At 43.4% G+C, this 72,089-nt stretch overlaps 1 protein-coding gene across 1 annotated transcript; it reads left to right on the plus strand.

Moving 5' to 3' along the window:
- The first annotated feature begins 5,259 nt into the window (after positions 1-5,259).
- On the plus strand, positions 5,260-43,668 carry LOC147905791 (diphosphomevalonate decarboxylase MVD2, peroxisomal-like). The gene is made up of 10 exons (XM_087381788.1): positions 5,260-5,811; positions 6,048-6,246; positions 11,128-11,194; positions 19,795-19,858; positions 19,974-20,054; positions 20,292-20,378; positions 20,510-20,667; positions 42,856-42,904; positions 43,147-43,271; positions 43,363-43,668. The coding sequence occupies exons 1-10, from the start codon at positions 5,575-5,577 to the stop codon at positions 43,568-43,570; spliced, it is 1,275 nt and encodes a 424-aa protein (XP_087237914.1). The 5' UTR covers positions 5,260-5,574; the 3' UTR covers positions 43,571-43,668.
- Positions 43,669-72,089: the final 28,421 nt, after the last annotated feature.

Raw genomic sequence — 72,089 nt, forward strand, 5'->3', positions numbered from 1 at the left:
TTTTTATGGTATCTTTAGGTTGTGCTAATATCTCTTGCATATCCATAAATAAATATTTAGCTATCTGAACCTTCATATTCTAGAGGCCTAGCACAATTGGCAATCTGGGCATGTATCCAGTTTCCATACATACGTGTAAAGAGACTAAAACAGTAGATGAATGCTTAGCACTAAGATAGGCAAATTTCATATTTGGAAGGTACCTCTCTCACGTATGCTCGAAGCATATCCTTGATAACAATTTACCCTATTTATTTGCCCATTATATTGAGGATGATCAACTAAGCTCATGCCTAAAAAATTTTCCACTTTCTCAAAAACTACTAGCTATGTAACCATAAAGTGTAAATAAAGAGTTGTTCTATAAACTATTGTGCTAATTTTGGTGCCTTTACATTTGTCCTAACAGGTATAAATTGCACAAGTTTGGTGAGCTGATTAACTACACTCTCAAATGCATCATGTCTTGTAATTTATCCGAGGTAAACCTATGACAAGATCCATAGATAGATTTTCCCATTTAGTATCAAGAATCTGTAGAGGATGCAACATGCCTCCAGTTAAAAGCGTTATGTCTTATTAATTTGGTATGTATGACATCTAACCACATAGTCCCAGAATACACTTCTCAATTTCATCTTATAAAAAGTTTTGCTAGACCAAGTCATAGGTCCTTTGTATACCTGGATGACTTGTACTAGGGAGGTCATGACATTCATATTAAATATTTTTATTTATGTGATTCCCATCATCTGTGCACAGTTTTCCTTTGTAGAATAGCAATCCATTTTGGATTGTATTTGGTTTCTAATGTCATTATCAAAGGTAACACTCTACTACTCTACAGGCATCCTATGAGATTTGGCAAAGACACTTATTAGTTCTTATTTCAACAAAGCCTAGCACATTCAATTCTTTAGCCTTGCTCAAAGTATCCACTAGTTGATTTCTTTCAAATGTCACATGATCCAGCCTACATCCATGCAATCTTAGTTATACAATGCAATGAAAATTTTTGATGTTCAAATTTGCCCCTAAAAAGGAGAGGCTACCTTTAACTAACAACTACCCCTTTGCTTTATAATGTGTATGCAAGCTTGGATTCAACACACATATGTCACAATTTTAATGTTAAGATTATGACGCACTCAATGGTTGGTGTGTACTCAATGATTATGACGCACTCAATGAATAAATAGCTCAATGATTATGACGTACTCAATGATTATGACGTACTCAATGGTTGGTGTGTACTCAATGATTATGACGTACTCAATGATTATGTCACAATTTTAATGTCAAGATTATGACGCACTCAATGAATAAATAGCTTCCAAACAGTGGAATCCTAGGGGCTATGGATGATGTGTTTCCCCCCACCTTTCTTTTGGAAAATAATAATGGAAGTTTAGCCCTTTTTCATAGGTTTGCACTAGGTGGATTACTTTTTTCTTTTTTTCTTTTTTTTTGTCTTTTCATAAGTTTGCAGTTGGTGGATTACTTTATGGAAAGGCTATGCTTTATCTTGTTTCGTAGCTGATGATCCATGGTGATCCAATTATGTATTATAGGCAAATTTGCTTAAAAGTTATTAAAAATTACAATTATCCCCAAAGCTCACACATCCTATGTGTGTTGATCCAAAAATTGCAAGCTTGTATGCTAACTGCCATAATACCAATATTGTCAATCATCCAAAGTTGTAGTGCTTCTCGTTTACATAACGATAATGATTTATAGTTTTATAGCATTCAACTTCTTACTTTGTACCACTTTTGGATAAACGAGTAGTGAACCTGTGCTTTGTACGGGCAAAGATGCATGACCATCCTCAACCACTCCTCATCTGAAGGTGGATCTTTGATTCTTAAATTTTGGCTAAGTCTTAACCCTGCACGGCTAAAGATGCATGACCATCCTCAACCACTTCCCATTTGAAGGTGAATCTTTGATTCTTTAAATTTGGCCAAGTCTTAACCCGTGGCTCTGAGACCTTCCATCTCCTCCTTTCATTCCATTAACCTTCCATCTCCTTCTTCCTCCCAAAGGTGACCTTCCATCTCCTCCATTCCATTGACCTTCTATCTCCTCCTTGCCCCTAAAGCTGGCTCTTGTCTTTCCACCTCCTCCCCAAAGCCTCCCTCTTGTCTTTCCACCTCCTCCCCCCTCCAAGAGCTCCTTCTATGTGACACGTGGCGGGCTCTTCTCCTCCAAGTTGCCACCTATCCTCTCCTTTTTTTTTTTTGTCTATGGTTAATAGGTTAAAGATTTAATTCCATATACAAGAGATCACTTTGATTACCCCTTAATTATTATCCCTTGATCCTCCAAATCTAGCTATTTTCCCATAAAATATGTATATGTTCAGCCTCAACTTAAATGGTTTCTTGTAAGCTTTATTTTGTTGTCTTTGTTTCCATTATAAATTATTACGCACCCCTTTCTATGAGAAATGATCATCAATGATACCCAAGTTTATTAAAATTGATAACGGAAAGGCCATATACAAGTTTATTAAAAGTGAGAAGGGAAAGGCCAAATACAAGAGTAAACAAGAGATTCTTGGAGAATGGTGGAATGCACATGTAAAATATAAAATATATAATAAAGGTAAGAGCCAAGATGTTCTTAGGTGTGCTCTTGCGTACTTTTAGGTGTGCCTGAGCATTTTTTACATGTATGGTATTCTAGGATAAAACCTTTAAAGTACACTACAAGGCAAGATGAAAAAGGAATTTGTAGGGTGGAAGGCAGGATAGATCTCAAAGTTGGTAAGGGGAGAGGAAAGTAGGCTTCACATTCAAATAAAAATCATGCATAAAATATGTCATAAAGTCTGATTGCCAAGATGTGCTTAGGTTTGCTTATTCAGACTTTTCCATATGCATGGTCATTTTCCTTGAGAACTTTATTATACATAGAAAGTAGTAGAATTTGGTTTAAGAAAGACGAGGGTAGTTGGTTCACATGTTGTATGCCTTTATGCACATGAAAGCATAATTTTGGAAGGATGAGTCATAAAAGTCCTTCAAATAGAAAGGGATCTGAAGGGGGATATGAAGGAAAAGCTATTGTTATCATGGTGGTTGCATAAGTTGTAGAGCTAAGGAAGGTAGGGTTGGGAAATCTCCGAATGGGATTGGAGGCAAACACCTCTTTAGAGAGGTGCAATCAATACCAAATGGCACGATTCTGTGTGGGCTTAAAGGGTAAGCATAATTTTGTCCGTGTGCCTATGTGCAACCTCTCTTGACACGATAACACTTATGAAACCATCCATAGCCTTTCTCATTTGTTAAGAATTCTTGTTCGGCATCAAAGCAATCGGCTTTTTATCTAGATTTGTGGTGTTTGTGGTGGCCCCTTAGCCCAAAGTCTTCATTAGCAGAAGGGATCATTACATGTAGTGGGTGGTTAGGTAGTTGGCATGGGAACATAATGGGTTAGGCCAAGGCAATGTTGAAGCACGTAATCATCGGCTTTTAATGGTGTTTGTGGTGGCCCCTTAGCCCAAAGTCTTCATTAGTAGAAAGGATCATAACATGTAGTGGGTGGTTAGGTAGTTGGCATGGGAACGTAATGGGTTAGGGCAAGGCAATGTTGAAGCACCTAATCATTGATCTCTTTGTTGGAGAAACCATGACGAAGGGGATCATAACATGGAGTGATGGCTAGGGCAAGCTTGTATTAAGTTGTGATGGAGCTCTTGAGGCTTGGACAAATTCCACCTAGTGGCACTATAGCATATGGGCAACTTGTGACATCTTACACAATAGGTGAGCTACGCACCATGGGTTCTCAACCACTTGAGGTTTTTGGGAGCTGACTTCATGTAAGTAGGTTGTCTCATGAACAATGCTAAACTTTTGGAACTTTTTGAAGGCCCATGCTAAAATTCCCTCCACAAAACTACAAACCAATTTGTAGTTGGTTGCTCTCAACCTTACTGGAAGTTATGAGTGCTTAGGTGGGACTTGTGGAGTTGGATGCCCCCTAAGGTGGGTGCTTAGGTGGAAAAACAAGGGGTTCACTTTGGAATGATGGAAGAATCTCCACCTTTAGTTATTTCGATAGGTGTTTCAAGAATGTGGTTATTAGCACTATCGATGAGGTACGGGTAATGGACATGTTTTGCGTTTTCATGAGACCATTCTTAAGGACTGGGGTTCTACTACCATTTTTTGTGTTGTAGCACATGCCTTTACTTTTCTATGAATAGTTTATTCATAGCTTTTGAGTGGAACCTTCATACTTTATTCATGCCTTTTGTATGAATAATTTATTCATAGCTTTTGAGTGTAACCTTCTCTATGAGCAAGGGTAGTGCTCTCACCACCTTATACAAGTTGCACTACAAGACATATGGGGTGACACGGGGTACATGCAACCTCCCTCTCAATTTCAAGATGGCTTTTGCATGGGATGCAAGTTAATTGATTTTGAAATGAGGGAGGAAGCATCATCCCAACTCGGTTCTCAAGTGAGGGTCAACAAAGTGACTTTATGGTTAAGTTAAGGAGTCGAGGTCAAGAAACTTATGATCAAGTCTGTCCAAAGGTTGAGAAGTCAAGGCCAAAGTGACTTATAGTTAAGTGTTTGCAAAAGTACACCTTGTGAATACATGCTCATGTTCTTCCTTCCTTGAGAGGCTCCTCTTGCAAAGCTTCCTCTTCTTCCTTCTCATGTTTCTCTCCACATTAAGTGCTGAGGTCGGCTCATATTAATTTCATAGAAGGAATAGCCTCCCTCTGCTTAACTTGCCCAGCTAACGTAACTCCATTAAAGTCCACTCCCATTGTTCAAAATTTAACCCATGATTAGTCCTTGAACCGTCCCTTTGGTGCTCCACATGAGGGAAAGGACCTCGAGCTACTTGCCATATTCTGAGGAGTTTCCTCTCGGGAATGTTCTCCTCTGGCTGTTTCCCCTATATAACTCAACCTCTGTAGAGACTTACGAGACGTCAAGGTTAGAGTGTTTGCAAATGTCGAGGAGTCAAGGTCAGAGTGTTAAAGAGTGTGCAAAAGTACACTCTTTGCAAAAATTCAAGCTCATCTTTGGCCTCTCTTTGAGAATCTCTCCCCTATTTGCAGAGCTTCATCTTAGTCCTTCTCTCCACAAACTCACCGTTTGCAAAAGACTTATGAGTAAGTCTATGCAAAAGGTGGAGGAGTGAAGATGAAAGCGACTCAAAAGTGAAGTGTGTCAAAAAAAAGTACTCTTTGAATACAAAGCTCATGTGCTCAGTCTATTCAAACGTTGAGCACTCAAGGTCAAAGTGAGAGTACACTCTTTCAAGCACATGTTCTTGCTCTGTGTCTGAGAGTTTACTCTTGTGCAAGCTTCATCTTTTTTCATTCAAAGAGCACACACACTCTTTGAATACAAGCACATGTTCTTCATCCAAAGAGCACACAAACTTTGAATACAAGCACTTCATCTTCTTCTTCCTTCTTATTTTGAGAGTCTCCTCTTTTGCAAGCTTCATCTTCTTCCTTCTCATTTTCCTCTTCACAGAACTCAATCCGCATTTTCATCGATCTCTCTCCCTTCTCTGCCTTCCATTTTTCTGCCATGGAAGACCACCATGGCTTGCCTGATGGCTCTGCTCCCAACTCCATCCTCATGGTCACCGCCAGAGCTCCCACCAACATTGCCGTGATCAAATACTGGGGCAAGCGCGACGAGAAACTCATCCTTCCTATCAATTCCAGCATTAGCATCACTCTCAACCCTGACGATCTCTCCGCCACCACCACTGTCGCTGCCAGCCCTTCTTTCCAATCGGATCGTCTCTGGCTCAACGGCAAGGTCGATCTAACGCTCTTGGCCTTGCTGTTGAAACGTCCATTCTGCGAGTAGTCGTCTTATAATTTGGGCTCCGATGAATTCCTGAGCGGAACTTTGTTATCGCTGCTTAGGTTCATTGCTACGTCGAGAAGCTTGGATTGCATGTTCACAATGCTGCACAGGCTAGCTGCCAATTTCATCGAACCACTACTCTTTTCTCAAATTTTTGACAGTTCCAATGTGGCCCAATGTGGCAGGAAGTCTCGATGTCAGGTGAGAGGTACAGAAATTGTCTTCGGGAGATCAGGTCTAGAGCGGCAGACGTTGTTGATAAAAATACTGGCGCCATTATTAGAAAAGAAGATTGGGCAAATCTGCACGTACATATTGCATCAGAAAATAATTTCCCGACAGCTGCTGGGCTGGCGTCATCAGCTGCAGGATTTGCATGCTTAGGTAATCCTGCTCCTTTCGGCTTCTACAAGACAAAAAGGAAAGTCTTTAAAGTGGTCAACCAAATGAGTGTACGTCGAACGAAATCTTGTCTGAGTGATGCGCAACAAAGGGAGTTTCAAGTGATACGTTTATGGATTTTCGAAGTGTTTTTTGTTTTTGCAAAAATTTCGTTAGCTAAATTTACTCCCTTCAGAATGACTTTTAAAGTAGCTCTCTCTCTCTCTCTCTCTCTCTCTCTCTCTCAACTGTTTTCTCAATCGTTACTCGCTACATTTTTCCTGCGCTCAATAGACCAAAAGGTAAAGCCCATGAGCATGCACTCGCTCTTCTTAATTTTGTTGAGCACGGGAAACATTGTCGCATACTTGAATTGCATTTTGAAATCTCCTTGAGAAAAATGTGGAATTGTGCTCCAAGACCTCTCAGAGTTCAGTTTCATGGTGAGGTTTGTTAGACATGTTTTTTTAAAATGTAATTATTACAAAAGCACAAGGAAAATCATAATTTTCATGTCGCTCGGAGTATTTCCATGAAAAATTTAGGTAGGCCTAATTGTAGCCTTCTCCTTTAGTGCTAGCCTTTGTCATGGCTGAGTCTGCCCTTCACGCTGACACAGACTCAGTACGAAGGCCTTTGTATAAGTGGATGCTCAAGTATATGTGGGTGTGGATTTGTATGTGTGAGAGCATATCTTTATACTATGGTATACACCCACCCTTGGGCGCTGATGATGTCTGTGGGGATGCCATATGAGTGACTATCATGAGATTGAAACTGCACTGTGTGTTGTATTTTTAAAGGATGAGTTTGGGCATGTTCCTGGATTCATCTAGATATAGGCCTAATTGTAGCGAAGGGCTGACCCAAAGAGGTGGTGGGAACATAGGCTACACAGATGGCGACCCAACTATTGGGCCATGCGGCTGACTTGGGCCTTTGTAGGGTAGATTATCTTTGGGTCTCTCTCTATCTCTACACATGGTGTTGCAGTCCTGGGTATCAAGGATCAACAGCCTTGTGCCTCCTTGTCCATGGTTTATACTCTGTTTTGAGGACATCTGTGTAATGAAGTCTGAGAGTGTCTCTCGTGCGACTTACTGACGTTCCAAGCTTCTCATTCATGATTATTCTGCATCATTTGCAGTGTCTACATTATCACCATCTGCAACATTGGTACCTAGGTGATGTCACGGTAAGGGAAGGTGGCTGAATGGTCTCCGGATCCTTTGCTGAACCAACTCACTGATCATGCTTACCTTGCATGGGTGAATTGGGCACTAAAGAGGCCATGGGGTCTGTCTGGCATCTGGATCTGGTCTCAGAATAACATACAACCAACCAAAGTTGCAATCTGTGAATTGGAAAGTACGGGCCTTTTTGGCTGCAATCTCTGCTCATAGAGCCTCCTAGGGTGCCCAAACACTGAACTTACATGCTGTCCTGAAACGTGTTGCAAAAAGGCCCTCAATTTCACCTTCTGACTGTGTGGAATGGGCGGGAGTGTTGTAACTGGAGAAATTGGATCAATGCCCAGCCCCCAAATGAGGAGAGCTCAGGGGGCGACACCTCTGATAGGTAGATAGACCTGTAGGGAGTAGGGGTGAGGCTGCATGCATGGCTGCCACACGGGCAGAACGTAAATCTGCTGACAGGGCTGGTACATCGGGTACAGCAGGTACATAGGAGCTGGAACAGTGCGCAGCAGTAGCCAGTGGAAGACTGACAGCAGCAGGTTGGTTTAGACAGCAGCTGGTCGGAACTACAGCAGGCTGCACAGGAGCAGCAGAGGTCCAGGCCCAGCAAAGAGGCTTGCAAACAGGCCTATTTATAGGCAGGGGCTGTTCTTAGCGGCGACACCATGTCCCACTGAGATAGAGTTTGCAGACCCAGGAGAGGAGCTGTTCTTAGCGGCGACACCATGTCCCACTGAGATAGAGTTTGCAGACCCAGGAGTGAAGTGTGACTTTGTGGTGGAGGATGGAAGGTGCTGCTCAGCTATGCGTTGTGGATCAGTCTAGTACCAATGGCAACGATGAAGTGTCTCACTCAGAGATGGAGATTGAAGTCACCGAGGGGAGCATATGTTGAGTCTTGCACAAAGGCGGGGATTAAGATGGTACTTTTGGGAGATTTTCCTTGAGATTAGCGACAAAGACTTCGACAAGTTCGAGTTGCTGATTGACGGAGGTGATCAGGAGGTCTTTCCAGACAGGCCCAATTGCATGATGCTGGAGGGACCAGATGATGATCTTGTCAAATCCTTAATGCCAAGATCAGTGGGTGATAGACTCACTCCAGCGTTGGCTGGAGGGATTCCAACCAGTGGGGATCTACGTGGACCAACCACTAGGACCTCACTGTTTTCTAGGGGGACACCTGGAGAGTGTTGTCAGTGTGTTGGGTTACTGAAGAGACCGGAGTGCTCTTGACTTGGACTGGAGAATGTATTCGTGTTCCAGACTAGACCTGGTTGTTTGAGAGCGGTGCGGGGAAGGGAAGTTCCTGGGGATACTGGAGGTGCGGGATTCAGGACCAGAGAAACAAGACATCCTTATGTGTTTGAGTGCTTCTGCAAAGGAGCTGATGGAGCAGTACTTTGCAAGAGTTGCTGTTGAGCCACAGTGTGTCATTGAGAGGGGTTTTGGAGAAATTTGGTCAATGCCCCACCTACGAGCTGCCAAAGGAAGAGAGATTAGGGGGTTGACACCTTAGCACATATATGGGTACATAATCCTAGGGTGAGGCTGCCATGTGGGCAGCAACATGGCTGCCACATGGGCAGCACCTAGATGTACTGATAGGTCAAGAGGCTGAAGGTACGTGGGCTGGTACAGTAAGTACAGCTGGTACACAGGAGCTGGAACGGTGCACAGCAGTAGCCAGTGTAAGATTGACAGCAGCAGGTTGGTTCAGAAGCAGACTGACAGCAGCACGTTGGAACTCCAGGAGGCTCCGCAGGAGCAGCAGAGGTCCAATCCAGCAAAGAGGCCTGCAAACAGGCCTATTTATAGGCAGGGACAGTCGGCTATGGAGCAGACCAAGTCTGCAAAGGAAGGCTGACAGACTGGTTGGCCAGTCTGTCAGATCGGGGTTGGCCAGTTGTCCAGACTGGGTCGGCCAGATCAGGGGCTATGTAACAGCCCCTGGTCAGGGCCACCTGTCCAGACTGGGTCGGCCAGATTAGGGGCTATGTAACAGCCCACATTTGGAGTCTTTTGCAGTCCTGAGCATACCTCCTGCACACTCCAGCCTGAAGACCAGTACTCATTGTGGGGCAGAAATGCAGCAGCAAGCCTAAAGGATCTACATCGGCATGGAGTATTTTTGCAAAGCTGAAGTCCAGAACATCTGCAGCATACGTAAGTGCACACCTACACATGTAGGAGAGCTCGAGGGTGCAGCAAAGGGGGCTTTGTCTGCAGTACAACTTCAAAGTAGAACTTTGCAAGAGTGCTCAGCCTTCAAGCAGCTACTGAAGCCTACACAGAAGGGCGTGGCAGAGAGGAAGAGTTTCCAACAGAGGGTGCAGCAAAACATTTTGGTGCCTTATGTCAGATATTACATCTGAATACTCTTTCAGGTCTGGATTGTCCCCTTAGTTTCAAGTAAAGCACACGTGTCGTGTTCCACGCATTAGTATCTTGCGATCTTGGGGTTCATCTTCCGCTGCGGAGCAGTGTTGGCCCGAAGCAAACAACCTGCCTCTACTTTTTCTAACACGGAGGGCACTTAGGACCTTGACAATTTGGTTGAAAATGCGTCCCAAACTTTATGCACAATTCCTTTTGAATGGTGCTGGAATAAGGCCATATTGGATAAATCACAAACTTGTCATGCTGTCTACTGAAAAAAGGCATCAGCGAGTGTGTAGACGTGTGCCTGAGATGACTTCCATGATGCTCCTTTGCTTTTTGAACTCGGGAAAGATGTGGAAACTAGAGAAAGAAGGGGGAAATGAGGGAGAATGACAGGTTGGCTTGTCTTGCTTCCAACTGTTTGGAACCTCCTGTGTTAGCTGCCCAAAATCACAAAGTAAGATTTGGGCCTACTCTATCTCAGAAGATGAGACTACTTCTGATTTTACATATTTGCATGTGCAGCTTCTAATGAAGTCTGCAAGTGTAAATGAACACAATCTGAAGCAAATACTCCGTGGGTCTTTAGAAACCCAATATAGCTGCTTATGTTTGGGCACTGATGACGACATACGTGTTGCTTTGCTTGCTAAGTATGTCTTCCTTTTGTTTTTCAAAAAGTTTTTGTTACCTCTTTTTTCTTCTCTTTTATTTTCAGTGTAGATTTTTGGACTTTAGAACAACAAAAAAATCTAAATTTATATGAATGGATATATTCTAGTCTTACAAAGGTATACAAATATCAATGAAACATGACAGTTAAACAGAACATAAGCATTGGGTACAAACTCCCCCACCCTTCTTCCCTCTCTAAAGAGTGTAGTTTTCTACTTCCAAGTTGTCCAATTGCTGGAAGGCTCATGGCTCCAAGAGCTAGCTGCTTCCTTTGGGTTGCAAGAAGATGAAGGCCTCTCTCCTTATATCCATCCCCATGTTGTGTGGAAGCTCTGACAAGCTGATATCTCAGTCTGGTAGAAGATTGGATGAAGAGGCCGCAATGGCATCCTACTAGTCAACTTGGGTAGATAATATGTGTTTTGAGTTTATCTAGTTAACTTTCATTCTGCTCTACATGTTTTCTTCCTTTGATCCCGTTTTACAGTTTTGTACAAGGTGATGCTTTCACGTGCATTATGTAACGTTTGATGCTTTAGTAAATGCAATGCTGTAACTGAAGGAGGAGTGACTCTTCATGAAATAAGTAATGTCTGGTTGGAACTAATGGTGTTTGGTGTAATGCTCACAGTTTATGCCCTTGCACAGCTAATGGGAGTCCGTGAAAGCTATGAAGGAGAGCTGTCTTCCATTGCCAGGTTTGTGTCATTGGCCTGGTGAATTACTGTTTTTAAGGTTAACTTTGATAGAAGTGTAACATCTTGTAGACTATGATTTCACAAGAGTTAGTTTGGCTGTTATATGGATGTAATATGCACAAGCCTGACCCATGTATATGGTGGCTAGAAAGCTATAGAAAAGTGGAAGAGTTGCATAAACTGAAAGTGAATAGGAGAGGGTGCAGGAGAAAAGAAGATTATTTATGTCTTTAGAAGATCCAAAGAAGAGGCTTATGAGACAAAGTGTAGATAATATTAAAATGGGTGAGCCTGAGTGCTTCTCCCAAATCACGTCATAAGTGAAGCGTGCTTCCCAATCAAAAGCATGCGGAAATTATTTTTAAAATTTCAGCTAAAATCTTACTACTACTAACATTCACGTAGCATTAAACAATGTAAAAAAAAACCCGACAGCAGATTGCTTGTGAATAAGGCCTCTCCTGGTTAGAATTGGTTACGGGATCTATTTACAGTTTATCATTAAAATCGTAGAACATAACTTCTATAATTATAAAAGTTACAAAACATCCATTATTCCAATTATGATAGCCCCAAACCTGGTAGATCCAGAGATCCAAAGAGTGTCCCATGTTGGAATCTAGCCATGCACTGAACTTAGATCTGGAACCATGCTAGATCAATGAAGGGGATTGCTGCTTTAGCCAAGCCCCAATGCAGCGGAAGATTATGAGATTCTATTCCACGTATGCACACAAGTACTCCTTTTAGATCTGTAGGTGTAGACAGCCAGATAGTGCAGTAAGGCACACAGGGGGGGCTCTTTCAGTTGAATCAGCTTATGCAGGTACTCTTCTTGATGAGGAGGAGCCTGAGACATTTGAAGAAGCAAAGGATAATGTGCATTGGATGAATGCCATGCAGGATGAATTGTAGTCCATTCATAAAAATCAGACTTGGGATGTCGTGGATTTGCCACCAGGCAAGAATGCCATGGGTACACGTTGGGTTTTCAAAGTCAAAAGAAAGCCAGATGGGTCCATTGATCGGTACAAGGCAAGGCTGGTTGCAAAAGGATATGTTGAGAAAAGGGCATAGATTATGAGGAGACTTTTGCTCCTACATCCAGATGACCATCATCAGGTCAGTTATAGCAATGGCTGCAATGGAATGTTCATCAGTTGGACATTAAAATAGCTTTCCTTAATGGAGACTTGTTGGAAGAGGTTTATGTCAAACAACCTTCGGGCTTTGAAATTTCAGGAAATGCACACAGGTATGCAAGCTGAATAAGGCTTTGTATGGCCTGAAACAAGCCCCACGTGCATGGTATGCAAAAATTGATGCCTTTCTAACCAGCAAGGGGCTGCACAATAGTCCAATTGAGAGCACCCTCTACATCAAGAAGGATGGGTCATCATTCTTTATGTAGATGACAGGCTGTAAAACGCATCTTCCGTTTCTTGCAAGGGTTATGCATTGGCAAGCTGTAAAACGCATCTTCCGTTACTTGCAAGGTACAAAGTCTTTTGGCTTGATGTTTCCTAGGGCGGGTGACTTGCAGATGCATGCTTACAGTGACTTAGATTGGGCTGGGGACTATGATACTAGGTAGTCCACCAGTGGGAATTGTTTCTTTCTAGGACATGCTTGCATTTCTTGGTTGAGCAAGAAACAATCTACAGTGGCTACCTCCTCATGTGAAGCTGAGTACAGGGCAGCTTTCACAGCGACAGTTGAATGTGTTTGGCTACGTCGTTTGTTTGTTGATCTTCGTTTTCATTGGAGGGTCCTTCTCCGATTCTCACTGATAGTTAGAGTGCTATAGTAGTGGCAAAGAATCCTGTGTTTCATGCTCGCATGAAGCACATTGAGGTTCACTATCACTATGTCAGAGAGAAGTTGCATGCAGGAGAGATCAGTATGATTTATGTGTCAACACATGACAATGTTGCAGACATCTTCACCAAAGCACTTCCACGTGAGAAGTTTGAGGCCTTTCGTAGTGCCCTGAACTTCTCTCCTTTTGGTGATTGATCATTTCCTTGTACATGACATTGGCACTGTAGGGGGGTGTTAGAATTACTATTATATTCTAACAGTGACCGATGTAATGTAATAAGTAGGTTAGGGCACTTTTCCCTCCTTAGAGGTTTTTCCCCCTAACCCCAGTTAGTTCACTAACTACGGTTAGTGAAGGATAAGGTTTTGTCGCTTAGACAAAATCTTTCCCCGGTTTTGTATTTTCACACTTTATCTATTGCAACTTACGTTTAGCACTCTGTCTCTCCTAGTCTCACTCTCTCCATCAATTACCAGGGGTTTCCATGTTTTAAAGAAAGGGCTTTCATTTGCTGTAATTTGATCAAGAGCAGCAAATATCAATATGAAAGATAATCCTTTGAAAAAGAGTATGGAAGGAATCCACCTAGCATAGGTGCAGCGCTACCAATTAGTTGCATAGCAAGGTCTGAGAATCTTTTTTTCGGAGGTCCATCGATTGATTGTGCAAATCCACGTTGAATGGTGAACCAGAAGGAGGCGCCGGACAAGACTTTCAAGGCTGTTTTAGGTGTGGCAGAGGCGATTTGCAGAAGAGGGCAGGTTGCGTGGAACCTGGCGCTATCTCCTGCGTTGAAATCTGTGCTGTGTGCTGCGTACTGTTGGAGAGCAGGGCTGGCCTGCCTGAGAGTGATCGGAAAAGCAGCAACAGTGGCTGTTCATGGCCAAAGGTAGTGCGAGAAAATCAGCTAGAGCCAGGCTGGTTTGGTCATGGGAAGATAGGCAGGCAAGGTTGCTGATTTCAGGCAGGTATGGCGGGATGAGCAGGAGAGAACTGGCATTGCAAACTGCTCCAAAAGATGCAGTCAAAGTCCACAGCCTGCTTGCAAGAGAAAAGGTGAAATTTGTACGGCCGTTTTTGGAGCGGAAGAAAAGACGTGAAAGTGCGATTCGTTTTCGCCCCTTTTTTTTCTCTTGCTGGTTGGTGGTTGCCAAAAATCAAAACGTGGGTTCAAGGAACCCTTGGGTAGTCTAGGGTTAGGCCTTGGGTGTAGGGCTGGTTGCCCTTTTTAGGCCCTCTAGGTACCCTTTTGTAGGTTGGTGCTTGGTGCCAAAGGGTGTGTCTATTCTAAGGGTTAGGACCCTTGGAATAGGTGTACCTTTTCATGAAGGGGTGTAACCCTGTTTTAAAGAGGGGTGTCCCCACACGAAAAGATGTGTCTTTTTCACGATGGGGTGTGTCCCTTGGGTGAGGAGTAAAAAACTCTTCATCAAAAGGTGCGTCCGATGGTGAAAAAGGTGCGTCCCTTGGTTTTGGGACAGCCCAAGCACATCAAAAGACATGATTTTTGTCGTGTTCATTCACATCAACTCGTGATGTGAGGAAGATGGAGAGGCCACTAATGACTTAGGTAGGGTTGACGCTAAAAATTTTTATGCTCATTCTCTTCATCTCTTCCATGCACAAAGTGCGTGGATATCCTTCTAGCGGAAGTAGACGTATTAGATAGGCGCTAGAAGGTGGGAGGTATTTCCTACAGGCAGGAGCAAAATTTGCTCTGATACCACTGTAAGAAATCTTAGATTTACTATATTTAGAAATGTGCTAAGGAACAAAAAGGAGACTGAAATAAAATAGAACAAGGAATATTTGTATTGCTTGAGTGTCTGAGTGTCATCCATACAGTTGGGCCTCTATAGAGAGTGAAGAGTCACACATGAAAAGGTGTGTACTCCAAAGTGTATGTGCATGAAGAGGTGTGTACCCCTTGTGAAGGGTGTGACCCTTAATGAGCGGGTACATTATAATGGTAGTGTCTCTTCAATAGAATGTCTCTTGTGAAGGGTTGTGCCTCATAGGAAGTGTCCCGTCGAAAGGGTATACCCTTTCACAATTGTCCATTCATCAAACTTGTAGGCCATCTTCTGGTGGTTCTAGTGATGCCCTATAGGCCAAGGTATGTGCCTTGTAGGCATAAATGTAGGCACTTGTAGTGTTAGTGCCTTTTAGGCCACATAGGACACTTAGTCCTATGTGACACCTAGGACACTTAGTCCTAGGTCTAGGTACAAGTACCTTGTACTTAGATTTTTCATTATCTAAGATTTGACGTGACGGCTAACTCCTCTTTGCTACTTGCACTCTCTCTCTCTTTCATTCGATCCTACAGTGGTATCAGAGCTGAGGTAGACTCGTCTCCTGCTCATCGGATTTGTACCAGTTGTACAGCCGTACCTCCGTACGTATTTGCGCCACCGTATGTTGGATCCTGTACATAGTACTTGTTATGTACCTGCGTTGTACGCCCGTACTGTGTCGTACTGTGCTCCATTGCGCTGCACTTTTCGTACAGCCGTACGTTGTGTTCCGCACTTCGTCGTACTGCATTCCGTACTTGCGTCGACGTACAGACGTACACTCAGCTCTGTACCTGAACTACCGCATGTCTACGTACATGCGTTTCGACGCCGTACAACCGTACAATGTACTATGCATCCGTACATTCGTACACTGTAATTGCATCTGTACATTGTACAAGATCCGTATGATTGTACGCACACCGTACAATGGACTTGCTCCGTACATCCGTACAACTACACCGTACATGTTCCGTACAGCTCGTACTTGTCCGGAGAGTTCCGTACAGGTTTGGCACGTGTGAAGTCTCTTGCATGACATTGGCAAATTTGGGGCTTTCAATACCTTTCATCTCCTCTAGTTGCAACTTCTTGCAAGAACACTAGAGATTCGGGATTTGGTCTGCAATTTCTTTTTGATTGCTATACATTTGAGTCACATTTGCAGGACATTGAGTCATTTTACATGACATTGAGTCACTTTTGCAGGACATTGAGTCAGATTTGCATACATTGGGTCACATTTGCAAAAATTTCAGCAAAATTTGGGGCTTTTTAGCATTTGCCCTCTTTGTGGCCTATTTGCCCTCAATAAATTTGGGGCTTTTGCCAGATTTGCTATTTTTTGCAGTGAACATTGCCTGTCACAGTCACATTTGGGTCAGCATTTGCCCTTTGATTTGGGTCAGAAATTTGCAGATATTTGCTGTCATTTTTGGACAGCCAGCTTTTTGCAGTGATAGCCTTGAGGCTTTTGGGTTTTCAGGTCTTTTCTAGGGTATCACATTTGCTATGGTTGGGAACAATCAAGATTTATTTGGAGTTCTTCGTGAAGATGATAAGTTGGATGGCACCAACTATCCGATGTGGTCTTATCTCATGAAACATATTCTTGTTGCAAAGCATTTGTGGAATATTGTTTCTGGGGCTGATCTGAGGCCAGCCAATGCAACAGTGGTTACCTCTACTGCTGGTCCTTCTGCAGGGGGTACTCCTCCTGATGCCTCTAGCACTCCTGCTGCTGCTCTTCCAACTCAAGAACAGTCAAGATGGGATGCAAGAGATGCAAATGCACATTCATGCATTGCTTTATCATGCAAGAGAATCATTATTCCACACATCCAGTCTTGCAGGACAGCAAAGGATGCTTGGGATAAATTGGCTTCTCTCTATCAGATTCGCAATGAAGCTCGTGTTGCATATTTGAGAAGGCAATTACAGGAAGTCAGTATGAATGAAGGTGACTCTATGGATGCATACCTAACAAAGGTCAAGGACCTCATGGAACAGCTTGCCAACATTGATGAGGTGGTGCCAAATTCACAGCTTGTCAGTACCACATTGAATGGACTGCCAGATACATATCAAGGGTTTCCTACAACCCTTCGATTAGTGGCCATGGGTAATCCAGAGTACTATTCTTTTGATCAGCTAGTTACTTTGCTTTTGCAGGAAGAGCAAAGTAGAGCTAATAGACAAGCCATTATTCCTGGTCGTGCATTTGCTTCACAGCAGACAGGAAGAGGCAAGGCTTCCAAGCCTATGGGCAAGCCAAAATCTGTGCATAGCAGCTGCAATTCCTCCCATGCATCTAAAAATACAGCAGATAAGTCAAAGAAGAAAAGATGCAACTTTTGTCGCAAGCTTGGACATGACATTTCAGAATGCAGGAAGCGCATTGCTTCGGAGAAAAAGAAAGCAGGATTGACAGGTAATGCCTCACATGCTATTGAATCCCATGAGCCAGAAGATGCTTCACATGCACATGCTCTTCAAGATGATTGGGCATGGGCTGTCCGTTGCTCATTTGATCCCTCCAAAGCTGATGCATTCTTTACTGCTAATGACGCTCAGTCCTGGTACTTTGATAGTGGTGCTTCCAAGCATGTTACATCTTGCAGACAGTTGTTTCATTCTTTAGCTGATGCACCTCGAGGGGGGACTGTTACATGTGCTAATAATGCTTCATATGCTGTAAAAGGAGTTGGAGATGTGCAGCTCACATCCATTTCAAGCCATCCTGTCACTTTGACAAATGTTCTTTTTGTGCCTGGCATTGAAGTCAACTTGATTTTAATTTCAGCAATTGCTACTTCAGGTTTCAGAGTAATTTTTGATGGCTACAGATGTCTAGTTTATGATCTTCGTGATGACAATGCCATAGTTCTCATTGGCACTTTGCAAAAAGGGCTTATCACCTTGATCATCATTCAGCTGCACTTTCTATTAAAGCATTGACTATTTCAGATTCACAGCTTGCTGAAACTCATCTTTGGCATGAGAGAATGGGCCATCTCAATTATAGAGCTCTTGCAAAGCTACATTCACAGTAGATGGCAAATGATGTACCTCAGACTCACACAGTTTCCAAACATGTGTGTGAGGGTTGTCTTTTGGGTAAGATGCATCGATTTCCTTTTCAAAAGAATTGTCCAAAGCTCTCACAAAGGAAATTGCAGCTAGTACACAGTGATGACTGTGGCCCAATGAGGACAAATGCCATTAGGGGGTATAAGTATTTCATGACTCTCATTGATGATTTCACAAGATATTGCTGGGTATATCCTTTAAAGGCCAAATCTGAAGTTTTCTTATGCTTTCAGAGATGGCTGAATATGGTTGAGAATGAATCAGGAAGCAAGCTTGTCACCCTCAACACAGATAGGGGGGGTGAGTATATGTCAAAGGAGTCTGATGCCCCATGGGCTGTCCTAAAATCTAATCTAACAAGGAGATGTGTATTCTGCCCATGTAGCAGCCAATCTGCTACCCACACGGCAGGCCCCTTTATCCCTTCCTATGCTGTGCGTCATCATCCCCCATCTCCTCCTCATATTGGGCTCACAAATCCCGTGAACTTAATATTCCAGCAAAACTTTGCTGAGACACATAAGGCTGGCAGCAGGAAAGATGCCAATGTAGGAAATCACGAAATCACAACAAATAGACGATTTTGAATTTGCAAAGAAAGAGAGCCTTTAGTATGTTTTTGAGCTTTTACAAGAGAGAACTCCCAAGTGGGGAGAGAACACGTCCAATTTGGAAGAACTCCACCAGCCCCTTGCTCTATGTCCTCCGGCATCTCAGTCATAATCATAGATGCCAGTATATGAAATTCACAATCTAAATCCACGCGAAAATCCTTCGTGTAAATCTGTTACAAATTTCATCTTTAAATGTTTCCCTTGGGAAATGTGTTTGGCATAGAACTTGTACAATCACCTCGCCTTGAAGTGTGTGCCTTAACAATAAGCCTTATCTTGAAATCCGCATCCTGGCTCCTCAATAAAATCACAATCCGTCTCAAATTCGATCTTTCCGACTTCCCTGAAGTGCTTTTCTTTGAAACTTGCATTTCCCAAATGCAGGCCCCTTTCGAGACAAACATTGGAAGAAATTTCTCCACTACAAAAGGTCTTAAGTCTAGAAGTAGTTGAATTTGGAGGATTGGACTTATTCTAAATTTGTATGATTGGACTTATTCTAGTCTTACAAAGGTATATATAGAATTTGGAGGAATTCAAGAAGGTAGCCTCTGACCGTCTTTTTCAGAGTATGCTATAGCGGAAGTGTGTGTCCAATGATCTAGTTAATTGATACTAAGAAGGACTGAAAAAAATAAAATAAAACTTTCATAACACAATTTAGAGCTCATGAACATGAAATAGAAATTGAAACACACAAACAATGACACCGTATGTGGTGCAACAAACGGGGATTACTTCCATTAGAGCTAAGCCCTTGACATATTTTTATATTAGAATCTAGCTATATGTATATGCTGAAACTCAGTTCAGTGTTTGGTTCACATGCTTTATATGTCTTATGGTCTCATAGGTTGTTTGGCTGCTTACAGAAATCAATAAATCTCTCTTTTCGTTTTTTCTTTTTTTCTTCTCTCTCTCTAGTAGATGTATTATAGTATACAGATATCTTTGTTTAAATTAATAATGGAACTTCTAGTGGGAAGTATGTTTGTTTTCACTTCTTTATCTAGAATGCGCCTGCCATTGGGAGGATGCATTTGTAATGTGCCATCAGTTTGATATGAAGGTTTGAAGGCAAGCAGGTTTAATCTATCAAGCACAAATAATACATTACTTGTTTGTAAGCACTTTGATGGATGTTGTAGAAAGAGTTATTGAGGCTTGCCTGTCCTCTAGTTCAAAATTTAACTTACAGGTAGGCCCTTTGTGCCTATATTCCGATCAGAAAGAAGTTAGGTTGTTGACAGGAAAACACTTGCATATGGGTTCTTGCAGGGTTGGCTCTGGAAGTGCATGCCGCAGTCTTTATGGTGGATTTGTAAAGTGGATAATGGGAAAGGTAATTCCTCGTTTTAAGTTGTCCCAAAGTTTGTTTGTTTGGACTTGTGGGATTTTGACTTACACTAGTAAGTTGCCATAAGTACTGACTCTTCTTGTTGTTATTGGGAAAGCAGGACGATGAAGGCAAGGACAGCATTGCAGTTCAGCTTGCTGATGAGAAGCATTGGGAAGATCTTGTGGTCATTATTGCAGTGGTGTGTAAACTGACAAACATGGTGTGCGTGGGTGCCTTCGATAGGCTATTAACTCTGAGAAGCATGGTGTGCTTGGGTGCCTCTGATAGATAATTAACAAGACGCTTTGATATTTGTATACTGCTGAAATCTAAGAGAATTGCTGCTTCATTTCAGGGTTGTCCCCTGATAGACAGGGTTGTAGTAGTTGTATGAAGTACTGACATGGCTGGATCTTTTTTTTGTGTGCTTAAACAGGTAAGTTCTCGTCAGAAAGAAACCAGCAGTACAGCTGGCATGCAAGAAAGCGTTTGCACTAGTAAGCTTTTACATCACAGGGCTAAGGTAGGCCTTCTCTTTATCTATGTGTAAGTGTCATATCCTGGTCTCACAAGTAAATTTCTAAGGGTTTGTACAAAGCCTTAGATGATAACAAAACTGAGCTCGAGGCTGATTTCTAGAAGAAAATTATCCAGGAGCTGGTCCCCAAACTTATTGTGGACATGGAAGATGCAATCAAACATCATGATTTTGCAGCATTTGCTCGCATCTGCTGTGCAGACAGCAATCAATTTCATGCCACATGCTTGGACACTTCTCCTCCAATATTCTATATGAATGACACTTCTCGAAGGTAAGTTTCCTGAGTCCATTCTTGGTTGAATTAGTCACACAGCCCCTATCTTCTTGAATCATTGTTGGAATGATTTTCTTCCACCTTCCGTACCCCTCAATTGTTTAGATCATTCCATGTTGCTTTGGGAAGGGTCAGTGTTTTGAGTACAAAGGTTGCAACAATGGTGGATGTTAGGTTTTCTTCCAAATGTGTGCATATTGAAATCGAAGCTTTTTTATTTCTTATTTTTGCTGGTGCTGTGGTGGGAGTGGAAGGATCAGATTGATGCCTGTCTCGATGGCAAAGGGTTCAAAATGAGGCTGCAATGAAGAACAAGTTGTTAGAAAGTGAAATCCCACCAGAGGGTATACCACAGCGGAAGACTGATAGATTAACCCAGGAATTACAGGCGGAAGTGTTTCACTACGGAATCAAGTCTCATCAACATGTGTATACTTCACAACCATTCATGTGTGTGCAGACTAGCGAATAGATTGTGCTCAAAGACAATACAGAAGCAACTCTATGTATTTACGTCCGTCCACAAACTGTACAAGATACAATACCAAAAGGTTCTCCTACTATATGCTTGGCAGCTTTAGATCTCTGAGCTTGCATGCTCCACTGAGCGTATGTAGATTCTCTGTCCAAAGGATCTCTTCCACCTTTGTGTGTGGAAACTCAGCTTACGTGGGCAGCACCTTGAGCTAAGTCCGCAGCCCTCTGTGTATACGCCCAGGGATGGTCCTCTTGCTGCTCCTTCCTGCTCTGGTTTGCTGCTCCAAGTGATGAGGTACTGAGGCCCTAGGGCCACCTTTTATAGGGCTGGAGCCCCTGCCAAAAAACCGACCTACTTGGCCGACTTTTACTGCTCCTACCAGCCGACTGGAGGGGGAGGGTGTAAATAGCCCTCCTGGAGCTCAGTTGCTTGCTTTGATTGGCCCTACCTGGCCACATGGCTTCCATCCATTGGTCTAGGCAGTCCCACCCTCCAAACCTGCCCATAGGGTCCAAAACCTTTGCTGAACCTGTTTTCCCTGTGCATTTCTGGCCTCTTCATGTATGGACAGCATCTGGATCTAGATCTACCCTCCATGGTGGATCTCCTCTGCTAGGTACTTCCACATTCTCTCTGCTGCCCACATGACAGCTCATGTGCTGCCCATGTGGCAGCCCCATGCCAAAATTCTGAATTCTATCAACCTATAGTCCACCCCCCCGATGCACTCCTCATATGGGGGCTCACAAGTGGGGAGGTGACCTATCTATTCCAACACCCCCTCTCCCCGACCCATTTTGGCCCAATCCCAATCCGTCGATGAAGATGCTCCGGGAGCTCTCATATCGTAGTTCTCTGGAACACTTTGGGGTGGTCATAGTCTTCTCTTGGGTTTTCAACTAGTGGCTCTTGCTCCGCCAGGTCGGGTCCTGTTTTTGCACAGCAGTCTGGTATGCAGGTCCATACTTGGCAGCACCTAATGGCACCATCACCTTCAGTCACAAACCTGCCTCTGAACTTGCGCTCTGTAGAATCCAGATTACCTGGACCATCAAGCTCTAGCTGTAGTTTTGTATCGTTGTCCCCCTCTAAGTCACAACCACCGTCTGACCTCGAGTCTTCATGTCCTATCGAATAACACGAGCCAAGCAGCAAGGTGACTCTAGGCACTTGTCATTGTTTATCACCTTCACAATTGATCTTGACTCCTCTTTTGACCAATCCTCAATGTCTGACATTGTGACAGTCACATAGGGGTCTACATATTTGATCTCAGCAGCACACGGAGTGGCCACCAGGAAAAGTTCTCCCCGCCACTTGAGTTGACTTCTCTGACTCTGGGTTGGCACCCTTCTTCTTTCTGCAATCTTTCACAAAATGTCATGGCTCATCATAGTAGAAGCACTTCCTCTCCTTTCTCTTCTTCTTGTTCTCTTCATCTGAAGAGTCCGCTTTGTCGTCATATTTGGGGTTGCCTTTACCAGGGTTGCCCTTACTCTTGCTTGTGCTCCTATCCTGAGCTATCAGGGCCTTGTCATCCTTATCCGTACCATCGTAATTCTTTTCCCAAGCTTCTTGCTGCAGCAGTAATGGAACTTGTTCCTCAAAAGTCACTAGCGTCGCCATATGCGTGCAGTCATCGTAGTCACAAAACTACTAGTACTTGTATAAATGGATGCTCAAGTATGTGTGGGTGTGTGGATTTGTATGTGTGAGAGCATATTTTTATACTATGGTCTCCACTCACTGTTGGGTGCTGATGACGTCAGTGAGGATGTCATAGTAGCTAGTCCTTGCTATGCATGATGGAGTTTATGGTTTTCAACCTTGTGAGTGACTATTATGAGATTGAAACTGCACTATGTTGTGTTTTTAGAGGATGAGTTTGGGAATGTTCCTGGATTCATCTAGGTATATATAGTACCATAGCTCCGGGGGAGCATTCCCAACAAGAGCCTTGCCATCCTAGTCGAGCTCGTCCTTTGACCAATTGCCGCCAGTTGATCCCGCACCACCTTCATCTTGGTATGTGTTCCTGCGTCCTTCATCCATCCTCGTGCCGTACAACCTTGTCTTGAGGTCCAAGATTCTTGCCTCATTGTCGAGTTCATACATATCCCTCAATGTCGTGCAGGCCTCGAAAGAAATGCTCGCCATCGAAATATGTGGCAGCACCATGTTAGCCATCGTACCCACAATGATAGCCAAGGCTTTCACATCTCGGATATGCCATGCCCTTACTAATACAGGGTTTGTTGGCGTTGTCACCACTGCCAAGGATGATGTGGCTAGAGTAGTTACGGTGGCGTGAGGTATCATCCCGTTAGAATCCCCAACGACTCCCTCTACTCTAAGTGGCTCCGAATCTTCATTTTCTACAAGGGGTAGTTGGTCTCGTTGAGCTTGCCTGACTCTCTAAAATTTGGGATCTGGTATCTATTGGCCATGTTAATGAACTGAAAGAGGTAAAGAGTGTTGTACCCTTGTTTGAACCTCAGTGTCCCACTTGGGTGCAATCCTTCAGATGTCTGCTTGAACCTGAGGCCCCCTCCTGGGTACAATCCTTCAGACACTAAAGCTAATTCCTTCGAGCAGTGAATCAAGGTAGTCTTTAAGAAAGGTCCTTGCCTTCAAGCTCCACTTCTCGAGAACTTCTGTTAGGACTTTAATACCATGTTAGAAAATGAAATCCCACCAGAGGGTATCCCGTAGCGGAAGACTGATAGATTAGCTTAGGAATTACATGCGGAAGTGTTTCACTATGGAATCAGTGTCACAACAAATGTTTCTTGATTTTGCTAGGCGTTTCAAAACCATTCATGTGTGTGCAAACTAGCAAATAGATTGTGCTCATAGACAATATAGACGCAACTCTTATATATTTCCGTCCATCCACAAGTTGGACAAGATACAATACCGAAAAGATGCCCGGATTATATGCCTGGCACCTCTAGATCTTTGAGCCCTTGTGCTCCACTGAGCGTATGTAGACTCTCCGTTCAAAGGATCTCCTCCACCTTGCTATTTGGTAACTCAGCCTAGGTGGGCAGCACCTTGAGCGAAGTCTATAGCTCTCTATAGGTCTCTTTCACCTCCTGTGTATAGGCCCAAGGATGTTCCTCCTTCTTGCTCTTGGTTTGCTGCTCCAGGTAATGAGGCCCATTGGGCCACCTTTTATAGGGCTGGAGCCCCTGCCCAAAAGCCGACCTGCTTGGCCGACTTTTACTGCCCCTACCAGCCGATCAGAGGGAGAGGGCTATAAATAGCCCCCAAGTGCTCAGTTGCTTTCTTTGATTGGGCCTGCCTGGCCACATGGTTTCCATCCATTGGCCCAGTCAGTCCCACCCTTTATCCTTTGCCCCAAACCTACATATAGGGTCCAAAATCTTTGCTGAACCCCTTTTCCCGGTGCATTTCTATCCTCTCCATGTATGCACAACATCTGGATCTAGATCTGCCCTCCATGGTGGATCTCCTCTGTTAGGTACTTCCACATTCTCTCTGCTGCCCACATGACAGCTCATGTGCTGCCTATGTGGCAGCCCCATGCCTAATCCTATCAAACTATGCTCCATCCCCCTGATGCACTCCTTATATGGGGGCTCACAAGTGGGGAGGTGACCTATTCTATTCCAACACAAGTTTGCGATGCCTCTTTCAAGGAGCCAAGTTTTGTGTTAAAGTTAATCCCAAATCTTTGGGATTAAACCACAGGATGTGCCTAACATTGTATTCTTAACTTGTTATCATCACTACAAGTTCAAAGTGTTGGAAATAGAGGATAGAATCACTCACACCTCACTTCCTATCTAGCTCATACAACACTCAGAAAAACTGAAAGAGAGATAGGACAAAACTCAGATATATTCCTCCACAATCGTGGGCAACAAAAGCTCAAGGATGAGCATGTACAAACAGCCCGAGATGTTGTCAATGATGCTGAGCCTATTCCTCTCCGTGTCCGCTTGCTTGTGTGCAAGGCTGTAAGTGCAGGTGATGAGGAATGAGGCGGGAAGGGGGGCTTTTATAGGAGGGGCTAGGCCCCCTCAATCTTGCCGACCAGGGAGTTGGCTTCCTGCCCAATGCACCGACTGACCAGACTGGTTGGCCTTTGCTGGCCAATCAGGTCGGCTTGGGCCAGGCCTATTGAAGGGCCCATAAGCCCCGCTTATGGGCTGCTGTTGCAGCTCCCAACCCGCTTGTGTGTAGGTCAGGAGGCGCCTAGGATGCCGCACCACCTTGCTACTGCAGTGCGGGTTCCCTGCCAGGTAGGTTTGTCCCCTCAAATCGGGGGCTCACAGGTGGGGTAGTGACCTTCTAACACCCCCTCTCAATGTCACAGCTGTGGGCCGATCCCCATGCGTCGAATGAGGTGTTCCAATTGCTCCCTGGGAAGCGTCTGCGTGAAGACATCTGAGATGTTGGTGGTTGGGTAGTATATCAACTCTACGACTTCTTCGTCGATGAGTTCTCGAACAAAGTGGTAGTGGACCTCGATGTGTTTCGTCCGTGTGTGAAACACGGGGTTGTTGGTGATCGCTATGCAACTTTGGTTGTTGCACATAATTGCAGTCACATCTTCTTGGGCCACATTCATGTCCTCCAAGATCCACCTGAGCCACAATGCTTCATATGCCGCTGTACAGGCAACCTTGTACTCTATCTCTGTAGATGAAAGGGCGACATTAGGTTTTTTCTTACTCAGCCATGACATGGCTCGTGATGAAAGTAAGAAATAATATCCAGAGGTCGATCTCTGGGTATCAATGTCACCTGCCCAATCACTATCACAGAAACCTCCCAATTCAATGCCTCTTGTATGAGTGATGCTGTAGGTGCAGGTACCCTTCAAGTACCTTAGCACCCTCATACTTACGTCCCAATGAGCCTTCTTAGGTGTGGCGGAGAACTGACAGAGCAATCCAACTGCGAAGGAAATGTCTGGTTGAGTATTGGTGAGGTAAAGCAAACTCCCCACCAAGCATCGATATAGTGATGAAACAACTGGTTGAGATGGATCAGCTGATAGGGCAACACACCATTAAAGATAGAAAGAATTATCACAATACCAACAGGCCGCAACTTGGACGAAAACTTCACAAGGTGAAATTTGCATGTCTGCTAATACGGCAGAAGCATATACCTAGATGAATCCAGGAACATTTCCAAACTTATCCTCTAAAAACACAACATAGTGCAGTTTCAATCTCATGATAGTCACTGGTTATCACCTCCATCATGCATAGCAGGGACTAGCTACTATGACATCCCCACTGACGTCATTAGCGCCCAACAGTGGGTGTAGACCATAGTATAAAAATATGCTCTCACACATACAAATCGATACACCCACACATACTTGAGCATCCATTTATACAAAGTCTTCATACTGAGTTTCTGTCGACACTCCGGAGGTGAAGGGCAGACTCAACCATGACGAAGGCTAGCACTAAAGGAGAAGGCTAATCAAAAGGTAGTCCGAAATCTCTTCATTGAAGCTACAACTGCTTGTGAAGTCTAAACATTTTCATTTTAGTCTCTTCCCAACGACAGAGAGGCAAATCTCTATCTCGACACAGAGGGGGATTTGTGGCTGGTATTGATTCTATATGTGGATGACCTCATCATTACTGGGGATCGTACGAAGAAGATTGCTCAGGTCAAGAGACTTCTTATGGAGGACTTCGAGATGATTGACTTAGGCATACTTCACTACTTTCTTGGGATTGAGGTGAAGCAGGGAAAGAGCAGTATCTTTATTTCACAAGAGAGGTATTGCAGGGAACTGCTCAAATGCTTTGAGATGGAAAATTGTAAAGTAGCTGTGACTCCCATGGATTTAGATATGCTCGTTGGGGAGAGACTAAAATGAAAATGTTTAGACTTGACAAAGCAGTTGTAGCTTGAATGAAGAGATTTCAGACTACCTTTTGATTAGCCTTCTCCTTTAGTGCTAGCCTTCGTCATGGCTGAGTCTGCCCTTCACCTCCGGAGTGCCGACAGAAACTTAGTACAAAGACTTTGTATAAATGGATGCTCAAGTATGTGTGGGTGTGTGGATTTGTATGTGTGAGAGCATATTTTTATACTATGGTCTACACCCACTGTTGGGTGCTGATGACATCAGTGGGGATGTCATAGTAGCTAGTCCCTGCTATGCATGATGGAGTTTATGGGTTTCAACCTTGTGAGTGACTATCATGAGATTGAAACTGCACTATGTTGTGTTTTTAGAGAATGAGTTTGGGAATGTTCCTTGATTCATCTAGGTATATGCTTTTGCCGTATTAGCGGACATGCAAATTTCACCTTGTGAAGTTTTCGTCCAAGTTGCGGCCTGTTGGTATTGTGATAATTCTTTCATTTATCTTAAATGGTGCGTTGCCCTATCAGCTAGATTTAGATTTAGATATGCTCGTTGGGGAGAGATTAAAATGAAAATGTTTAGACTTCACAAGCAGTTGTAGCTTGAATGAAGAGATTTTGGACTACCTTTTGATTAGCCTTCTCCTTTAGTGCTAGCCTTCTTGAGTCTGCGCTTCACCTCCGGAGTGCCAACAGAAACTCAGTACGAAGACTTAGTATACATGGATGCTCAAGTATGTGTGGGTGTGTGGATTTGTATGTGTGAGAGCATATTTTTATACTATGGTCTACACCCACTGTTGGGCGCTGATGATGTCAGTGGGGATGTCATAGTAGCTAGTCCCTGCTATGCATGATGGAGTTTATGGTGGAGTGGACATAAGCTTGCAATCATGCATGTTGAATCTGTCCAAGAGCTTTTGAACATACTTGGACTGAGACATAACAATGCCACATTTCTCTTGAATAAAGTGGATCCCCAAAAAGAAATGTAACAAGCCCAAGTCTGACATATCAAATGTAGCTTTCAATTGGACTTTGAAATCTGCAATTACTTCCTCATTTGATCTAGTGAGCAGCATGTCATCTACATAAAGAATGATGACTAAAATATCCCCCCCATCCTTCTTGATGTAGAGGGTGCTCTCAGTTGGACTATTGTGCAGCCCCTTGTTGGTTAGAAAGGCATCAATTTTTGCATACCATGCTTGTGGGGCTTGTTTCAGCCCATACAAAGCTGTTACAAAGAGAGAGAGTGTGAGAGCAAGAGAGCTGAATGAAGTGCTTGCAATAGAAGAAGTGACTAATACAAGAAGTGGGATGGGTTTTGTCTAAGTGACAAAACCTTATCCTTCACTAACCGTAGTTAGTGAACTAACTGTGGTTACGGGAAAAAACCTCTAAATGAGGGAAAAGTGCCCCTAACCTACTCATTACATTACATTGGTCACTGCTGAATTATAATAATAATTCTAACACCCCCCTGCAGTGCCAATGTCATGTACAAGGAAATGATCAATCACCAAAAGGAGGTAAGTTCAGGGCACTGCGAAATGCCTTAAACTTTTCACATGGAAGTGCTTTGGTGAAGATGTCTGCAACATTGTCATGTGTTGACACATAGATCATACTGATCTCTCCTGCATGCAACTTCTCTCTGACATAGTGATAGTGAACCTCAATGTGCTTCGTGCGAGCATGGAACACAGGATTCTTTGCCATTGCTTTAGTACTTTGACTATCAGTGAGAATCAGAGAAGGACCCTCCAATGAAAAAAGAAAGTACATGTGAAATGCCTGTACTTTTGGAAGATGCGATCCATCATTCTATTGAATGTGGCTGGAGCATTTGTCAACCAAAAGGCATCACTAAGTATTCATACAACCCGAATGTAGTGCGAAAAGCTGTCTTATGCACATCTTGTTGATGATAGCCACTCTTCAAGTCTATCCTGCTGAAAACTGTTACTCCTTTGAGCTGGTCAAGCACATCATCTATGCGTGGTATCGGAAATCTATTTTTGATGGTCATCTTATTCAATGCACAATAATCAGTGCACATTCGAAAAGAACCATCTTTCTTCTGTACTAGAAGTACTGGTGAGCAAAAAGGAGACGAGCTGGGCTGAATCAATCCTTTGGACAGCAAGTCCTGCACCTGAGCCATAATCTCCTCTCTCTGAGTCACTGACTCTATAAGGTGGTCTATTTGGTGGCTCACTACCAGGCATTAACTCTATCTGGGGATAACTCCCCTGGCAAGCATCGGAAAAGCAATCTGTAAAGTTTACAAGAAATTGAAATTTATCTTTGTCTGCATCATTCATTTCAGCATGCCTATCATTCTCTTTTTCTTTTACAAAAACCATGTATGCAGAAATTGCAGACTTTATTGCTTTACCACATGTAACATCAGATACAATGGGGATAGTCTCCCCTTTATTCATGGCAACTAAACACCGGTTTTCCCCCCTATGGATAAAACTCAGCACCCTCTCAGGGTATTCTATCGTTACTTTCTTTCGATGGAACCACGGTGTACCAAGTACAACATCATGTTGCTTGAGAGGAGAAATTAAGAAGCCCTCCTGATCTACATAGCTCTGCACATGGACACGAAGCTTTCCAATCAAAGGAGTAACTTGCATTGGATTCCCTTGGAACATTTGATCAGCATCAAGAGCTCTGTCTAGCTCTTCAGTTTTTATCCCTAATCTCAAGGCTAAATCTTCAGATATGAAATTGTCTGTAGACCCTGGATCAAATAGGATTGATGCTTGCTGATCTCTTATCTTTCCCCATGATAGCAGAAGCTCTTTTTCCTTTGGGTCTGAGGTACTTCCCAAAACATCTGGGACTGCTCCCACCATCGGCCTCGGTGGTACTTGTGGCTTTTTTTGCTCCTTAGAACCCGAAGGCTTCTCAAGGCACTGGGTAGCTATATGCCCCTCTTTCCCACATTTAAAGCATTTCCCGTCTCTGCGAAATTCAGCTATCTGTTCATGAGTGAATGGGGATTTGCCTTTATATGACTTTGAAAACTGAGTATCCCTCGGCTTCTGAGGCTGAAACCCTTTCTTTTCAACCTTGGGATACTCTTTTCTGATTTTAAAAAATCAGTTTTCTTTCTTTCAGCACGTCTTGCATGCAAGGATAGTACCGTGGATGGATCTTGTAACGGCACAAGACTAGCTACTGAAGCTGAATGCATAAGGTCTTGAATGTTCTTTGCCCCCAAAGCATTCACTACTGCCTGGATTCTTGGATTGAGACTTGCTCTATACTTTCTCATTTGGGTTCCTTTGGAGATCTTTTTGAAAGGTGCAACCTGCAAATAAGCATCCCAAAACTTTTGGTTGTACACATCCATTGTATCTCCTGCATCCATATGCAAACTGTCCCAATCTTGAAGAACATGATCTCTAAACTGTTTAGGCATAAATTGATGGTAGAAGGCTTTCTTGAAGTCCTTCCACCTCTTTGGGGCTGACCCATCTGTGGTCTGTGCACTCCACCATGCACTAGCTGTCGCTGTCAACTGCAAACTGACCATTCTTAACTTGGAGGATTTTGAAAACTTTTCTTTACCGAATGTAGCATCAAACTGCCTGATGAACTGCAATGCTTTGTCTGTATGACCATATTGTCCATCATAGGTCATAAACTTGACAGATTTACCTCCCTCTTTGAATTCCTTGGTCTCTCTAGAAGACTTACTCTTCCTAGACTTCTTGTGTCTTGTGTTTCCTTCTTCTCCTGGATGGTTTATCTGATAAAGAAGAAGATACAGAAGTCGAGCTCGAGGTAGACGGTGAAGGATTGGGAGATCGGTGATGATGCCTCGATCTATTCCTGCTATGAGACCGTCCCCTATGAGATCTCTCTTTCTCTGGCTGTACAGGAGAGTGTGCCTCTGGCATTGGCACATCATAAGCTGCATCAGGCATATTTTTTGCTTGAAACAAATGCTGAGCTCTTAGATCCTTTTTGAGATTTTCCATCTCTTGCATATGAGTGCGTACCATCTGCTCAAATTCTTGCTGATTTTGCTGCACAGTTCTCTGTCTTGGATGTGCATCCCTATCTTGTGAATCCCTTTGGATAGGTGATTGAGACATTTTCTTACAACTTGTGTGAGATCTGCAAGTTTCTCACACACACTGTGTGTGCAATTGATGCACACAACCTTTGCTTTTCAAAGAGGAAAATTACCTCAACAAGAGGTATCTGGCATTCACAATCTATGCCAATACCGGGCTGTCAACTCAAGGCATATACCCACAAAGTTGCCAAGGCATCAACAACTATATTGCCCCTTTTTTGGCCACTGCAAAAAGCACTGAGTATGCATCTGATTCCCTTTTCCTGAGCACATAGGCATGCATCCCTTTAGTTGTGCAAATCTCTGATTTTTCTCTGGTTTCTGCTTTTTCTGACAGTAAATGCTTTCTCAGATAGGTGAAAACTGCTAGCAGAAACAGTCCTTGCAACTTTTTTTTTTTTTTGGACAGTAACCAGATGGGTAACTACTGGTTACTCTAACCAGACTGACTGGTTCTGGTCTGTAACTAGACCTCTAACCAGATTAACTAGATTCTGAAGTAGTTGAACCAGACTGGAATCTGGCTAACTGAACCAGACTGAGATTGTGGTTAGCTGGACCAGTCTAGTCAATTGGACTAGACTCTAACCAGAGTCTAAGTGAGTGGGATTGAGTTCCCTTAACCAGATTGGTCTGGTTAGATCAAATTGGCTGGACCTTTAATTAAGGTCAACAAAACCATGGTTGACTAATTGTAGTTAATCTTGACAGGGGTTGCTTTGACCAAGGTCTGCCACCTGGCTGCCACGTGTCCTGCCATGTCGTCACCCTGCATGTGCTGCCATTTCAGCATTAGCTTCCACTGCCACGTCAACATCCATGTGTCTGCCACGTCAGCTCGTACGTGTGGCTGCCACGTCACCTGTATGCCATGTGTCTGCTGACCTGTGAAGACTACCCCTGCCACGTGTCAGGTCTGCCACATCAGCCTATGGTTTGAGACCTTGGCTGGTTAGTTGGCATCGCGCCAGCGCCGTATTTTCTTCTGCAACACCTAGTGCCTACGCAAGGAATCGACGACAAAACCTGGAAATCCCGTCAGCGCTCAACGTAGTTGGCTCATCTATTCTCCGTCAATTCACGCCTGGATGAGTTCCAGCTGTAGGAGCTTTCGCATCACAACGCGTCGTATAGCAGAAGCTTTATGGAGCCTGCGTTGTCCGTCGATGGTCTCGCCTAGTTCTGGCCTGCCTAGCACCGATTTGATGCTCGAGTTTCGTTTATCTTTGATACCACACCAAGCTTGGAATGTATGATGGCTCTTTAGCTCCCCGTGATCTCCCAACGCCAGAGCCAGTTCTCGGAAAGGACGCTCGCGTCGCCTGCAAACGCCTTGTGACCACGCTTTGTTACCTTCACGGACTGTCACATACACCCAATCACTCACCACCTGAGCTTTCCGTCTGCAAACATTTAATCACCACGCTTTGCATTCGCCAACAGGCTATACATTGCACGGTGCTTTACGTAGTCACGGTGGGTCTTTGCTTTCTTTCCCTTTGCTAGAATCATCATAGCCTTAAAAGGCTATGAGCCTAGGCTCTGATACCAACGAAACCTTCCTTGTAAAAGACAGCAGAAACACTCTCATTTCTCTCCCTCTCTAATGAAACCTTCCTCATAAAAGACAGCAGAAACACTCTCATTTCTCTCCCTCTCTCTCTCTCTCTCAACAGAAACGCTAGGGCCCAAGACAATCGTCGGGCTGGACCGCGAAGGTTTTTATTCATCAGAGAGAAATCAAGTACATCCGTTCAGCGTGGAAGCTGTTCATACAAAAATCCAAAACATGAACGAAATTACATGAGCTCTTTGGCAACAAGCCACTTGTCAAACTCTACATTACTTTCCTAATTACATGCCACTAAGGGCAACTTTGGAGTCCTCGAAGCACTTGGTCACGTGAGCCGCCTCCTAGATGCTTGTTAGGCTCCCGTAGCACTTAGGAAAATAACTCTTCCTAGTACTTGCAACAATTAATTAAAGCGCACCACCATGGCACCCATTAATTGTTAGCGCTTTGCATGCAAATAACACATTGTGGACTAATTCTAGTCACGGTGGGTGTCCCCATTGAACACATGTGCACACATAACAAATATAAAAGTATATATTTATTCTCTGGTTGACCGAAGTCAACACTCTTTATCATAATTAAGGGGCTTTAACCAAGGGTCGAGGTGCCTTAATTATAGTCAAGTCTCTCCAACCGAAGTTGGCACAACTCTCTAACCGAAGTTGGCACATCTTGGTTAACCATAGTTAACCCTCTTGGTGCATGCCAAGTCTCGTTGACCGAAGTAATCACTCTCTGACCGTAGTCAGCTCTGTGGTTCTCTGGTTAACCGTAGTTAACCCCCTTGGTAATAAACCAAGTCTCCCCCGACCGAAGTCAGGTTTACTTGACCAGAGTCAAGTATCTTTGACCATAGTCAATTCTGTGACCATTAAAAGAACTCTTTGACCATAATTAACACAAATGGAAAACTCTTTAATTATGATCAAATAAATGGTCAATTGTACTTTGACTTAGGATATTTGCATTGTGGTGACAGTAGGAGTTAGCCTTGTACATAGTCTTACGATGGGAATATCCTTAAAAGGTTATTAGACCTAGTAATCGAAAGGGAAGGTACCTTTAAAGTGAGGATTATTGGAGTGGGTTACATCCTTAGTGTGGGCAAATACACGTCGTTAGTAAATCCTATAATTGCGGTGGGTGGGGTGTGAGGTGTTTGCCATTAAGATTTTCGGCTTTTCCCAACATGAGGGAAGAGCAAACAAGCCAAGGAATACATTTAAAGCAAGGCTGGTTGCTACGAGAAGAAGCTACTTTCCTATGCTTGTTTTTACAGCAATCAAACACACACACATATGACTCAAGAGGTGCCATAGGATAATTATATCAGTTATCTTTTTGACTCAGGGGCATGCATGATGGAGTATACCCTTTTTGCTGCAAGGAGCCTTGGCTTCTGAATTTTGAGAAGGGTATTTTTTAATTTAGGAATGATTGTAACATTCAGGCATGATTGTAATAAGTGCCAAAACGTTAGTGGGGATAATCTAATGTGGCTAGGGGCCATTTTGGCCTAGAAAGGGCTAAATTCGGATATGGAGGAAACTCTATAAGTCCACCATTGTGGGGTACATTTTGATGTGACATCTTCACTACTATCCCTTATCTACTTTGAGCTCCTTGCACCCCCCCCCCCTTCTCTCTCTCTCTCTCTCTCTCTCAAAATATTGAGCATACGTACACATCTAGGAGAATCATGGGAACAATAGATGTAATTGAAGACTCTATCGGAACAGCCATCCCGTAATTTTGGACGCTACCTAAAAGAAATATGAACACTGCAGCAAAGTTCTTGGACTAGCACAAAAATAGCCCAGCAAATACTCACAATGTAGAAAGATTCTCTCTCTCTCTCTCTCTCTCTCTCTCTCTCTCTCATCCTCATCAAACCTTCATGGTGTGTAGTTTGTAAACACAAAAGGCTTGCATTTCATTTTAATAGCTTCCCAATTACATGTACTCATGGCTCCAATAATCTCTCTCTCTCTCTCTCTCACACACACACACACACACACACACACACACACACACACATTTTTTTTTTTGGTGAAACCAGTAACTATAAAATTAACATGAAATCAATGTACATGACATTAGACTCCAAAAGAGAGCCTAATGGAAGAACTCAAAAACAGTGAGAAAACACTTCAAGGCTAGTAGCATCCAAGTCCCTCGCAGCATAACTATCATATAAAGATTGCTTGAGGGACATTCTGAAGAAAGCATATGATTGAGGAAACCGTTGTCCCATCCTAAAATGCAATCTCTGTGTCCAAATAGTCCATAGTACCCAAAAACGAGCCCAGTGAAAGAAAAGGAGGAATGGAGACATCTGAGATGAGAAGCATCCAAACATCCAGAAGAGTTTCCCGAATCTGATAGAGGGAAACCGAAGCCGCAGCAAATGAGAGACATGAGTGATCAATATCCGAGAGTGCGGGCAAGACCAGAACAAATGGGGAACTGTCTCACGGTGATGAGAGCAACGGGGGCAGGAAGAGGAAGCAATACGACGTGCTTCCAATTTCACCCCAATGGAAAAAGCTCCCACTATACATCTCCAAAAGAAAAGCCTCTGTTTCAATGGCAATTTAGCTTTCCAAATTTTCTTGAGTTTTGATTGCCACCAAGATAAAGGCCTATCCAAATTCCAAAGAGTGTTGGCATGCTTATCAATCCATGGCGGTGGAAGAAGAAATCTGTAGACCATCGAGGATGTCAAATTATGCATTGAAAGTGAACAGGTAGCAGGAGACAAGGAAGTCAGATTCCAGTCGAGTAATCTGTCGTGTACAAACAGCAGAGGAACAGGAACAAATGGCTGCAACATAGTTGTAAGTATTCTCCAAATGGGCCTATGATGCAGACCCAAGGGGAATGTCCTGCAAGCTTGTGGAAATGAAAGCACATAACCATGTTGATCCACCACATCTCCGACAAATCTAATGCCCAATTTCATAAGATTATATGCTTTAATAGGTGCCTGTAAAGCAAGAGGCGATTCAAACACCTTGCTCCAATGGATGCTTTCCAAACGAAGAGAATTACCATGATGGGAGGAAGCACCTGACCATTTAGCATAAGAGAGAATTCTCTTCCAATCATGAATTAAAGCGGTAGAAAGAGGACAGCCAGGAATTTTCCCTTGAAATGTAGTCATGACTGCTTCCGAGTGATCTGTAATCCAATGCCCATATGCGTGGGACTTCATGTTTCCACACATAGCTGCTAACATAATAGCCCATGGCTGTTTTTGCTGAAAAAAATCTGCAATCATAGTGCTCTTTCTTGCCAACATATGAAACTGAAGATTGAGAATATTCAGTCCCCCATGAGTCTTAGGAGAACAAACAGACTGCATGGGAAGTAGTCGCAAAGCCTTTTTGTGAGATTTACTTTTCCAAAATATCTCCATAGCCTGGGACATATAGGAAGCCAAATGCTTAAAAGACCAGTGAAGAAGAGGCAAATAAAATTGTACATCTGCCATAACAATAGACTGTACTATCCGAAGTCGAACATGTAGAGGCCAAGTTGACAAGTGCCAGTATTCCGGCTTCTTGTTAATCTTTTGAAGCACCCATTTAAGCTGTTGTTGAGTGGTAATATTCCAGCCAATGGGATACCCTAAATGCCTCACAATGGTATGAGAAGAAATAATGTGGCCTGGCTAGAGAAGTGCATGCCAATAAGCTTCTTTCAATGCTAGAAGATTCAATTTCTGAAAGTTGATATGCAGTCCAGCAGCTATGCCAAAATCATTCAAAGTATGCATCAAGTGAGAGAGGTCACGTTGAGAATTCCTGGGCATGAAATATGAATCATCAGCATATGCCTGTGCAAGAAACGGCTGTGCACCTGGAATTTGCAAGCCATGAAGCTGCCCAGTATCTGCAAGATGGTCCATATGCAACAATAACGGATGAGTAGCAATGGCATACAATAGCGAACTAAGAGGGCATCTCTGTCTCACTGAACGGGTCATAGTCCATGTCCTTGACAACCCACTACCAAGCAGACACTGCGCAGTGGCATGAGAATACAACCAGTAAATAACATGGACCAGCCGAGGGCCAAATCCCAATTTATGCATAGTCTGAGAAATAAAATCCCAATGGACAGTATCAAATGCTTTCGCAATGTCCACTTGCAGAATGAGAACATCTTGTTTAGAATATTTGGCATACTCAATTGCAAGCAAAACATTGGAGATATTGTCAGTAATCTGCCTTCTGGGAACAAACCCATACTGCCTGGGATGAAGTCCTGCCTTCAAGATAAATCGAACCCTAAGGAAAATCATCTTGGCAATGAGTTTGTAAATGACTGACATAAGAGATATGGACCGCCAATCAGCCATTGTCTCACACACACACACACACACACACACACACACACACACACACACACACACGCACACTCATGCATAGACACAATATTCTGTTTGTTTTGTTTCTCTCTTGGGATCGTGGGATATGCCTTTGAGGCATCTTGAGATTTTTCCTGCCACGTAAAAACTACTCTTCTTCGTCCTCCTTGTCCTCATTGCAATCCTCTATCTCCATCTATGTCTAACTCTGTCACATCTCTCTCTACCCCCTCTCTCATGCATTATTCTCTCTCTCTCTCATCCTCAAAAAGCTTATGGTACACAATTTGTAAACACAAAAGCCCTACATTTCATTTTTATAGCTTCCCAGTTTCATCCACTTGAGGTTCCATAGTCTCTCTCTCTCTCTCTCTCTCTCTCTCTCACACACACACACACACACACACACACACACACACACACACACAACCTCTCTGTCTAATTTCTCTCTTCGTCCTTATTATAAACCCTCTATCTTCGTGTATGTCTAACTCTGTCACATCTCTCTATTTCCCCCTCATTCAATGTGTTTCGATTGTTTTGATATCAAAATTTGGATATTTGTAGGAAAAGTTGTGAAACTTTTGTTAGCCAAAACAGGTATCTAAAGGAGGGCGCTGAAGCTCTCCTCTGGACGCCAATTTGGGCTAAGAAAATTTGCTTTGATTCCTTTTTTTAGTCTCTCTCTCTCTCACCCTTTTTATCACGATAATTTGTCTTTTTTTCCGATCATTTTGGGCAAAAATTTTAGCCCAAAAAGGTGCAAGAGGAGAGTTAGCATGCACATAATTAGATTAGAGATAGAATTTCGTGAAACTAATAAGAGAAGTGAGCTCATTTGATGTATTTCGATCGTTTTGATACTAAACATGACTATATTTGGACATTCCTAGAAAAGTTTGTGAGTTTTCTTTTAGCCCAAATTGGTGTCCATAGGAGGGCGTCAACGCCCTCCTCTAGACGCCAATTTGGGCTTTAAAAACTTTCTTTGATCCTCCTTGATGATTTGTCTTTTTTTCGCACCATGAATTTTATTTCAACGGTTGTAATTGACCACTATTTAGTTTAATAGTGGCCACTCCCACTGAGGGTCTCCAAAGGACTTTAATACAATCATATCATATCATCTCTCTTTCTCTCTCTCTCACACACACATATCATATCATCTCTCTCTCTCTCTCTCACACACACACACACGCACGCACGCACGCACGCATGCACGCACGCAGAGAGCAAGGGACCCAATGGACATTGGGAACTATCGCACTCTCATGATTGGCCACACATTTGCCAAGATTTATGGATTGGTTCTAGAGAGCGAGATTAGATTATACATAGAGGCACGGGGGCAACGAGCTTTGGGACAGGCCGAGTTCTGGAGGCAGCACTCTAACCTTGATCACATTTTCACGCTTTGGGCCATCATAGAAGAGTCAAAGTCGAGTTCCTAGAAAGTCTACGCATGATTTATAGATTTTCAAAAGGCCTTTGACACACCCCTACCTCTTTTAGGAGGGGCTTGGCTTTGGACCACTCTCTGGGTTGATCCAATTTCATGACCAAGTTTGCGTTGACCTCTACTTGCTCGAGATGCGGTGACACAGAGAGACCCTAATTAGGTGGATTAGGCAATAGGTGATGACAGCACCACAGGAGGCTGGGATAGACAGAGCACAAAGGTCACGGATTTCTACGCTTTCAAGTCAGCCCTAGGATATAGCGAAGTGGAGGAGGAGAAGGTTTCCGACATGAGGATAGAGTGGATCAATGGGAAGAGACGACGCGGAGCCTCGGAGCTTGAGAGGCAGAGACCACGCACGACCAAAGCACGTACTATGGAGGTTCAGCCTATCTCAGCTCTCCTCAGAGGGGACTGACTGAGACGGGGTGTTACTCTTGATATGGCCCATTAGATACATAGACCAAGGAGACCATGGCCCCCGGTCAGCGTGAGAGATGTCTTGGCCCCCCCCGCCTCGACTCTTTCGTCCCCTCTCATAAGCTTCCCTTCAATGATTCTATTCCTCATCTTCTTCTCCAGCAAAGCCCTTTTTTACATAGTAATTCTTGCCTATGACAAGCTCATACACACGTGGCTACGGCTCATCTTGTATATGCATCAATGTGAATCTCTTTCCTAGATGGCTTATAACTCACGAGAATCAAGGAGATCTTGGCCACATGTTTGATAGTTGAGGTAGAAAACATGATGGTTTATGATGTGAGACTATACATGTATAAGTTTCATTGGGCTCTCGGTCCATGGGTTTGCTGGATGGGCTCCATCCTCACCTCTCCCTCCTCCTCCTTAGCCTCTTTCTAATAGGAAGTGATGAGTATTGTGTGGTTTATGGGTTTGTGGTATTGTCAGGGGTTTGTGTCTCATCTTCTCAAAAGGAAAAGGCCAAACATTCAAAGGGTCTAGTATTTGATGAAGCATACAAGTCAGTATAGTGGCAGGGATGCTTGGCATGATGATGCTTTTCACACTCAGCCACATTCTCTCCTGTTTTCTTGGTCGAAGAGGAGATTGCAGATGCCTATCCATGCATGGATTGACAGATTTAATGTGGATGATTGGTCTCTTGACAGAGGTGGTACAGTTATTTTGGGGGCATCCCAGCCCTAAAAAAGGTGGGGCCCAAGGCCTCATTTTGGCATTCACCAGGGCAGCCTTCAGGGAATAGGTTTGGCGCAGGGGAGCCGCATGTTGGGGCCTATAGTTTGGAGGTCCAAGCAGGCTATGTACTGCAGTCAAAGAGCTTGAAGAAGGGCTGCACACCTAGGCTGACACTCAAGGCAGCAAGGTGTAGGGGATCAGACACAGAGGCTTAAGTCAACATACGCTCATCAGGGAGCATGCGGACTCAGGATCTAGGAGTGTCTCGGACGTAGGATCTAGGATTGTCTCGGACGTAGTAAGACAGCATCTTTTGGTGAGGACAAAGGACCACGATCTGGTGGGACATTGGCCCTCTGTTGTATGTGTCCATTGGACGGAATTATTTTGTTGATCCTATATCTCTCTTGAGCATTGTCTATTTGCTGATCTGCACATATATTAGGTAAGAAAGCTTGGGATTCCACCCACACCACCACTGTGTGAGCTCCTGGGCTATTCTATCAGTCTTCCGCTGTGCGTACCCTCTGTTTAGTTGATTTCTAACACCTATGAGACAAAGTATACACACAAAAAAAGAGACTTATAGGCCATGTGCATTGTGTGGAGAGTGTGTGCTGTACATTGTCACCTTATCCCTTAATTTTAAGCTGTATTAGAGCTTAGAGAACTTGAGACCTCGAGACCTTCCTTCCCTCTTTGTCCTTTCATGAATAAAGCTTGCCATTTTAGGTAGTGAGGGAGAGTAGCTGTTAGGGGGAGAAAGGGGGGACTTTGAAGCTCTACCCCCTAGGTGAGTACGAGGCTCAAACGCCTCAGCTCACAAAGCTTTAAGCCCTTAAGGCCTGTCAGTTGCAAACATAGAGGAAAAATTCCAGCTCAGCAAGACCAATTGTAAAAGTATGCATGACACAAAAGTTATTTTCAGTCAAGGTAGTTCTTGTATGTGGACGATGCGGGATGGTACATGTACGAATAAATAAATAAATAAATAAGCAGGAGCCAAATATGCTATGCTACAACTGTCTGAAAGAGGGTCATATTGCATGCATGACACCAAAGTTATTTTCAGTCAAGGTAGTACTGCTATGCGTACCATGCAAATTGGTACGCGTACGAATAAATAAAAAAGTAAATAACCAAGATGGTTTGTGTACGGATAAATAACTAAATAACCAAGATGGTATGTGCCATACGTATGGTTCCATACTTGGTTTTAGTAGTGACAATGGATGTCAACTAGTCTCGAGAAGAGTTAATGGAGGAGTAGCATATGTGAGAGAGTTACCTTAATCTAAATCAGATGAATACTATTGCTTGTCAGAATGAACAACTTGAAAAGAGATTGTACTATATATTTAGGAATTGTTGATCAAGACACCAAGGTTATTTTTGATAAAATGAAAAGTAAATTGTTCAATTATGATGGACTTAAATTATCAAGTTAGAATATTGGGTACAAATTAAAGAACAAAGTCATGGGGTACTTATAGAAGTGACCTTTAGATAGCAATATTGGTGGTTACAGATGGGTTTATACAGTCAAACTCAATGGAGTTGGAACAATTAAAAGATGCAAAGTAAGCTTGGTTGCAAAGGTTACTCTCAGCAGTATATTCTGAGGGAACTTTTGCATGATTCATCGGACTGAAGAAAAAATTCAATTGCATGTGTCACTTGCATTTATCAAATAGATGTTAAGTGAATATTTCCCAATAGAGATTGTAAGATTGGATATATTCTAGTCTGTACATGCAACAATCACTTGGTTTTGAGGAAAAGGGGAAGAGAACCATTGGTTATACAGTCTTGCTGAATCAGTGTTTTATAACATGGTCATGAAAGAAGTAGGCCATCATTGCTTTGTCACAATAGAAGCAGGGTAGATTTCTTCATGCAAATGTGCATTTGGAGCACTATGGTTGAGAGGGCTTCTAGGTGAGCTTGGATCAATCAAAGGGGAAACTACGACAATCTTAACATGAGCACAAATGCTTTACCAAAGAATCCAAACGATCATGGAAAGGCATAGTAGGTGGATATCTTCTATCATTCCATTTGGCATCAAACTGAAAAGAGAGAGTTCAATCTATCTAGTGGTTCTCTGATTATCATCAGTTAGCAGACCTATTGACCAAGGCATGTCACGAATAAAGTCTGAAAAGTTCAGAGGACTATATTATAGACATAAATCTTTGATTGAAAGAGATGTTAGAATAATGCCATTCTGCGGTCTCATGATATTTTGCACAAACTTGTGTGTGAGTAGAGTGATATAAAGGAGGATATGGGGAGCTAACCTAAAAGTATAAAGGATTGTTTAAACTGTGTTTTCTTTGAGTAGATGTAAAAATTGTAGGTCCTTTGTGTTGTGGAGTGTATGTAAAGTGAGTGGGGAACGGTGAGGGCCATGTTTGTTCTCCATACCATTGTATAAACCGTGAACTGTTGGGGTACCGAGCCGGGACTCGAGGTGAGCCCGAAGGGGTCAAACGTGGCGACTCACGTAAAGGCCGTTAACCAAGAAGAAAACGTGGCCTGATCAGGGCGTTGCACGGTGGACGTTCCTGGGGTCTTGGTGACCCGTTTGATTCTGCAGACCGAAGACCGTGAAGCCTAAGGGCTTGCCGAGTGGGGCGTGGTGCAGTGGGATACTCGTCGGACGGCCCGTGCCAGGGGTCGTGTTTGGCTAACGCTGCGCATAAGGGGATTGTGGTAATGTTAAGGGAGGTTGGGACTCGGAAACGGGTCCGACGTAAGGTGCCACGACTTGGAGACTAAGTCCGGAAACTCCGGGTCCTTACACTCCCTTCCCACCCCCCGCGCTATGCCATTAAATGTGCTCCTTACTCTATCATGGCACACTCTCTACTCCAACTATAGAGTTTCAAGTGGCTGGTGTTATCTTGTAAAACATTTTTTCAAACTTCAACTTGTAAGTCCTCCGTGTGAACTAGTCTGGTTGTGTTACTGCAAATGTGCTATTCTTGAAGAACTCCTTGCTTTTGGCCATGAATGGATAGCTGTTTCCGTAGTGAAGTGGATATGTATGTGAGAGATTCACACAGATGAGAAATTGAGTTTAAGTAAAAGACTGCAAGCTTTGTATGGAGGACCTTTGAAATCAGAATAAAATTCAGCTAACAAGGCTGATTATCGACTGTGATCACAGAATCATAGGCCTTGTTGAGCGATGGAACAAAGCACAGGGGAATGCACAGGTCCTTTCTCTTCTCTACATAACATAGGCATACTAGTAGATGATGCAAGTAATTTTGTCGGTGATTTTGCTAGATGGTGGCCTCGTGATCCAATTTCTTATGGGAACTGCTTCAAAGATCTTCCAAATAGATTTAATCTGTCAACAGTGATACATTTGGACACAAGTCATAATCTCCTCCTTTTGAGGGAGAAGTCATAAGGTCTTCTTGATTCATTCTCAGGTTATTTGAAATTTCTGTAGGTTGCGTATACTTTCGATGCTGGACCCAACGCAGTCCTTTTCGCTCCAAACAAGATTGCTGCAGGTCAATTGCTCCAGCGGTTGCTATTCTATTTCCCTCCACCTCAAGAGACAGAAATGTCAAGGTAAATTGTCTCACCTTGATTTATCAATCTAGTCTTTTGCTTTGATCTTATGCAACAAGGAAGGCCACTCTCTAACTTGATTTATTGCTAGGTATGTCGTGGGTGACACGGGATTCATACCTTCAGGAGGGTTAGATACGACTTTTGTGCCTGCAGAAGCCGTAGAAACAAATAATGTCACAAAGACACGTGGGGAACTTGATTACATAATATGCACTCGGCCAGGCAGAGGGCCCTTATTGTTGACAGATCACCTGCTTGATTCAAGTACAGGTCTTCCCATCCGTGTGAATCAGTAAATATAGTAGTCGAAAGTATTGTGTGGATGCATATCAAATGAAGTTCTTATTCTGATCATCTCATTTAAGAGTCATTTTTGGTTAATTTGAAAGAGTTTCCCGAGCTTACTGGTTCAATGGTTTCATTGTACATGTGCTTTTTAGTATTTTAGTAGCAGAGCTGGGCTTTAGTCTGCTTAAAAGTCTTAAGTGAAAAGTGAGTGCCAGCAAGAAAACATGTTACTTGTTTGACCACCTGATTTTGTGTTGTCTTGGACAATATAGTAGTCTCCCTACTCATGCTTTAATCGTGACGGTAATCATCTAGAGGACAAGTGTGAAGAACCAGAAATTCCAAAATTTAAATGGGTGCAATGTATGCAGAAGCTTGATGCTGATTGGACCCTCCAATAGGGAAGAGTGCCCTTGTGAGAGTACTTATTCCTGTTCAACCTAAGAGAGAGAAAAGATTGCACATGCATAGAGAATGATATGTATATCAAAATGAAGGGGGATACCCCTTCATTAATGTCCCTTGTGATCACTCAAGGTCTATCTTCCCATTTAGACCTACCCTTAGCCTATGACCCATGTACCTACCATTTTATGCACTCTAATGCACCCTTGCCTTCCCTATTATCCCTAGGACCTAGACATGTGGTGCACATCTTTTTCAATAAAATAAATGTTACATGTCAAATTTGTTGCTGTATGAAGCATGGCTTCAGCTCGACATGCCCTATCTACTAGATGATCCACATCCATAACAATATCGGTCAGTGTCCATCATAAATACAAACACATGTTGCACCATCAAAGTGGCTCATAATATACTAATGTTCTAATGTCTATTAATTCCAAAATAGGCATTTCTCGTCATGACACTCCCCTCTTTGCTTGGATGAACAAAGACCTCTTCCAAAATCTCTCTCATCTCTTTTGAGATTTCTCTTTCCTTTCTCTCTTGCGAATGATTTCTCTTTATACTTTTGCATTTGCGTCGTCTCTTTATGATTTGCAAATTTTTGTGGAAAATCCTTAAAGGACTCTTTTTCATCCATTGTACACATGTCTCTTATTTTTTCCATGGGTACTCTTCTCCGGATGGTATACAATCCCATCTTCGAATCCCGGTTTCTCTTGATGTTAAATGTTAAAAAATGCAAAAGTATCACCACGGGATCTCTTCAATCTCTTTTCGTAATTGGTCAACGTATCGTCATGGTCACATGAAATATATTCTTCATGCTAGTAATCTCAACTCATGCTTGGAATCCCTCTTTTGTATACAATGCTGTTGAAATATCATCATTCTAACTTGTTCAATATCCTAAAACATATTCTCAACGAATGGTCAGTAACAAAACGACTCTCGTCCAAATAGGTTATTGAAGTGAGTAAAGATTAGTCATAGAGGATTTGCCAAATGGAGGATTGCTTAGATGGAATAGTCTTTGCCTCATTGTTCTATTTCTATCATGTTCATCGTATAAGGAATATATCTTTTCTCTATCTATTCACAAACCCATACACCTTGAAAGGTCATGAGGTCCAAACGGTGTTGGTTGAATGGACAACATTCACTATTGGTTTGATAGTCATGGTAGATTAGCCAAAAGAAAAGGACATTTATGCCATACATGGCCCATGCCCTAGCTTATGTTTCTTACATTGAAAAGACGTGTCTTCCTTAACTAGCCTTTTCTTTTCTTCGTTAGTCATGGAACCATTAGCTATTTCATCCAGTTTAGTGAGTCCCTAAGGGTGGTTGGGTTGAACATCTTAACCTCATACCACACTTGTGGGTGCTAATTTATTTTTCTTCTATCTTCCTCACTCTTTTCGGGTAACCCAAAGAGATTTTTGTAAACCTGGTTGTAAATCTCACTGTCAAATTGCTTATACAAGTTCTCTTCATGTCCCGATGGCATGAAAGTGGCTTTTAGTTGTTCCACAACTTAGCCCATTCAAGGATAGGCTCTCTTTCCTTTTGTAACAACGAACACCACATCAAAGCATCTTTTCATAGATGTTGGAATTTGGAGTCTCAGCACCAGTTTATGATCATGAAATTATGAGTAGATCTAAGGTCAACCAGGACACATAAGTACTTCATGACCTAAGATTGTTATTAGTGTCATTGTAATTAAATCATTATGTCTAAAAATAAATGAAGACAACATTGGAAAGATTCCAAATGAAAAGTCTAAATAGAGAAAATCATTGACTCACTTGTGGCTGTCATCATTTTGGTCATACGGGTCTTCATTGGGCAGTCTTTACTCAGGTGGCCACATTACTAATACCATACATCAAACTGCATGGAGGCATACACAATTTGGGCACAACTACCAAGAATAAGCTTGCCAATTTTGCAGGATCGGTTCATTTCTTTGAATGCATAGGGTTGAAATTATATTCTCTAAAAGTAGAGGAAATTTTTCATTTCTTCTTCAGACCTCCATTGTTTTTCTTATTAGGAGATATGTGGACTTGTAGGTGGCTTCAATCGTGTAATCATACAACTTAGCAAACCACATTGCATCTTTTAGAGATGAAATCTTTCTCCTTTGAACTTCATTCTGATAGTCTTGCTAAGGTCCTAATGTGAACATGTTGCAAATCAAAAGAAATCCGTATTAAGAACTTTAGCAACCAAGTCTTGAAATTGTTGGATAGTGTGCTCCTAACCTTGAGAGCTCATTTGAAAGCTTGCTAATTTATTGACGTGATCAACATCATTTCCTTCTTGAATGAACTCTTTGGTTAGACTTCTTGATTTAGCTAAATAGCCAAGCCTTCTAACTTGTATGGTTGGTCCAATGACCCAACTAATTACCCAATATTCCTAAACATACCTAACGACTTATTCTAAGACCCTAGGAAATTAAACCTTACAAAGATTCCAACTTGATTGCACAATTTCAGCTCTAAGCAATAGCAAACTAAGGGGCAGAATGGAATATAAAATCATGGACCTAATGATAACACGAGAGAGAGAGAGGATTCAAAAAAGTCGCTAGATGGACGATGGAGCTGCTCGGTGAGTTGCCCCCCTTCGCCTGCAGCAGCCGTAGGCTGCTCGCTGCTCCTAGTTGCTCCGCCCGCTACCCCTCCTCACCATCCTTCCTCCTTGCCTCGCCCTCGTGCTACCTAGTCCCTCCTCCGCGGCTCCACCCTGCCTTCCCTGCTCTGCCTCTGCCCCGCCCTGCCTTCTCTCGCTCCGCCCTGCTCCATCTCCCCTTGCTGCTCCTCCGCCGCGCTCCACCCCTCCTTCCAGCTCCGCCTCGCACCCTCGCCTGTCCTTCTGTCCCTCCTGCCAGCGCGCCCCCCCTACCATTTCGCCTCCCCCCCACCTTCTTCTCCTCTTCTCCTACCTCTCCCGCCCTCCTTCCCTTTCTTCATTCCTTCCTCCTCCTCCCCCTTGCTCCCTCCTTTCTTTCCTCCCCTCTACTTTCCTTGCCGCCCTCTCCTCTCTCCTCCGCCTCTCTGCCTCGCCTTGCCTTGATGTCCTTCCTTTCCACTTTTTTCATTTGCCTCCTTGTAACAGCGGGAGCATTCGTGTTTGCTGTGGTGAAAGAAAATCTTGGTGGTGACCTTTGGTCTGGCCAAAGGGGCTCTATGGCAGCGCACCCTCGACTCCCACACTCGTTAAGGTTTTTCTTTCCTTGGCTGACAAGCAACAGGTAATCAGGTAGTTCAGTCCCTCAAGGACAAGCCGCTTGTGGATAGAATTATGGGCCTCACGCCTACACGGAGACATCTGCGAGAGTGGATCTAGGCGAGCTTGACATTAGAGGGCGACCACATCTAGGAGGTCACCATCTATGGAAGAGGCATTTTTCTCATCCAGTTGAGCTCCGTCGACACTGCCTCGACACTCATGGAGCAGAGCCCCATCCTCCTTGGCCTGCATCTAGTTTACCTCTTTCCTTATTATCATGGGTTCACAGTGGAGGACATAGATACGACACACCATGTTCCATGTTTTGATGGGATATCTCAAGGTGTATGCCCCAGGCACATCTTATGTTCTATGTGTGTGTGCTAGAGGCACAGTTAGATGCCCATAAGCACTGTTAGGTGGTGGTAGATGCCACATAGGATGATTGAGAGATTCTAGGAGCTGATTAAGGAGCTGATTGAGGAGATGATTGTGGAGCTTGGTGGCTCATGTAGAGGTGCCTACATATGGACCTCACCCTTTTGCATTCTCTAATTTCGTGTTCAGCTTCATGCTTTCCTTTCACTTCTTCAACATGGTATCAGAGCACTATGATCCTCCTTGAGCCCATTTATGCCATGTCATCATCATCATCATCTTCTTCTTCTTATGCCATTTTTCCTCTTTCCTTCCAAAATCTTGTGTGAGCTTGTTCTCTACCTACAATCAACCATTCCTAGAGTCCTTTTGGCTGGAGAGACCCTTCGTATGGGGACCTTCCATGTTAGAGCAATTAGGGAATGGTGCCCACAGACTTGCACAACAGTCGCCTTCTTCCTGATGCCATTTCGTGCAATACGACTTGCTAGAGCAACCATTTCAAAATTCCTCTGAGCCACGCTTGCACAACAACATGAGCTAGCCCCTGTCCAAATTTGAAGTGAAGTGGTCCACCGAGGAGGGAGAAAACACGAAAAAACCAGTCCAAAATCAAGCTCCTGGCTATGGCGACGTGATGCGGCATTTTGCCTTTCCTCTTTAGTGGCTCTTCTCTGGTATACCAGCTTTATTTCTACCTAGAAAGCCCTCTTTTCTTTGCTTTGAAGCTTGAGATACAAGCCCTTCAAGATCAGGCCTCTGTTTTGGACAGTTTTGACAATGTTGTGAGTTTGGTGCTACATTAGATGCTACTTTGGCATTTCTGATGTTTTAAAGTGTTGAATAGCATCATTACAATTGTGGCTACAACTTTCCTTTAGGTTGCTATACCTGGATTTGCTTGGAATACTTTCATTTAGCCACCTCTATGAAGCATGCAAGTTGAAGTATCATTTTCATTATGATTTTTATTGAATTTGGTTACAAGTCTTTGCTACACCAAATGCTTGTACTTTGAAGTTTTTCAGCTTTTTGTAGCCTTTTAAGAGAGTAGACACTGCCCATTTTCATTTAGACCCTCTCATGGCTACCTTCTTGAATATTGATTAGTTCAATGGTAAAGGCTTTCGCACATGGCAGATGAAAGTTAAGTTTGCATTGATGAGGGAAAACCTCTAGGGGCTTGTCAAACCTGCTTCAACTTCTTCTTAAACAGCCTCTAATGCTGGAGAATCCTCAGCTCCTACACGCCCGGCACGAGATCCTGCTTGAGAGGAGAAAGCCTATGGCATTATTGCTCTTGGCTTAGGAGATGACTATATTCATCACATTTCTGATTTGGAGTCTCCTTCTCAAGCTTGGCAGAAGCTTGATATTCTTTTTGGTGCTAGCTCTCACATCTCAAAATTGTCACTTAAGATTGCTTTCTTTGAATTGAAGATGGCTAGTGGCACTCCCTTGGCTGCCCATGTCAATCACATATAGAGTCTCATGACTCAACTTGCTTCTATCAACTCTCCAATCACTACAGATGATGCAATGGGAGTATTGCTCAAAAGTATGCCTGAACATTATGATCATGTTGCTACCACATTGAAAAATCTTCCTAATCCTACTCTTGAAGGTCTTATTATTGCCCTTCAAGAAGAAGAAAGGCACAAGGAACTCCGGAGAGGCAATGACACAGCATATGCCATAAAAACTCAAATGGGCAAGTTTCAACCTTGCAAACATTGTGGGAAGACCAATCACCTCTCAAAAGATTGCTTCAAGATCAATCCTTGCAAATATTGTGGCAAAAACAATCACCATGAAAAGTTTTGTAAGGCAAAAAAGGAAGCAACTACAAAACCAGAAACTGCCAATTTACTTTCAATTGATGTGCCTCCACAGGATGAGGCCTCCTATGATGATTATGCTTTTTGAACCAGCTCCACATATGCTCCAGATCTCTCTTTCATGTTGAGTCAAGGTACTCTGCCTGGATAATCCTCCAAAATGAATGGAATAAACTATTGTGTTCTTTGTAAACACCTCTAGTCACCATATGATGTAGGCCATGTGTATGTGTTTAGCTCCATGGTACCTCCTGCAGACATTATGTGCATGTACATGCAGGGGAGATAACCATTGGAGGGTCTTATGTATCCTTTTGTTTACTTTACAGCCTTGGGAACCCTTGCTAGCATGAGATCCTAGCCATAGATTTATCCTTGACCACCATGAGATGGCATGAGAAACTATGAGACTAGATGTATCCTTGACATAGCCTGAGGCATTCCCTTGAGGGGGGGTTTGATGGGATATCTCAAGGTGTATGCCCCACGCACACCTTAGGTTCTATGTGTGTGTGCTAGAGGCACAGTTAGGTGCCCATAAGCACTGTTAGGTGGTGGTAGATGCCGCATAGGATGATTGAGAGATTCTAGGAGCTGATTGAGGAGCTGATTGAGGAGATGATTGTGGAGCTGGGTGGCTCATGTAGAGGTGCCTACATATGGACCTCACCCTTCTTCATTCTAAATGCATTCTCTCATTTCGTGTTCAGCTTCATGCTTTCCTTTCACTTGTTCAACACGTTTTTTGGTTACTCTCCACTTCCCAGTACTCCCCAAGGAGTATCGAGCCATACTCCCCTCCATTGGTTATGCATTTCGCACAGTGCTCGAGTCCCCGCCAGAGTTGACCGCCTCAGTTCTAGCAGACGATGGAGTCCCCAGGATTAGACTGGTGGTTGAGAGCCTAGAGTCCCTCCTAGAGTTGATCCTCCTCAAGACCCTTGAAGGGAGCACACTTCACCAAATGGTGGGGATTTCTGGGCTACCAGGCCAGTGTCTTCGGTGCAGACAGATGGGTCACCTTGCCAGAGATTGCCCCGGTGGCCTCCCCCCCTCCCCCGCAGAGTAGGCAGAGTCAGCAGGCCCGAGTCCACCAGCACCCTCTTAGCAGGAGCAGTAGGAGTCTCAGACCCCATGGGCTACCCCCTCAAAAGGGGATTGGACCCACGTTAAAAATAAAAAGAAACAAAGCAAGAAGGCCCACAAGCACCGTAGGCAGAAGGCCAATCATAGAGAGAGAGATAGGGTTGATTGAGAGGCCTCGAAGGAGGAACAACAGGAGCGCAAGGGCCACCGCCCATCCAGACGATCCTCTCGCTTCGGAGGTTTAGCCTCCGTACCCACCCTTGTAGCAGCAGTGAGCTTGGGAGATCTAGATGTGGCGATGGCGAAAGTCGCGTACGCTAGCCAGACAGTGGTCGCAGAGGAGCAGATCCAGAGCCCCAGTGAGCCTAATCAGCAAAGGGGCCTGGGGTCATCCTTATTCCTCCTCGTCCCCCTCCCCCTCCCCCTCCCTCTTCCTTTCCCCCTCCCCCTCCCCCTCCTTTGTTCCCCTCACCCCCTCCCCCCCGGCTACAGTCACTCTCACCACTCGCCCCCTTCCTCCGCCCCTCGCGTCCCTACCCCCCTCCCGCGCCGCCCCCTTCTCCACCTTCACAACAGCAGGTTCTTCCGCCTCAACACCCTTGTCAACAGGCAAGGGAAAGATGACGTCCCCTTTTGCTTCCTCATCGCAGCAGCCGGTTCGTTCAGGGAGGGATCCTGAGGGATGGGGCTCGCCCTCCTGGTCAATAGCTCCCAACCTCCAACTTGTGCGTCCCTTACTGCAGGACTTTTGGAGGTTAGGACCGTGGAACTATCTGGAGATTCCGGACTCTTATCCTCTACCATTGGAGGTAATGTTCATGGTCCTTCGACCTCGGAAGGGGGGCTTGATCTGTGCAATGGGATCTCAAACTCACCCCATTTGAAGATTCCAATTTGCCTCCACAGGGTTGGAGAAGTGGTCCCCCGAGGTGTTCGATGCTATTATGGGAGATCAAATTACACGCATGATGGACGAGAGGATGGGGCCATAGGGATTGGACCTTTGGTATGCCCATGGCACGGAGGTGAACTTTCAGTTGAGGTTGACGCGTGAGGAGCCTGTGTGGTGTTTGGTGACAAGAGTTATCAGATTGCCACTGGAGGCAAAGGTGGAGTAGGCATACTTCTGGCCCCTCTAGAAGTGTGCAGAGCTATTCGGGGTAGAAGCCTCCTTCATGATGAAGTGGGCATGGAAGATCGCTATTGAGCCGCCGGTATCCACCCTAGTACGCCATCGCACAGACACTAACTACTCGCCCTCCAAACAGCTGGCAAAGTCACACAAGGTTGTCTTTCTGGGACATGCACCCACTCATAGGAGAGCCTTGTTCCCCCCCGTCCTCATGAGTTGGACCATAGTGAGTTGGAACATACATGGGCTCCATGACCGTGTTCGTAGCCAACTGCAGTACCTGATAATCTGGCATGAGTTGTAGAGGGCCATGGTAAGGCGAGCAGTGGACATCCTTATGATTCACGAGCACATATTTTCAGCCGCAGACATCAGACGAAGTCATCACCTTCTCCAGGGATGATTTTTTCAAGTTAGTTTTGTTAAGAAGCTAAACTTTTATATTGGAGTCAAAAGTTTGTATGCCCTAATGAAAATAAATGTTTAAAACATTCGCGGGGATTTGAAACTTTTATGCAAAAAAATGTAAAGTTTTGGCAAGATGTACATTTTTTCCTTGGGTGGAGATCAATCCAATGAAACCAAGGTCGCATGGTTCCCCATGGCATTGAGCGTAGCACCTGGGAGTAGTTCATTTTCATGATCAGTGGCAGAGACCCATGGAGAGAGCCAGATTTTAGCAGGACACCTGGTAGCCTCCTCTTCTCGTTTGGACAGAGGAGACACGGTGGATTGCTAGAGAGACTAGACCGTTTCTATGTTGGGGACTGTGAGCACTCCATAGAGGTGGATCTACTGGGATTCTAGTAGGTACCACGATGTTAGACCACTCTCTAGTGGTACTTCCCTTGGATCATCCCCGCCAAGGTCTCCCCCAGAAGGGGGTCCACATTCCAGAGGACCTCTTACAGGATGAGGAGATCCAGTAGGTCATGGCAGGGATTTGGGAGCAGTCAGAGATGACATCGTGCGAGGGCTAGGCTAGGTGGGTGGCCAATGCGATTCAGAGGAGCAGTGAGGAGTTGTAGGCTCACACCCTTAGGCGGAGGAGGACCTTTTAGGAGCATGAGCGGGCTTTGAGGAGAGACCTCGCCCCCATCGAGAGGCTCAATGAGCAGGACCCAAGTTCTCAGTGGCTTAGCGACATATTTGAGAGTGCTAGTCTTGAGCTTCAGGACACGGAGTTGTGGCAGGCTTTCTCTTACCACTCCTACTGGGCCCAGTGGGTGCAGCAAGGGGATATGTGACGAAGCAGCTCTTTCAGACCAATGGGTCCCGATCGGTAGGCACACAGTTGTAGTGTCCTCGGGATTTGCAGGGCATCATGCACACTAACCCGCAGGAGATTTTAGACCTGACCATGGGTTTTTACAGCCATCTCTTTCAAACGGAGAGAATGACCCCAGCTAGTCTTGTGGCCCAAGATGTAGTCTGGGATCACATTCTGATACTAATCTTGCATGATTTATGCAGCACACTTGAGGAGCCTTTCACAGATGAGGAGCTCTGGGAAGCCCTCAAGGCTCTCCCAACCCAGAAGTGCCCGGGTGAGGATGGCTTGAATCTGGCCTTCTTCTGAAACTTCTGGGAGATTATCTCCACCCCTTTCTGTTTAGCTTGCCAGGAGATATTTGACTTAGGCTTTCTCCCTCATTCCTTGAGCAAGGGGTGGATTTGTTTGATCCCAAAAGGGCGAGATAGGTCAAACATCCAATAGTGGAGACCGATCACTCTGCTTGATACTGCATACAAGATCCTTGCCAAGGTCTTGAGTTTGCAGTTATGGCCACATCTTATTGACATCACTCATGACACACAGACTGGGTTTGTCCAGGAGCGCACAAGGAACTCCGGAGAGGCAATGACACAACCTATGCCATAAAAACTCAAATGGGCAAGTTTTGACCTTGCAAACATTGTGGGAAGACTAATCACCTCTCAAAAGATTGCTTCAAGATCAATCCTTGCAAATATTGTGGCAAAAACAATCACCATGAGAAGTTTTGTAAGGACAAAAAGGAAGCAACTACAAAACCAGAAACTGCCAATTTACTTTCAGTTGATGTGCCTCCACAAGATGAGGCCTCCTATGATGATTATGCTTTTTGAACCAGCTCCACATATGCTCCAGATCTCTCTTTTATGTTGAGTTAAGGTACTCTGCCTGGATAGTCCTCCAAAATGAATGGAATAAACTATTGTGTTCTTTGTAAACACCTCTGGTCACCATATGATCTAGGCCATGTGTATGTGTTTAGCTCCATGGTACCTCTTGCAAAATTGTGTGCATGTACATGCAGGGGAGATAACCATTGGAGGGACTTATGTATCCCTTTGTTTACTTTACACCCTTGGGAACCCTTGCTAGCATGAGATCCTAGCCATAGATTTATCCTTGACCACCATGAGATGGCATGAGAAACTATGAGACTAGATGTATCCTTGACATAGCCTGAGGCATTCCCTTGAGGGGGGGTTTGATGGGATATCTTAAGGTGTATGCCCCAGGCACACCTTAGGTTCTATGTGTGTGTGCTAGAGGCATTGTTATGTGCCCATAAGCACTGATAGGTGGTGGCAGATGCCACAAAGGATGATTAAGAGATTCTAGGAGCTGATTGAGGAGATAACTGTGGAGCTTGGTGGCTCATATAGAGGTGCCTACATATGGACCTCACCCTTCTTCATTCTAAATGCATTCTCTCATTTCGTGTTCAGCTTCATGGTTTCCTTTCACTTCTTCAACACGCTTTTTGGTTACTCTCCACTTCCCAGTACTCCCCAAGGAGTATCGAGCCATCCTCCCCTCCATTGGTCGGGCATTTTGCACAGTACTCGAGTCCCCGCCAGAGTCGACCACCTCAGTTCTAGCAGTCGATGGAGTCCCCAGGATCAGCAGACTGGTGATTGAGAGCCCAGAGTCCCTCCTAGAGTTGATCGTCCTCAAGACCTTGGAGGGGGCACACTTCGCCGGAGGGTGGAGATTTTTGGGCTACTAGGCCAGTGTCTTCGATGCACACAGATGGGTCACCTTGCCAGAGATTGCCCCGGTGGCCTCCCCCCTCCCCTGCAGAGTAGGCAGAGTCAGCAGAGCACCCTCTTAGCAGGAGCAGTAGGAGTGTCAGACCCCATGGGCTAACCCCTCAGAATGGAGTTGGACCCAGGTTAAAAAGAAAAAGAAACGAGGTAAGAAGGCCCACAAGCGCCGTAGGCAGAAGGCCAATTGTAGAGAGAGAGAGATAGGGTTGACTGAGAGGCCTCGAAGGAGGAACATCAGAGCCACCTCCCATCCAGATGATCCTCCCGCTTTGGAGGTTTAGCCTCCGTACCCACCCTTGTAGCAACAGTGAGCCTAGGAGATCCAGATGTGGCGATGGCAAAAGCCACGTACGCTAGCCCGACAGTGGTGCAGAGGAGTAGATCTAGAGCCCCAGTGAGCTTGATCAATAAGGGGGCTTGTGGTCATCCTTATTCCTCCTTGTCCCCCTCCCCCTCCCCCTCTTCCTTTCCCCCTCCCCCTCCCCCTCCTTTGTTCCCCTTGCCCCCTCCCCCCCTGCTATGGTCACTCTCACCACCCGCCCCCCTTCTGCCCCTGTGTCCCTACCCCCCTCCCTTGCCGCCCCCCTCTCCACCTTCACAGCAGCAGGTTCTTTCGCCTCAACACCCCTGCTAGCAGGCAAGGGAAAGATGACGTCCCCTTTTGCTTCCTCATTGCAGCAGCCGGTTCGTTCAGGGAGGGATCCTGAGGGATGGGGCTCGTCCTTCCAGTCAATAGCTCCCAACCTCTAACTTGTGCGTCCCTTACTGCGGGACTTTTGGAGGTTAGGACCGTGGAACTATCTGGAGATTCCGGACTCTTATCCTCTACCTTTGGAGGTAATGTTCATGGTCCTTCAACCCTGGAAGGGGGGTTTGATCCGTGCAGTGGGATCTCAAACTCACCTCGTTTGAAGATTCTAGTTTGCCTCCACAGGGTTGGAGAAGTGGTCCCTCGAGGGGTTCGATGCTATTATGGGAGATCAGATTACACGCATGATGGATGAGTGGATGGGGCCACAAGGATTGGACCTTTGGTACACCCATGGCACGGAGGTGAACTTTCAGTTGAGCTTGACGCACGAGGAGCCTGTGTGTGGTTTGGTGACAAGAGTTATCAGATTGCCACTGGAGGCAAAGGTGGGATAGGCATACTTCTGGCCCCTCTATGTTGAGATATCGAGCTCCACTCGTGATATGCCAGGGTGACCGTTGTGCATTTATGTCACCGACTTGTTAACTGCAGATGCGGTTGGTACACTGCCCATGAATAATAGCTGGATGACAGCTATCCTTATCTACTCGAGTTCGTGGCTCAGTTAGTATGCCACCTTAGTTAGTTGAATTTCGTTTGAGACCCACATATAGGGTTCTTCTATTTCCTTGTACTAGAGTTCTTTTGGCTTACACAACTAAGAAGAGAAAAACTGTTTTCAACCTCCACCTTTGTGTGTATTCCCCCATTGTGTATGTGAGAAAGCCGCAAGTGAGACTCCTTCCCTCTCTCCCACTATCTTCACATGGTATCAGAGCCTGGTTCATGGTAAGGAGCTCAAGAAAGCAAACCAAGTTCGCGGTGTCCTAGTAAGAGGACTAGTGTTGCTTTCCTTTTTCGAGTTTGGGAGCAAATCTCTGTAGGTAGCACAGCCAAAAGTGCAAGAGTGCACTGTCTCAGATTGAGACGCCCTTCGCAGTGTGGCAAGAGGGCAGTATATACTGTGGGAAGGGGCAAAGCCCACGGTTCGTTTATTTTTTTGATTCGAGGCCATTTCGGGGCCCGTTTTGCAGGTGGAAGTTCTTCGCAGGCACTCAGAAAAAGGCTCGGTTTTTGTTGTGCGACCACTGCTCTACAGGTCGATGAAAAGTTGCCGTAGAAATTACATCGTATGCCTATGCATAGAGATGCTGCGAGTTATAGAATCATCCTTATTGCCTGTTGATGCAAAATCGTCACTAGGAAGTGACTGTGTGGTCAAATACCAATTTTGTCAATTTTGCAGATTTGCCCGTGTGAGGCAGAAGCTGTGTTTTTTGCAGTGACAAAATTTTTTACAGTGTTCTACAATGGCGTCTGATTCTCTTTCACAGATTGTCACTGAAAAGCTTGACAAGAACAACTTCCAAGCATGGAAGTTTAGAATGATGAATTTCCTTATGGAAAAAGGCTATTGGGAGTTCATTACAGGAAATGAAGAAGAACCAATTCTTCCTAATGTTCCCAATCAACAAGAAATGCAGGCATTTAAAGGATGGCATGAGAGAGCCAGAAAAGTTATGTACTGGCTTTCTATCAGTATTTCGGATTCTATGACTATGCATATTCAGGATGCAAGTACGCCAAAGGAGGCATGGATACTTTGGCAAAAATGTACAGCACAAATACGCAAGCTAGGAAAATGCAGCTCAAGCAAGAGTTGCAGAATAAGCAGAGAGAAAATATGAGCATCAATGACTACCACATGAAGGTGAAGAAAATTGCAGATGCACTTGCTTCCATTGGGTCACCAGTGGAAGATGATGATCTAGTTTCTGTGACCTTGAATGGTCTAGGAAAGAATTATGCACAGTTCTGGACATCCATTGCCATCTGTGAGAAATTTCCTGATTTTGAGGAATTGTTTGCTCTTCTAATTTCTGAACAGCAGAGAAATGGGGGTGCATCTTCTTCAGGAGGAACCTCAAAAGAAACTGTCTTCTACTCAAATGCTGGAAGAGGTAGAGGCAGAGGGAGGAACCTCAAAAGAAACTGTCTTCTACTCAAATGCTGGAAGAGGTAGAGGCAGAGGTAGAGGAGGCCGATCTGGAGGCCATGGTAGAAATCAAAATATGCAACAAACTCAAGAAAACTAGTCTGATGGAGGAGGACGTGGTAACTCTAGAGGCAGGGGGAGCCAAAGAGGCCGTGGTGGATGGCAGAGAGGCCAAAATGCGAACAGCAATGTTGAATGCTACTACTGTGGTAAAATGGGTCATATGGCTAAAGACTGCTACAAAAAGCAGAATGACATTATGAATGGAAAATTGTAGCAAGGCAATTATGCATCTTCTAGTAGACAGGGTGATGACAGAAATGAGCATCTATTTATGGTGCAACGCATGACCAATTCTGTGACGAGTGCATAAGAAAGAAATGATGTGTGGTATGTTGACTCCGGTGCATCAAACCACATGACAGGTCATGCAGAATGGATGCAAGATGCAAGGAAAATGGAAAAACCAGGATTTGTGGAGACTGGTGATGAGACTGCACATCCTATTGTGCAGATTGGTAAAATTCCTTTGTCTATGCAGGATGGGAAAAAGAAATACCTGTCTGATGTATTTCATGTCCTGAACATCACCAAGAACCTGGTTTCTATTGGTCAAATGGTTGAGCAGGGCTTGCACATCAGATTTAATCCTCATGGATGCTTTGTTGAGGATATGAAAAATAATGGTCGCCTGATAGCAAAAGGAAAGAAGAAGGGCAGGATGTTTACGTTGGATGCGGACATGCCTGAATTGAGTGTAGTAATGTTTGCACATGGGACCGGTGTTGTTGCAGATATTGATATCTGGCATAAACGCATTGGTCATGTTAATGTACAGCGACTTAAATCAATGTAGGCCCAAAATATTGTTGCAGGATTGCCTAAATTCAAGGTTGCAGAAATGCATAAGGTTTGTGAAGCCTGTCAATTTGGAAAACAGGTAAGGAAACCATTTCCTAGGCATTTTTAAGAGAGGAAGAAGCCATTGAAATTAATCCACTCTGATGTGTGGACTACTAAAGCTGCATCTATTGGAGCTGTCATTACTTTGTCACTTTTATTGATGACTACAGCAGAAAAGTTTGGGTGCATTTTATGAAAAAGAAAAGTGAAGTGTTTGGGCATTTCAAAGCTTTTAAAGCTATGGCTGAAAAAGAAACAGGCCTGCAAATAAAATGCCTAAGGTCAGATGGAGGGGGAGAGTACCTCTCAAATGAGTTTGCAAGGCTCTTGTAGGAGCATGGCATAAAGCAACAATATTCATGCAGTCATACTCCACAGCAAAATGGACTTGCAGAAAGGAAAAACAGGCATATTGGAGAGGTATCTCAGGGCATGCTAAATGAAAAATACCTACCAGATTATTATTGAGCTGAAGCAGTTGCTGCAGTAGTTTACATAATGAACAGGACTCCCACTGCAACAATACATGGCATGACGCTAGAGGAGATGTATACTGGTAGGAAACTAGATATTTCTCATTTGAAAATTTTTTGTTGCATTGCCTATGTTCATGTGCCAAATGAGTTGAGGTCCAAGTTGGATCCAAAAGCTGAGAAGTGCGTCTTTATTGGTTATTCTTTGCAGCAGAAAGGGTATCGATGCTATAACCCTTCTACTTGTAAGTTTATAGTGAGTAGAGATGTTGTCTTTGATGAGATGAGCAGCTGGTATAGACCAGTAAATGTGATTGATGATATAGATGCACAAAATGGTAATGCTGCACAAAATTCATAGCAACAATCACAAAATATTAGTGGACCTACAGTGTCCTCTGGCAGTGGTTCTCATACTTTACCATGGACAGGTAGATTGAGATTAGGAGAATCTCGTCAAAGCAATGCAGATAATGGTACGCAGGTATCACGAAAAGGAAAAGAGAAGGTAGATCAGCCCATGTTTAATGTGAATGCAGGTCACTCTTACGTGGATGGTGAATCCAGTGGCTCAGAAGAGAGCATTGATGATGAGTTGGGTATTCCTTCTATTGTTACACCTAGAGTAAGGAAGACCAGGGATGTTTTGAGAGCACCTAGAAGTGAGCCTATTTTGCACAGGTCCACCAGAGCTAGGTATCCTATAGATAGGCTGAAATATGATGGATTTACAGCCATTCACTATGCCTATATGATCAAAGTGATACAGGAACCAGAACCCATTTCTTTTGAGCAAGCCATGGGAAATGAAAAATGGGAGAAAGCCATGGATGAAGAAATGGATGCCTTGGAAGCAAATGCTACATGGGAATTGGTGCCTTTGCCTAAAGACAAGAATGCAATTGGATGTAAGTGGGTTTATAAGATCAAGCACAATGCAGATGGTTCTGTGAACAGATACAAGGCAAGATTAGTTGTCAAGGGGTATGCATAGACATATGGCATTGATTATGAAGAAACATTCAGTCCGGTTGCAAGGATGGCAACTGTAAGAGCAGTCATTGCTATGGCTACATCAAAGGGATGGTCTTTACATCAGATGGATGTAAAGAATGCCTTCTTGCATGGTGATTTGCAATAAGAGGTCTTTATGGAGCAGCCAGCAGGTTATGTTCATGCTATTCATCCTAAGTTTGTTTGTAGGTTGAAGAAAGCCTTGTATGGCTTGAAGCAAGCACCTAGAGCATGGTCTGACAAGATAGGACAGTATCTTGTCACTATTGACTTTTAGATTTCCAAGGCAGATTTCTCACTCTATGTGAGAAAAACAGAGAAAGGTATTATGCTGCTTGTCATTTATGTTGATGATTTAATCATCATAGGTGATAGTGATGAAGATATCCTTCATGTGAAAATGCTATTGAAGCAGAAGTTTGAGATGAAGGATTTGGGAGAGCTGCGTTATTTCTTGGGCATTGAGGTGATTAGATCATCAAGTGGGATACAGCTCTTGCAGAGGCAGTATGGATTGGACATGCTGTCCAAATATGGGATGACAGGCTGTAAGCCTATTTCAGTTCCTTGGGAGTAGAATGTGAAGCTGAGCGCAGATGCAAGTTAGCTTCTAGAAGACCCTACTATGTACAGACACATAGTAGGAAGTTTGATTTATATGACTATTACCAGGCCAAATTTGAGCTATGCTATTGGATTGGTAAGTTAGTTTATGCAAGCTCCAAGGAAACTGCATTTGGATGCGGCTAGATGCATACTCAGGTATGTGAAGTCCACATTGTAGTATGGACTATTTTATGAGGCTGGGGTTCAGATACAGTTGCATGGATACACTGATGCTGATTGGGCTGGTAGTATTTCTGATAGGCAATCTACCAGTGGATATGTGTTCTCTTTTGGGAGTACTGCAGTCACCTGGAGCAGCAAGAAACAGCCTACAGTTGCCTTGTCGAGCACAGAGGCTGAGTACAGGGGTGCAGCAATGGCTGCATGTGAGGTAGCTTGGTTGCATAAGCTACTTTATGATATGCATCAGTCTATAGATGGGTCAGTTGTCATTTATTGTGATAACTTGAGCAGTATACACTTGGCAAATAACCTAGTCTATCATGCTAGTACAAAGCACATTGAGGTGCATTATCACTATGTGCGGGAGAAGGTTTTACTAGGTCTCATTGATCTAGTTTATGTCAGCACAGAGGATCAGGTAGCTGACATATTCACGAAGGCATTGGGCATAGAGAAGCTACGCTAGTTCAGATACTTGCTTGGTGTGCAAGAATTGGGATTGAGCTCGAGGGTAAGTGTTGAGATATCGAGCTCCACTCGCGATATGCCAGGGTGACTGTTGTGCATTTATGTCACCGACTTGTTAGCTGCAGATGCAGTTGGTACACCACCCATGAATAATAGCTGGATGATAGCTATCCTTATCTACTCTAGTTCATGGCTCAGTTAGTATGCCACCTTAGTTAGTTGAATTTGGTTTGAGACCCACATATAGGGTTCTTCTATTTCCTTGTACTAGAGTTCTTTTGGCTTACACAACTAAGAAGAGAAAAACTGTTTTCAACCTCCACCTTTGTGTGTATTCCCCTATTGTGTATGTGAGAAAGCCGCAAGTGAGACTCCTTTCCTCTCTCCCACTATCTTCACATCTAGAAGTGTGCAGAGCTGTTCGGGTTGGATGCCTCCTTCATGATGAAGTGGGCATGGAAGATCGGTATTGAGCCGGTATCCACCCTAGTACACCACCGCACAGACACTAACTACTCGCCCTCCAAACCGTGACAAAGTCACACAAGGTTGTCTTTCTGGGACAGGCACCCACTCTTAGGAGAGCCTTGTTCCCCGCCGTCCTCATGAGCTGGACCATAGTGAGTTGGAACGTACATGGGCTCCATGACCGTGTTCGTAGCCAACCGTAGTACCTGATACTCTGGCATGAGTTGCAGAGGGAAATGGTAAGGCGAGCAGTGGACATCCTTATGATTTAGGAGCACATATTTTCAGCCGCAAACATCAGACGAAGTCATCACCTTCTCCAGGGATGATTTTTTCAAGTTAGTTTTGTTAAGAAGCTAAACTTTTATATTGGTGTCAAAAGTTTGTATGCCCTAATAAAAATAAATGTTTGAAACATTCGCGGGGATTTGAAACTTTTATGCAAAAAGATGTAAAGTTTTGCCAAGATGTACATTTTTTCCTTGGGTGGAGATCAATCCAATGAAACCAAGGTTGCATGGTTCCCCATGGCATTGAGCGTAGCACCTGGGAGCAGTGAGCGTAGCACCTGGGAGCGTACCACTGATCATTTTCATGATCAGTGGTAGAGACCCGTGGAGAGAGCTAGATTTTAGCAGGACACCTGGTAGCTTCCTCTTCTCGTTTGGACAGAGGAGACACAGTGGATTGCTAGAAAGACTAGACCGTTTCTATGTTGGGGACTGGGCACTCCACAGAGGCAGATCTACTAGGATTCTAGCAGGTACCACGATGTTAGACCACTCTCCAGTGGTACTTCACTTGGATCATCCCCGTCGAGGTCTCCCCCAGAAGGGAGTCAACATTCCAAAGGACCTCTTATAGGACAAGAAGATCTAGCAGGTCATGGAAGGGATTTGGGAGCAGTCAGCAATGACATCATGCGAGGGTTGGGGGCTACGTGGGTGGCCGATGCGATTTAGAGGAGCAATGAGGAGTTGTAGGCTCACACCCTTAGGCAGAGGAGGACCCTTCAAAAGCATGAGCAGGCTTTGAGGAGAGACCTCACCCCCATCGAGAGGCTCAAGGAGAAGGACCCAGGTTCTCACTGGCTTAGCGATAGATTTGAGAGCACTAGTCTTGAGCTTTAGGACACGGAGTTGTGGCAAGCTGAGTTCTCTTACCACTCTTACTGGGCCCGGTGGGTGTAGCAGGGGGACATGATGATGAAGCAGTTCTTTCAGACCAATGGGTCCCGATCGGTAGGCACACAGCTGTAGTGTCCCCGGGATTCGCAGGGCATCATGCACACTAACCTGCAAGAGATTCTAAACCTAACCACGAGTTTTTACAGCCATCTCTTTCAGACAGAGAGGATGACCCCAGCTAGTTTATGGCCCAAGATGTAGTCTGGGATCACATTCCAATAGTAGTCTTGCAGGATTTATGTAGCACACTTGAGGAGCCTTTCACAGATGAGGAGCTCTGGGAAGCCCTCAAGGCTCTCCCAACCCAGAAGTGCCCGGGTGAGGATGGCTTGACTCTGGCCTTCTTCCAAAACTTCTGGGAGATTATCTCCACCCCTTTCTGTTTAGCTTGCTAGGAGATATTTGACTTAGGCTTTCTCCCTCAGTCCTTGAGCAAGGGGTGGATTTGTTTGATCCCAAAAGGGGGAGATAGGTCAGACATCTGACAGTGGAGACCGATCACTCTACTTGATATTGCATACAAGATCCTTGCGAAGGTCTTGAGTTTGTAGTTACGGCCACATCTTATTGACATCACTCATGACACACAGACTGGGTTCATCCAGGAGCGCACCATCTTGGACAACATCTCTTGGACTTTGAGAAGGCCTACAACAGGGTGGAGTGGTCCTTCCTAGAGGACACTATGTGGAGATTGGGTTTCTCAAATAGCTGGGTTAGAGGAGTTTCAGCACTATATGCAGGGAGCTCTAGTCAAATACTTATCAGAGGACACATGGGCGAGGCGTTTCCTATCTCTTGCTCGGTTTGCCAGGGCTGCCCACTCACTCCCTTCCTCTTTTTGTTTGTGGCATAGGCTTTGGGATACCACTTCAGATCACAGGTGGTGAGTCTCACACGGGAGGCTCCCAAGCAGACATGAGGAGGAGCTACTTGTTTCGGAGTTTGCAAATGACACGGCCTTGTATGTTGAGGGCACCAGAGCGAGTCTGGAGATAGTCAAGGGTGCCCTGGCTATCTATTGTGAGGCCTTGGGTGCACGGATGAACTGCACAAAATCCATAGGTTTCTTCACAGGCTTTGAGGAGACACAGGAGATCCATGAGTGGGGGAGGGACTTTGGCTTTAGATGGATACCGCAGGGCCAGACAGCAAGATACCTCAGATGCCAGGTTAGTATTGACATTATAGTAGAGCAACAGATTGCCTTGGTCCTTGAGAGTGTTCGGCGCAAGCTTCTCTACTAGAGCTCGGCCAAACTCTTCGTAGCACATCATGCCTTAGTGGCAAACCAGGTCCTTCTTGCCACGGCCTGGTATATCGACTCCTACTAGTGCTTTTACAAAGGATGCATTGGGCAGCTCCGACATTTGGTATGGAAAGGTAGGTTCAGACGGCATGAGGAACACTAGAGCCCAAGTAGCTTGGCAGACGGTGATCATACCATAGGCATTGGGAGGCTTGGGTATCATTGATTCGGAGATGTAGAGCAGAGCCCTTCTGGGCAAGTTGGTGTTTCGTGGCCTCACCCTAGGTGCAGAGCCTTGGAAGCTCCTCTTGCAGGGAGGGATTCTAAGGAACACCCCACACACTCCGGGATAGTAGTAGCCTTCACATAGATGGATCTTCTCAGAGGCCCCCCTTATGGGGGAGGGTTCCCCTTGATGAGGAGCCTTCACAGGGTTTGACAGAGAGTGGCAAGGGGTCTCATCTGTGCTCCGCCTAGATGCAGAGAGGAGTTTGAGCACCAACCCCTTATGTGGCACCCAAAGATTAGAGATAAGGAGGGACCTATGCTCGACAGCAGACTCACATTGGTTGGGCACAGTGGGACAGTGGTTCAATAAGGCCTTTTAGCCATTGGAGTAGATTACCCATGGAGGCAGAGGTGAGGCTTGATGCCCTAGCGCATTTGTGAGGGGCAAGGCAGTGGATGGGTGAGATTGACTTAGCCAATCCTGAGTCTTGGTGGGAAGGACTTCGCGTTTGGAGAGACATTATATGGTTGGGGCAGTTTTCCTGTACTAGTGTTCCCTTGAGGATGTTGATGCAGTGAGGTAGCACACACCTCAGCTTCTTCCATGTAGGACTTGGAGGCCTACTCTAGCCACTCAGTGGAGAGAGACCCCGAGATGGATGGGATGTTGATGGGATTCACTGACAAAAAATCAAAGTGGTGGGACGTTTGGGGAAGGAGTGGCACATTGACCCTCCCAATATCTCAGAGTAGGATGCCCCTAGATGGTGCCTTTGGTTGCCATCTGGCACGATATCATTTACACTCTATAGTCACCTTAGAGCATGGGACTCCAAGCTCTAGGGTGACTATCAGGAGGCGTGCTCGTCTGCAAGGCCTGGTGCATGAGTTTTCTACATCTTCACCCTGCGAGGGATTCATTGGTTGTATAGTCCCCCCAATTGGCTGTTAGCCCCAGTACTAGTGATCCCCTAGGCAGTGAGTTGGGTTTCTCTAGAACAAGCCGGTTCTTTCTTTCAGCCTTTTCCAGTTGTTTTCCATACTCAGCACCTTCGGGGTTGTTGTTTTGTATGAAGTCTTTCAAGCATTAATAGAAGGTTCCTTTCTTTGAAAAAAAACAATAGAGAGAGAGAGAGAGAGAGAGAGAGAGAGAGAGAGAGAGAGAGTATAAAAAGGAACAAATGAAGCCCAGAAGAGCTTTACCTTTCCAATTCCTCCTCCATGGTAGTCAATCTCCATTGTCATTAAAATTATGACTTGTCCATCGATTCAACTATGACTCTATGTGATCCACATGCTCCTCCTTCTCTCCTTTTTTTGGACATTAAACATCTCAGGGGTGAAAGAGGAGTGAAAGAGGGATTCCCAAGAACATCTTGTGATTGATGATGATCGACATTTACAAGAATAAGCCTGTCCCTTAATTTTTGACCTCAGGGGTGAAAGAAGGATTCCCAAGCACATCTTGTGATTAAACATCTGAGGGGTGAAAGAGGGATTCCCAAGCACATCTTGTGATTGATGATCTACATTTACAATAATAAGTCTGTCCCTTAATTGTTGAATCTCTAGTTTGACAAATGGTGGTGTTATCTTCTTCTTCTTCTTCTATTTCCAAATCATCTTGGGGAGGTTCTTGGTTGTTTGACATTTTATTCTAAAGATAAACATGCAACCATAGCACAAGCCACTATGACAGAGTTTGTTTTCTTTTTTGTGTCTCACTATGTGTTGTTGCTATTAGGAACCATCAATATAGGCTACTTTGCTAGAGACTTTTACATGCTTCATTTATTCTCTTACATTTGTAGCAAAATCTTTTGAACATGAGATAATAAAAAATACACTTGTTAGCATCAAGTGTTTGTTTGATGTAATACCCGTGACGTAGAGTGACAGTATGGTTTGGTGTAATGGTGCATCCTCCTAATTTATGGCTGGGTATAGTGGGATACTAAATTATTATATGTAATAATTATTTAGTAGTATTTTAAAGAAAAGTTTTGTATGTCAGTTGGGAGGTTCTCTTATGTAGACCTATAAAAACTCACACATGAATGTACATATATGACATATACTTGTAAAGTAAGAGATATCATTGGACTTGAATCAATCGCGAGGCTCGCTTATGTCATCCTATTTTATGAATGACTATGAATGGTATGACATCCTATGGTATAATTATGAATCAATCGTATAATTTTCGAATTGGTACTGGCTTTATTCAAGTGCCATAAATTGAAAATACATGAAAATTTATATAGATGTGTTGAATCAAAAAATTATTTTTATAAAACTTTTGGTTAACTTCAATAAATTCAAAGTTTCATAAGCATTTATGTTTCTCTTTCTACCTTGATAGCAATCATGCCATAGTCCAAAAGCCATATGGGGCACATAAGTATGTTAATATGCCTAGACGTAACTCATGGACTTGTAGCATGTGCCATAAGCCATTCACAGAATCATGCACAAGATTTTGTTTACATTTCTTAGGAGATCCTCATAAGCAAATCAGAAGGTGTTTTAGAGCAAGAGTTGAGGCATATAAAGAGATGTGCATAGCATGGTAGATGACATAATAGCACGTTAGGAATCTTAGGGTGAGGTGGAAGTAAGTTTCACAAGGTGTCCTGTATTGCACTATAGTTGGTTTGATGACTAATGCTATAGTAGGTGCATGAATCTAACTATGGAGCATGGACAATGTAGTAATGTGTCACGTTCACATGCACGAGTCCAGCAACAAACTTTAGAAGTGTCTTTCAAAACATAGCATGTAGAAAGGTGCAACAAGATGTTTAAAATTTGAGGCTATTTGTCACATCGGCGGCTATCCATTGAACACGGTGTAAACCCCCCATTGGAAAAGGCCATGGCTTTCATAGAAAGCATTGATCCTTCATATATTATGGCATTGGATAAATATTACGATATGATGAAACTAGAGATGCATCACTATTGTTTATGATGACATTCACTAGAAGACAACTTGCAACATTGTTAGCGAGACGACGATGGAAGAACGTGTCTAAGGGACCTTTAATTAATACCATGATTGTCACGTTCAAAGATGAGGCTTTTCATTAGTCTATTGACACAAGTGGCCATAGTAAGATGAGAGTATATTGCTGAACAAAAGGGTAAAGTAATTGAGGACTTGAAACCTCATAATGTCATCCAAGTCATCATAGATAATGCAAGGAACTATTAAAAAGCTAAGAAAATATTAAATGCAAAATATTTCATCGCTTGGGCCTTGCTATGATCTTGTCATGACCTTGACCTTGTTCTCAAAGATTGGTATAAAACCCCAGAGACCCAAATCTTTGAAAGAGCAGTGGTGGATGAGGGTGGAAAGGTTGTTTTGTAGTTTGTTAATCATGAAAGATTATTGGGCATATTTGGAATAAAACATCCTTCATCCAACCTATTAGAGTTTCTAAAGCCTATTGAGACACATTTTGGAACATAGTATATCATATTGGAGCATTTGCTTAAGTTACAAGGAATTGTTACTGAGAGATTGGATAGTGCCAAATCAGTAGAGTGGATAGCTAAGAAACTCTCATAAGCCTTTCATAAGGAATTCACTGAGCTAAAAGAGATCTATGCCAAGGCAAACTTTTGGAAGAGGAAAACGAATGTGGTGGAGGTAATGAACCTTATTTGGCTTGCTATCTTGACCAAGCATAGGATGTGCCTACATGGCTTGGTGGATTGTAGAATGTGATGTTTGGAAGGAAAATGCATGAGCTGGTGGGTATCCTTACACCTTGACTCGATGTGCACTATTAAAACATGGGTGTAAAAATGATGGCACCAAGCTTCACAATGCTCTTCACTATGCTAACCATTTCTTAGATCCTGCTTGGTGCATATACTACCTATTAGGATTCGTAAGGGATTTAAAAAAGGTGATTCAAAATAGCATCTTAAAATTTTTAAAATGTTTTTAAATCCAGCCTAGCGTTTTTAAGATGATCTAATAGCATTTTTTTTACTAAGATTGGCTACAAGTAGTCACCACATGGTAAATCAAAATACCGCACGATAACCACCAAGTTTACCAGTTGGTATTTTAACTTACCATGTGTAACTGTAGATTTCCCATGTGGTATCATCACTATACCATGTGGTAAAATTTAACTATATATATATATATATATATATATATCGCCGTCCGATGTCATCATTGTACTGTTCACATTCTCAAGATTCCAATGCTCCCCTAGAGTCTTAAAAGTTCAAGAAGGAATTTGAAAAGGATAAAGAAAACTTCATAACAAAATTATAAGTTTTATTTATTCATTTTTAAAGTATCAGGTGGCAGAGGTGTGTAGCTATGCTAGTTGGTATCTACACACACTTAGAGACAAGCTACATAAACTTAGTATTTTTGGTCTGTAGATGGGTTGAAAATTGCATGCTAAATTGTATTAATTTAAACAAATTTATAAATAGGTTATAAATGTAAAAAGTGGTAGCAGTTTTTCAAAAGTACTTGAAAATTTTAAGTTCTTTTGTTGTAAATAGTAGTAATTTATTTCTTCATAGTAGTAGCCATATATTTAGTTTTTAAGAATTATGAAATATTTAGTAGTTTCTTTTAGAGGTTTGCATATGTTGACCTATAATAACTCAAACATGGCTCAAAAATATATATTAGTTTGTGTGCTGGTTGGGAATTTGCTTATGCTACTCGCACAAGATGCAAAACATATATTAGTAAAGTAAGAGTCAAGAGATAACACTTGACTTTGAGCTAGTTGTGGCTCGTTTATGCTAGCATGTTGCTTGCTGATAGCAACACATTCAACGTCTATCTAGTTCTATGACCCAAATTTGTTGGCTTGTATCAACCTGCAAAACACACTACGAATCCCCACAATTGTTTAGAAAGGAACAATTAATATATTATAATATATCTAGGGACATAATCTATAGTTTTCATATACTAAAAGCATGAACTAGTAAAAATGTTAAGGTTGGGTATTTTGTAATTGCTAGCTTAAATCATCCCAAAAAGTACATTCTATGAATCTCCACACTTGTTTTGAAAAACACAATTGTTGATAGATTAAAATGTAAAATCTATAAATTTCATGAATCATATACTATAGATTGTAGACATGCGATAATAAAAATGTTTAGGTTTATTCAAAGTCAAGGTCAACAAAAAAACATAAAATTGCTTAGTGTCACAAAGAATTAAAATGCAAATGAGAACAAGAAATGACTATACGTGAAAATGTAAGTACCTCTAGTTATTATACCAGTGTCCGTGAAATATCAACCATCATTAGAAAAGCATGATGTTGCAAATGATTATCCTGTAGATAGATGCTTGTGTGTGTGCATATGTGTGTGTGTGTGTGTGTGTGTGTGTGTGAGAGAGAGAGAGAGAGAGAGAGAGAGATGTGGACCCACCATTCCAAGCCTTGGATGCTCTCTCTCTCTCTCTCTCTCTCTCTCTCTCTAGCTTACATGATGTATTACAAGATTAATGTTTTAGATATCCTAGATGTAGAACTTAACAAGGAAAGCTAAAGTTAGATGCATAGAAATGGAAATTGCGCAGTTAAGCATTTGCGCAGAGCTTAACAAGGAAAGCATCCAACTTTAGCTTTCCTTGTTAAGTCCAACAAGGAAAGCTAAAGTTGGATGCTAATATCCATTGATTCAATTTCCATTTCTATGTCATTGGAAGCATATTTTAAAGCACAAGACATAGAGAAGGTGCACAACATATTTTAAAGATCATTTACCACACCGATTATCATTTGAGCATGGTGCAAAGCTTGCATTGAAAAAAGGCCATGGCTTTATAGAGCAAGGCTTGTCTTGGACATACAATGATATGAAGAGTTTGCAATAGCTTGCACCTGACAAAGAGGATTGAGTAGAAGTTTCTGTGCTTATGGGTTTGGAGGACATTATTGAAAAAGGGTTGACTCTTGCAATGCAAGCAAATTCCTATAGCCCCATTGAGGACTCCTTGACCTTGCAATAGTTAAGCAAAAAATTTTAAAAGAAGTAGAAGAATGGCAACATTGCACATAGGGAAGAAGGTGCATGAATGCAAATTTTGAAGCAAATACATATATTACACAATTGTAGAAGTGTTTGGAGGCCTCATTACAAGGCAAAAATGGCAAAGATAAATGTGATATGGCTTGCAAATAAAGTTCCATAATGTTGCTTTGGGAATCTATTTCCCTAATGTTTGGAGGGCTCATTATAGGCCAAAATGGCCCCAAAAAAAAAAGCTGTGGCCTATAAATAAAGTTCCATAATGTTGCTTGGGATTATGCACTTGAATGGCCTCGTCAGTCTCCACTTCCCAAGCATCTAGAGAGCTAGGAACTTATATTAGTTATGAACATGTTGTCGATACAGTTAATCTGTACAAGGTATGAATGGTTCCATAATGGGCTGAGTGCAGTTTGATTATGAAAGAAAATGAGCATGTCACATGCATTGTGTGGAAAGATGCAAATTTCTTGCAATAAGAAACCGTTTACTTTTATGTGTTCATATGCATTGTGCAAAGAATTTCAATATTGTGAGGCATATAAAATGTTGTTTGCTAGAGTTAAAATGACACTTGTATAGTTAAATGGATATTTCAATCCCACATGTAGACCATTGTACTAAAATGGACCTTAAAGTGACTACACTTAATGTCTTTGAATATATCTACCATATGCTCTTTATTTGTAATAAAGTGTCAATTTCTAAAGTTATAAAGTTATAAAGTTTGAACTCTTACTTTTATGGTTATAGAATATGGTCTTGTTGCATGAATATGGTTACATGATTTTATGGGGGTTTCATAAAATTTTGATTAAAAAAATTGAATATCGTTACAATATTTAATGGTTATAGAATTTTAAAACATTAAAATATTGTCTTGAAGTGCTTAGAATTGGTTAACAATGATTACAAATGCTTTGATGATCTTCTTGTTTAACATTCCAATATAAAACTAGGTTAACAAAAGCATATATGTCATAAAACCAATACAATGCTAGATAACCAAAAATGTATAGCAAAAGAGAGCTAGGGCAACATAGTTGAACAAAATTGACCTGCACAAATTTTAACTAACAAACATGATATGACAACAAAGGTTATACATCAAAAGGGCATGCTATTGTAGATGGCTTCTTGTATCTCACATGAAATCCAAAATAGTTGTGGGGAACTCTCAATTGAATTTATGGGAAACTTGACTCGTCCAACTAGATATGAGAACAAAAATTAACTAATTTACAACCAAGCATTGTGTACTTGTCTTCCTCTATTTTAATATCATATTATTCATGATGAATATAGGAACTAGCAAAAACACATTGCCCCATCGATCCTTTTGAGCTTCGATTGTCAACTCCTTTCCCACACGGCATTGAGAAGATAACAATTTCCATCTTCATCTCATTATTCTCCTCTGGGGATGATTGCAAAAATATCATCAATAAAGATAGCATTACTCAAGGAATAATAATGAAATTCAAAAGTGGGCCTAGCAGCATCCTCATCATCACTAAAGAGTGATCGTGTGCTTCTTTGCTACAATTTGTATCCATCACAACAAGGGAGTGAGGGTGTAGTACTCCCAACTCTCCACGCACAGCCTCATTTCTCCGGCTTCTTTTTTTCTTCAATTCTGATTTAAAAATTAGCCGAGAGAGATCAATCACTGTGTTCAAATGGTGCATCTCAATCACTATGTTCAAATGGTGCATCTCCTCCAATTTTCTTGCATACACCAATAACAAAAGCACGATATACTCTTGGTTCTGATTGCATACATATCATGTATTGAATCTCTGCTAACATAATGCATGGACCATGCATTATGTTATGGGGGTTTC

This window comes from Dipteris shenzhenensis, chromosome 1 (assembly GCF_047967505.1).
Source record: "Dipteris shenzhenensis isolate YYH24624 ecotype China chromosome 1, Dip_SZ_1.0, whole genome shotgun sequence".
Taxonomy (NCBI): Eukaryota; Viridiplantae; Streptophyta; class Polypodiopsida; order Gleicheniales; family Dipteridaceae; genus Dipteris; species Dipteris shenzhenensis.

What these genes read in the sequence shown, in the direction of transcription:
- LOC147905791 (XM_087381788.1), top strand. Translation starts at nt 5,575, where the DNA reads ATGGAAGACCACCATGGCTTGCCTGATGGCTCTGCTCCCAACTCCATC. An exon ending in TAAAGTGGATAATGGGAAAG is followed by an intron (nt 19,859 to 19,973) that starts GTAATTCCTCGT and finishes TTGGGAAAGCAG; the next exon opens with GACGATGAAGGCAAGGACAG. An exon ending in TTGTGGTCATTATTGCAGTG is followed by an intron (nt 20,055 to 20,291) that starts GTGTGTAAACTG and finishes GTGCTTAAACAG; the next exon opens with GTAAGTTCTCGTCAGAAAGA.